Genomic DNA, 72,089 nt, shown 5'->3' with positions numbered 1-72,089 from the left:
CCACTTCTGAGTATTTATCCAAATAAACTGAAAACACTAATATGCACAGATATATTCACCCCTATGCTCACTGCAGCATTATTTACAATACTCAGCATATGGAAACAACCTAGGTGTCCACCGATAAATGAATACATAAAGAAGATGTGATATACACATGTAAAATGGAATATTACTCAGCAATAAAAAATAATTAAATCTTGCTACTTGCCACAGCATGGATGGAACTACAGGGTATTGTGTTAAGTGGAAAATGTCAGACAGAGAAAGACAAATACCAAATGATCTCACTTATATGTGGAATCTAAAAAAGCAAAACAAGCAAATCAAACTAAGTAAAAAGAGACTCATAGAAACACAGAGAAAACTGAAGATTGCCAGAGGAAAGGGCGAAAAAATGAAGGGGAATTAAAAAAATAGTGTTTTTAGCAATTAATTAATGTGAGATTTAAAAAGTCACTGTTACATTTTTTAAAAACTGTTTCATACTCTCTCATTATTAGTACTTCTCATACCAAAAAAAATGGGAGCAGGAAGGGCTCTAGGCTACAGGATAAATTGTTGTCTGAGTTTTGGTATCATGTTACTAATCTGTAATTACCCAAATTATACCAAACTATAGGTAAAAGAAAAAACAAGATTATTAATTAATGGTAATAAACAGCCTTTCTCTGATTTTCACCCAGACATAGGTACTCCATTTATTTCTCACTCCCTAGTGGTTGTGTCAAGTCTACTTCTCAGCCTTATGGACTTCCCAGGCCTCCACAACCTGTAGAAGTGATACCAGAGGCACCTCATCAATGCTGCCAGTGCTCACCTTCTGAGGGCATTGACATTTATAACCAAGGATATTGCTGTCTTCTGTTCCCAAAGCCTCCAGACCCACATTACCCTACTGGTGCTGCCCTGTGCTGCTCTTGAAACAAAATGGCAACACGTGCTCTGCTGTGCCAGTTACTGGAGGCTGGGGAGCATCTATAGCTATGTACTGCCCCTCGTGTCACTGAGCCAAGAGCCAAAACTGATTTCTGTTCCCTGATAATTCCATGTGCCTTTGGCTATAGCCATTACTTTGTCTATGTTCTCAGCTAACTCTCTATTGGGTAGACATAAAAATTGTCCTGCCTTGTCTACCTTCCAATGCTTCACAGAGATCTTTAGAGAAACTACTGTTTTTCCTGATGTATTTTGTTTTCAATTTTAGCATCTCTCAACTTTGTATCTATTTAGACACAAATCCCTGGGGAGTGATCTGAAAGCTGGATGGTAGGCAGTAGACTGTACTCATACTTGCCCCAACCCTCTAACAACTTAGGCTCTGTTATTAGACCAGCATGTGTATTGTTCATGGCATTCTTTCTCACAAGTCTCCTTGGTAGTCCATGGGACAGTGGATGGGGATCCCCTTTAAAGCATGCCCCAAAATATCTGAGTCCTAGTGGAGAACCTATCCGAGGCCTTCACTAGGCTCTCTTCCACAACAGATTTTACTCACAGCACATCAATCTTGCAAACCAATCCAAAAGACCATAGGAAGATGCATTGGACTAGGCAGAAAAATGACCAGAATTCAAATTCCAGTTCTATCATTTATCAACCATGTGAGCCCTGGGCAGGCCATTTAACCTCCATCTACTGGGATAATAATAACTTCCCTGACTGCCTCCAGACTTGTCCATGCAAGAAGTATGTATTGAGCTTCTCTCTAAAACATACAAAACACAATGCCAGGCCTGTTGGTGATACTAAAAACAGTCACAGATTTTGCTAGCTAACAGTATACAAAGCAACAATATTTTTAGAAAATACTAGTTGAGTTCTTATTAATTACCCTGCACTTTACATGTTACCTTATTCCTCACAAAAACCTTATAAGATGAGCATAATTAAGCCCATTTTACAAATGAGGAAAAATTCAGTAAGGATCATAGCTTTATGATCCTTACTAGGATCATAATAGGTGCTCACTTTACATATAGTGAGTACCTATTATGTATGAGTGCAGCAGTCCTAAGGTGGCACTTATACTCACTCCTAGTGCAATAAAGGAAAATGTACAGGGAACCAATAGTGATGAGAAGGAAACTGGGACTCAAATCAATGGAGTGGACCAGAAGGAAGAAAGAAACATCCAATTAGAAAAGAATGAAGAAACAAGAATTCAAAATATGACGGGAGGCTTAGGAACCTCCAGGACATCTTTAAATGTTCCAACATCTGAATTATAGGGTTACTAGAAGAAGATGAAGAGCAAGAAATTGAAAAGTTACTTGAAAACATAATGAAGGAGAACTTTACCAATCTGGTAAAGGACATAGACTTCCAGGAAGTCCATGAAGCTCAGAGAGTACCAAAGAAGTTGAACCCAAGGAAGAACACACCAAGGCACATTATCATTACATTAGCCAAGAATAAAATGAAGGAGAGAATCCTAGAAGTAGCAAGAGATAAGGGGAAGTTGCCTACAAAGGACTTCCCATCAGACTATCAGCTAATTTCTCAAAAGAGACTGTGCAGGCAAGAAGGGGCTGGAAATAAGTATCCCAACTCATGAAACGCAAGGACCTACAACCAAGATTGCTCTATCCAGCAAAGCTTTCATTTAGAATGGAAGGGCAGATAAGGTGCTTCTCAGATAAGATCAAATTCGAGGAGTTCATCATCACCAAGTCCTTATTATATAAAATGTTAAAGGGTTTTATCTAAGAAAAAGGAGATAAAATATGAACAGTAAAATGACAACAAACTCACAGTTATTAACAACTGAACCTAAAACAAAATCAAACTGAGCAAACAACTAGAACAGGAACAGAATCACAGAAATGGAGATCACATGGAGAGTTATCAACAGGGCAGTGGGAGGGGGGAGGGGGAAAAGGTACAGAGAATAAGTAGCATAGATGGTAGGTAAAAAATAGACAGGGGGAGGGTAAGAATAGTATGGGAAAAGTAGAAGCTAATGAACTTATATGTATGACCCATGGACATGAAGTAAAGGGGGGAATGTGTGTAGGGGGTGTGTGCAGGGTGGAGGGGAGTGAATGGGGGGAAATGGGACAACTATAATACCATGATCAATGTATTTAAAAAGCCCTGGCTGGTGTTGCTCAGTGGATTGAGCATGGGCCTGTGAAGCAAAGGGTCGCTGGTTTGATTCCCAGTCAGGGCACATGCCTGGGTTGCAGGCCAGGTCCCCAATAGGGGACATGTGAGAGGCCACCACACATTGATGTTTCTCTCCCACTCTTTCTCCTTCCTTTCCCCTCGTTCTAAAAATAGATAAATAAAATTAATTTAAAAATATATATTTAAAAATATTAAATAAAAATAAAGAAAAGCTTCCGTATAACTAAAGAAAACAACAATAAAATTAAGAGAACCAAATATTTGGAAAAAACGTATTTCCTAATGATACCTTGAACAAGGGTTTGATCTCCAAAATACATAAAGAATTCACACAACTTCACTCCAGGAAGACAAAAAAAAACGATTAAAAAATGGGCAAAAGACTTGAACAAATAGTTCTCCAAGGAGGACATACAGAGGGCCCAGAGACATGAAAAGATGCTCAGCATCACTAGCCATCAGAGAGATGCTAATTAAAACCACAAGGAGATATCACTTCACACCGGTGACAATAGCCATCATAAACAAATCAAGAAACAGTAAAAGGGGACCCTAGTTCACTGTTGATGAGAATGCAAACTGGTGCAGCCATTGTGGAAATAGTGTGAAATTTTCTCAGAAAACTAAAAATGGAACTGCCTTTTGCCTCAGCAATTCCACTGCTGAGATTATATCCTAAGAACCCCGAAACACCAGTCCAAAAGAACCTATGCACTCCAATGTTCATAGCAGCACAATTTACAATAGCAAAGTGCTGGAAGCAACCTAAGTGCCCACCAGTAAATGAATGTATCAAAAAACTGTGGTATATTTACACGATGGAATGCTACACAGCAGAGAGAAAAAGGAACTCCTACCCTTGGAGACAGCCTGGATGGAAATGGAGAGCATTATGCTAAGTGAAATAAGCCAGGTGGTGAGAAACAAATGCCACATGATCTCACCTTCAATTGGAACCTAATCAACAAAACAAACAAGCAAGCAAAATAAAAGAGAGACATTGAAATTAAGAACAATCTGACAGTAACCAGAGGGGAGGTGGGTAAAGATAATGGAGGGGTGGGTTTCAGCAACACATATAAGGGACACATGGACAAAACCAAGGTAGGGTGGAAGCAGGGGAGGGGAAGTGGGCATGGCTGTTGTGGTGGAGGAGTAGTAGTGGGTAAATGCAGACAACTGTATTTGAACTACAATAAAATAATTTTTTAAATGTATTGGCTAAGAAGGGGAATATGAAAAAGCATGTTATGGCAAGACATTAGCAGCATTTTGTGCTTTCTCTTCATTGAATCTCATTGACAAAGTAATAAATATTTATGGAAATTTAGGACAATCTCCAGGCAAGTAATTATACACTGAATTTATCAATTTGAAAGAGGCAAAGTGATGTTTTTAACCCATAAATGTAAACATTGGAAAAAATGTAGGCATGTTGTATTAACAACTTATTTATTTAAGTGAGTTAAATTGTCTCAGAATCAACTGACAAAAATTTTTCAAGGAAAAACGTTTTCCTTTATCATTATTCTTTTTAACTAGCTGCCCTGGGCTATATTCTAATTTTGCAAGATTTCTATCTTCTTACAATAATAGTAGTTCCTAACATTTTTAAAACATTTCAATAAAACAGGCACTGTGTTGAAGGAAAAAATATAACACTAGAGTGTAAATTCCAGGCATATTCATTATCTAAAGCAATAAAAATCACTCCCAAATTTAGCAGCTCACAACACCACATTATCTCAGAGTTTTTGTGGGTTAAGAATCTGGGCATAGATACATTGGGCTCTCTGCTTTAAGGGCTCTCACAGGCTATATAATTAAGGCGTTAATCAGGGCTGGGGCATCATCTCAAGACTCAGTGGAGAGAGTATCCCCTTCCAAGTTCATTAATGTGGTTACTGGCAGGATTCAGGTCCTCACAGGATGCCAGCCCAAGGTCCAGCACTAGTAATTGGCTGGTTGCTGCCTCAGTTCCTTGCCAATTGGGCCTCTCCAAAAAAGCATCTTGCTTCCTCAAAGCCAGCAGGAAAGACAGTCAGCTAGCAAAATGGAAGTCCCAGTCTTATACCTTGTCACGGGAGTGATATTCCACCATTTTTGCTATGATCTATTCTTTTTTCAATTATAGTTGACATACAAAATTATTTTATATTACTTCCAAGTATACAACATAGTGGTTAGACACTTACATAATTTACAAGGTGATCTCCCTGAAAATTCTAGTACCCATCTGACATCATACATAGTTATTACAATATTATTGACTATATTCCCTATGCTGTACTTCACATTTCCATGACTATTTTATAACTATCAATCTATACTTCTTAATGCCTTTGCCTTTTTCACCCAGGGCCCCCCATAGTCTCCCTCCCATCTTGCAATTATCAGTTTGTTCTTTGTATCTATAGTCCGTTTCCATTTTGTTTGTTCATTTATTTTGTTCTTTAGATTCCACACATAAGTGAAATCATATGGGATTTGTCTTTCTCTGTCTGACTTATTTCACTTAGCATAATAGACTGTAGGTTTATCCATGCTGCTGCAAATGGTAAGATTTCATTCCTTTGTATGGCCAAGTAATATTCTATTGTATATATGGACTACCACATTTTTATCCACTCATCTACTGATGGACACTTGGTTTGCTTCCATCTTGGTTATAAATAACACTGCCATAAACATAAGGATGCATATATTCTTTCAAATTAGCAATTTGGATTTCTTCAGATATATCCCCAGAAGTAGAATTACTAGGTCATAAGGTGATTCCATTTTTAATTTTTTGAGGAAACTTCACACTGTTTTTCATAGTGACTACACCAATTTACAACCCCATCTACAGTGCACAAGGGTTCCCTTTTTCTCATATCCAAGCCAGAATTTGTTAACTGTTGTCTTTTTGGTGATGGCCATTCTAAGAGGCACGAGGAGATAGTCCGTTGTAATTTTAATTTTAATTTCTCTAGAAATGAGAAACTAAAATGTTTCTCAACGTAATGAGTTACACTGAGCATATTTTTTATGTCTATTGGCCTCTTTGGAAGAACGTCTACTCATGTGGGTCCTCATGCCCATTTTTTAATTGGAGCGGTTGGGTTTTTTAGTGGTAGGTTGTATGAGTCCTTTATGAATGTTGGGTATTAACCCCTTAACATATGGATCATCAGTGATATCTTCCCTCATTCAGTAGGTTGTCTTTTTCATCTTGTTGAGAGTTTCCTTTGCTGTGCCAAAACATTTTAGTTTGATAAAGTCCCATTTCTTTATTTTTTCTTTTCTTGTGCTTCCCTTGCCCAAGAAGATATATCAGAAAAAAATATTGCTAAGATAAATGTCTGAGATTTTTCTGCCTATGTTTTCTTCCAAGAGTTTTATGGTTTTGAGTCTTACATTCAAGTGTTTAATCCATTTTGGGTTTAATAAGGTGGTCTAAGTTGGGGGGGTATGTATCTGTCCAGTTTTCCCAAAGCCATTTATTGACTAGACTGCCTTTACCCCACTGTATATCGTTGCCTCCTTTGTCATATATTAATTCACCATATTGTTGTGGGTTTATTTCTGGGTTCTCTATTCTGTTCTATTGATCTATATGTCTGTTTTTATGCCAGTAAAGTGCTGTTTTTATTACTCTAGCCTTGTAGTATAGTTTGATATCAAGCAATATGATATCTTCAACTTTGTCCTTGTGCCAGTACCATGCTGTTTTGATTACTATGGCTTTGTAGTATGGTTTGATATCACAGCGCATGATACCTCCAACTTTTTCTTATTTCCCAAGATGGCCTTGACTATTTGGGATCTTTTGTGGTCGCATGTACTGTAAATTTTGGATTATTTGTTCTAGTTTTGTGAAAAATTCCATTGGTGTTTTGATAGGTAGGGATTGCATTGAATCTACAAATTTGGGGGGGTAGTATGGAGATTGTAACAGTGTTAATTCTTCCTATCTATGGGCACAGTACATGCTTCCATTTATTTTTATCTTTTTCAATATCCTATAATTTTCTGAGTACAACTATTTTATTTCCTTGGTTAAATTTATTCATAGGTATTTTGATGCAATTGGAAGTGGAATTTTTTTCTTAATTTATCGGTCCTTTTAGAAAAGAATATATTCTATTCTTTTTTAATATCAAATTTTAAATTTATTTCTTTTAATTGTTGTTCAAGTACAGTTTTCTGTCTTTTACTCCCCTTCCCAGCCAACCCCCTCAGTGCTCCCTACCTCCCTCCCATTTCTACCCCCCTTAGTTTTTGTCCATGTGTCCTTTATACTTCTTCCTGTAAACTCTTCTTCCCCCTTTCCCCTGAAATTCCCTCCCCTCTCCCCTCTGGTCCCTGTCACCCTGTTCTCTATTTCAGTGTCTTTGGTTATACTTTGCTTGCTTGTTTGTTTTGTTGTTTAGCTTCCTGTTAAAGGTGAGATCATATGGTATTTGTCTTTCACCCCCTGGCTTATTTCACTCAGCATAATGTTTTCCATTTCCATCCATGCTGTTGCAAAGGGTAGTAGCTCCTTTCTCTCTGCTGCATAGAATCCCATTGTGTAAATGTACCACAGTTTTTGGATCCATTCATTTACTGGTGGGCACCTAGGTTGCTTCCAGCACTTGGCTATTGTAAATTGTGTTGCTATGAACATTGGGGTGCATAGGTTGTTTTGGATTAGTGTTTTAGGGTTCTTAGGATATAGTCCCAGCAGTGGAACTGCTGGGTCAAAAGGCAGATTCATTTTTAGTTTTCATAGAAAATTCCATACTGTTTTCCATAGTGGTTACACCAGTTTGCAATCCCACCAACAATGAACTACGGTCCCCTTTTCCCCACAACCTCTCCAACACTTGTTATTTGTTGCTTTGTTTATGATGGCCATTCTGATCAGTGTAAAGTGGTATCTCATTGTGGCTTTAATTTGCATCTCTCTGATAGCTGGGGACTCCACTCTAAGAAGACAAGCAACCCAATTAAAAAGTGGGCAAAGGACTTGAACAGACACTTCTCCAAGGAGGACATACAGAGGATCCAGATACACATGAAAAGATGTTCAATATCAATGTCTATATTCTATTCTTTAGAAGCAAGTCACCAGATTCCAGCCTCTGCTCAAAGAGGATTACACAAAATAAATACCAGGAGGTGGGGATAATTGGATGCCATCCTAGAGGTTTGCTTCTGAAAGGCTTTGGAGTATAAAATTAAGATTCAAGGTGAATCATGAAAATAAGTACAGGCTATTAGGGGAACAATTGCTAAGGAAAGATATTCCTATGTGTATTGGAGGTTTTGTTTCCCACAATGATAATAAAAGGATTATTTCCTTTGATGAGTGTTTAGTTTGCTTAAATTCATTTTATAATAAAAAATTTTAATTATGATAATACCCATATTAGAGATGATAAACTATAGCATGGAATACAAGTCTGTTCAACTACATATCTATGCTTTTTCTGCTCCACCAGGTTGCCTTCCATATTTATCAAATTAGTGTGATTTGTTCCAGTTTACTGTTCATGTATTATTTTTGTTCAGTGCTTTACCTTTTATTATACACACATATATCCTCTCTTTATCTTCCATACCCATAATCCTTGTCATAAACTTTATTGCTTCTAGTACTGATATTAGTTGTTATTTAGAAATTTAAAACCAATTCTTTATAACTTACAGTAAAATATCTTTTTAAAGAAATGAGTGATATTTTGTTTGTGTTCCTGTGGTCCTCAGGTGTTAGGTGGTATTGTTTTTTTAAATTTTTTTCAATGTTCTTTTTTTAAGAGTTTATTTATTTATCTTTAAAGGGGAAGGGAAGGAGAGAGGGAGAGAAATATCAATGTATGATTGACTCTCATGAGTCCCCTGCTGGGAACTGGCCTGCAACCCAGGCATGTGCCCTGACTGGGAATTGAACCACGATCTTTTGGTTTGCAGGCCCTCACTCAAGCCACTGAGCTACACCAGCCAGGGAAGGTGGTATTTTATTAATGGTTATCTGAAAGTAATAATACTAGTAAGTATTTATTTTTTGTACTATGCCTGTCATACCATAAAGGTAGATTTTTAGTATGATTCAAAATTTGTACACATTAAGAGCTCAGATCACCTAGAAAGCAAAAGTGGAGAACAAAAAGAGTTTGAAAGAGAATGCAGGAGCCTAAAATCTGTCCCTTGCTCCCACTGACCCTGTTCATAGTGAGGAACCACAGATATGGCCTCTCTGAAAGACAGGAGAGAGGCAAAGAGAGTTCTTAGCAGTATGGAAATACCTCCCTCTCGAACTGCTACCAAATATCCTTCAGGTGGCTGAGCTACCAGAGCTGGGAAGGGGAAGTGGAAAGCAGGTTAGTTCTGAAAGAACTAACTTTCCCATTATAGCCAGGCAAAGGAGAATCCATGCCCATTGCAAGCAAATACTTAAGTGCTCTCACACTGCAACTTCCCTTGGCACTGTTTTTAGTGACATTCTGTGTGTCCCTACCACAGAAAGGACAGATGTGCACACACATCCCGGTCCCCCACTTTTGCCCCTGGTTTCATTCCTCCATCAATATGACTTTCCATATACCAGTACAACTACAAAGAAATACCATAGCTATGGGTTTATATTTGCATACAGAATCTGAATCAGTTGAATTTCTTTGTACACACACACACACCCTACACCTCCTATAGGCATACCTCATTTTTCACAAAAAGCTACTACTGAAAATTTAGTAAATATCAAAATTTTATAAATGAATGTCAATTTAAACTCTAAGTTAAATGACTTTCCTAAATCACTTTCAAATGAACAAATATTTATTAGCATAAACATAATTTCCATTGATAGCAAGCACAAAAGCAAATAAAGTATGGATGAAAGTATTTTGCAAACTGTAAAATATGAACAAATATTATTTATCATCATTAGTCACTAAGCAGGTAGGGGTGATAATGGATACAATTCAAAGGGCTCTACTGTAAATCATTTTTATAACATGATTAATCATTCCTTAGTGTAAATATTTATACAAATGGATTAGAATACATTCGATTATGATGTGAGTCTTTTTACATTGGAGAAAATCTACTTATATTAGACTGTGATTTTTCTTAATTTCTATTATGCCTAAATAGAATTATAAATTTTTTGAAAGCAATAATGGGTATGGCATTAAAATACAGAGCACTAAATAAGAAAAGATTTTGATTCCTCTCTGTCATTAGCTGCCTACTTTTCATTGCTCCAGTTTCCTCATACGTGTTTTTTAAAGTGTCCATAATACCACCCTGCCTATTTAATATTGTTATTGGAAGTCAGAAAATGCATCAGGAAATATTAAAGGGTGAATAAGTGCTGATGGAAAGAGACTTGATTTAGGGTGGCGAACACACAGAACAATGTATAGATGATGTGTTGTGGAACTGTGCACCTGAAACCTGTATAATTTTATTAACAAACATCAACCCAATAAATTCAATAAAAAAGAGAAAATGGAATAATATATGTGAAGATAAAATTTCACATATAAAGCATAAGGCAGCATGATAGGTAGAATACTAAGACAATCTTCAAGATTCAGTCCCCTGGAACACATAGACCTTTTCACAGTCATTCAATGAAGTACAAACCTAGGTGCTTTTCTGTCTCAAATAAGGAGATTATGTGAATGTACCTGACACACAACATTAGCCCTTTTGTCATTGTTGTAGTTCCCCAAGCCTTTGTCTCTTTATTTTATTTTATTTTTTTAAATATTTTATTTCTTTATCTTTAGAGGGGAAGGGAAGGAGAGAGGGAGAGAAACATCAATGTATGGTTGCCTTTCATGATCCCCTGCTGGGAACTGGCCTGCAGGAAACTGGTCTGCAACCCAGGCATGTGCCCTGACTGGGAATCGAACCGCAATTGTCTGCTTCGCAGGTGTCTCTTTATTTTTTATTATATTATAACTAATATATGCCATTTATTATTTTATTATACTAGTTTCAACATAGTAATTAGATATTTATATTATAACAAAGTAATCACCATGATATGTCTAGCAACCATCAGTCACCACACAAAGTTATGATATTATTGACTATTGTTTATGCTGTATCTTACAGCCCATGACTTATTTTATAACAGAAAGTTTCAGTGACCAGAGGGGAAAGGGGAGGGAATTTAAGGGGAAAAAAGGGGAGGGATTTGGAGGAACAAGTATGAAGGACATAAGGACAAGAACTAAGGGGGGTAGAAATGGGAGGGAGGTGGGAAGCACGGGGCAGGGTGGGCTGGGATGGGAGAAATAGACAGAAAACTGTACTTGAAAAATAAGTAAATAAAATTTAAAAAAAAAACAGAAAGTTTCATGTGGGCCCTTTAAATCTAAGATTCCAATACAAGAACTTGATACATAGTTGCTGTCATGAAGATGGTGGGAGCAATATGACAAAGAACATGGGTGTCCTCTGTTTACTGAGAGCAGCCCCCAGATGGCAGCCAGCAAGGAAATTGGTACCTCAGTCCTAAAAAAGCAAGAACCTGAATTCTTCCAACAACTTGAATGGGCTGGGAAGCAGGTTCTTCCTCAGAGCCTCCACATGAGAACTCAGCCAGGATGACACCTTAATTTCAGCCTGGTGAGATTCTAAACAGAGGAGCTGGCTAAAGCACACTGCATCCACACTTCTGACCTAAAGACCTGTGAGCTAATAAATGGGTCTTGTTTTTTGCCACTAAGTTTGTGGTAATCTGTTATACAGCAATAGAAAACTCTTATAAGTGCATAAAGTGCCCTAAAATTATTTTCTGCCACCCATAAATAGTAAGAAAGATACTGAATTTGAAGTTAGAAGATCTGGGATTAAATCTTATACTTACCATTGGCTGTGTAACTGTGCATAGTCTTTAAATTCTGAATATTTTCTTTGTTTGTGACACAGGGACAACAACCCATATTTCCCAGAATTGTTTTTTGGATTCAGTGGAGTAATATAAAAACCTGATAGCATCATGCAAGGCACATAATGGGTGCTATATAAATTATATCAACATTTTATAAACTTATATATTCATTTATCATACTTGCCTTGTTCTATGCATCATGCTATATACTTGAGATACAAAGCTATTTAAGACAAGGTACATGCTCTCAAGGAGTTTAAAGTATAATAACAGACTTCTGGCCAAGATGGAGGCATTGGGGGATACACTGTGCCTCCTCTCACAACCAAAAGAAGGACAACAACAAATTTTTTAAAAAACAGAACTACCAGAACTGTACAGAAGTCTGACAACTAAGGAGTTAAAGAAGAAACATCCTTCCAGACTGGTAGGATGGGAAGAGACAGGCAGCCAGGGTGGAGAGGATACACGACAAGGCAGTAGCTAGTGGATCAGGGAGGCAAAGTGGTAGCAGGCAGACTGCACTCCCCCATTCCATGCGGATAAGCCAGAAGGAACAACCAGGGAATAAGACAGACTGCACAACCCAGAGTCCCAGCATAGGGAAACCAAAGTCTCAAATTCTCTGGCTATAAAAACCTGGGGGTTTCAGTGGCAGGAGAAACTCCCACCTCACAAAAGAGTTTGTTGAACAGACCTAAGGGGTCCTAGAACATACACAAACACACCCATCCAGGAATCAGCACCAGAAGGGCCCAATTTGCTTATGGGAAGTGGGGCAAGTAACTGAAAGCAGGGTGAGAGCCAACCAAACAGCACTGTTTCCTTTCTGACCCCTCCCCCACAGACAGCACCATGACAGAGTGACATGGATTGCCCTGCCCTGGTGAATAGCTAAGGATCCACACCTTACAACATAACAGGTACTACAACACAAAGAAATATGACCCAAATGAAAGAATAGATCAAAACTCCAGAAAAAGAACTAAGCGACAAGAAAATAGGCAACCAATCTGATGCACAGTTCAAAACACTGGTAATCAGGATGCTCACAGAAATGATTGAGTACAGGTGCAAAATAGAGGAAAAAGTGAAGGCTATGTGAAGTGAAATAAAGGAAAACGTACAGAGAACCAACAGTGAAGGAAAGAAAACTGGGACTCAAATCAATAATTTGGAGCAGAAGGAATAAATAAACATTCAACCAGAACAGAATAAAGAAACAAGAATTCAAAAAAATAAGAAGAGGCTTAGGAATCTCTGGGACAACTTTAAATGTCCCAATATCTGAATCATAGGAATGCCAGAAAGAAGAGGAAGAGCAAGAAATTAAAAACTTATTTGAAAAAAAATGAAGAAAAAATTTCCCAATCTGGTGAAGGAAATATACTTTCAGGAAGTCTAGGAAGCTCAGAGAATCCCAAAGAAATTGGACTTAAGGAGGAACACACCAAGGCACATCATAATTAAATTACCCAAGATTAAAGATAAAGAGAGAATGTTACAAGGAGCAAGAGAAAAGGAGACAGATTCCCATAAGACTATCGGCTGATTTCTCAAAGGAAAAATTACAGGCAAGAAGGGGCTGGAAAGAAGTACTCAAACAGATAAAAGGCAAGGTCCTACAACCTAGATTACTCTATCCAGCAAAGCTATCACTTAGAATGGAAGGGCAGATAAAGTGTTTCCCAGATAAGGTCAAGTTAAAGGAGTTCATCATCACCAAGCCCTTATTATATGAAATGTTAATGGGACTTATCTAAGGAAAAGAAGATCAAAACTATGAACAGTAAGCTCTGGCTGGTAGCTTAGTGGATTGAGTACGGGCCTGTGAACCAAAAGATCGTGGTTCGATTCCCCGTCAGGGCACATGCCTGGCTTTTAGGCCAGTTCCCAGCAGGGGATGCACCAGAAGCAACCATACATTGATATTTCTCTCCTTCTCTCCTTCCCTTTCCTTCTAAAGATAAATAAATTAAATTAAAAAAAATAAATTAAAAAGCTAGACTTAAAAAAAAAACTATGAACCGTAAAATGACAACAGACTCACAACTATCAACAACTGAGCCTAAAAAGAAAAACAAAAACAAACTAAGCAAACAATAGAACAGAAACAGAATCACAGAAATGGAGATCACATGAAGGGTTATCAGCAGGGAAGGGAAAGGGAGAGAATGGGGGAAAAGGTACAGGGAATAAGAAGCATACATGGTAGGTACAAAATAGTCAGGGGGAGGTTACAAATACTATAGGAAATGGAGAAGCCAAAGAACTTGTATGTACAACACATGGACATGAACTAAAGTTAGGGGGAATGCTAGAGGGAGTGGGTGCAGGGTGGGGGGACAAAGGGGAGAAAAATAGGGACAACTGTAATAGCATAATTAATAAAATATATTTTAAAAATTTTTTAAATGGAATGATAGTACAGTAGCCCCCTTTATCCATGGGACATAGACCCCATAGATAAGATCCCAGTGGATGCCTGAAACCATAGATAGTGCCAAATCCTATATATACTATGTTTTTACCTCATACGTATATACCTATGATAAAGTTTAATTTACAAATTAAGTATAGTCTGAGATTAACAACAATGACTAATAATAAAATAGGACAATTATAACATATACAGGGAAAAAAATCTTACATTTCCAGCACATGTAAATGATGCGCACTGAGATTCTTATCTACTACATTTGCTTTCAGCTGATGTGCTTCACGAAGGAAAGAATCTGATTGCACAAGCTCACATTACATGCTACACCATGGGGTCAGAAACAAGTGATAAATTTGCTGTTCTTAAAGGGTCAGGTGACCATCCTGGTCTAATAAGGAGAAGCAGGTATGAAGTTTCTTAGTAAAGGTGGATGACTATTTTAAAAGGAATCTGTGGCTTAAGATAAAATAGTTTAATGGGCCCTGGCTCGTGTAGCTCAGTGGATTGAGTATGGGCTGAAAACCAAAGGGTAACCAGTTTGATTCCCAGTCAGGGCACATGCCTGGGTTGCAGGCCAGTTCCCAGCAGGGGACCCATGAGAGGCAACCATACATTGATGTTTCCCTAACTCTTTCTCCTCTCTCTAAAAATAAATAAATAAAAATCTTTACCTGGCTGGTGTAGCTCAGTGGATTGAGCGCGGGCCTGCGAACCACACAATCATGGTTCGATTCCCAGTCAAGGCACATGCCTCGGTTGCAGGCCAGTTCCCTGCAGGCCAGTTCCCAGCAGGGGATGCATGAAAGACAACCATACATTGATGTTTCTCTCCCTCTCTTCTCCCCCCCTTCCCCTCTAAAGATAAATAAATAAAATCAAAAAAGTCTTTAAAAATAGTTTAATGGTTATTTCTCACTCATGCCATAGTCTAGCATGAATTATGGTATGAAGTGGGAAGGAGAGCTCACTCCAGGCAGTAATTCATATATCCAGTCTCTTTCTACTATGCAGACCTGCCATAGTTTAGGGCCTGAGTTTTCCACAGGATCCTCTTCATCCAGCAGGAAGATGAAAAGAGGGTATACAGAAGGTCATGAGAGATGCTTTAATGTGCCAGGATTAGAAGTGGCACTCATCATTTCAAGTCACACTTCATTGGTAAGGACTGTGACACAGCCCACTTAGAGCAAGGAGGCAGAGCAAGGCAGTCTGGTGGTATACTCAGGAAGAAGGGAACAAAAATATTAGCAAGCCCTTGTGGTTTCAATCAGGTAGTAAGGACAAGCTAGGTAGTGGAACTTACTGTCCCTTCTACTTCTCTACAAGGCTTTGCACAATGCTTTTCACTAAGTAGACACTAAGATGATCAAAACTTGTATTAGTAAGTTTCCTGAAGTAGTATCTGTTTTTAGAGCAGAAGTTGCCAGAATAGATGATGAAGGCTATGGAAAAGACAGGAATAGATGAAGTTCCTCACACTAAAAGCTGCCTAACAAAAGGTTTTACACAAAAGCAGAAAAGCTTGAGAAAGTCACTTTGAAAGCTGTAATTATGTATGCTGATTACAGCCATAATAAGCCATAAAGCTCGGAATTTCACACTGTGTGGAAGCCTCCAGATACGGAGCATTCTTGAATCTAATGTTTTTTCTAACCAAAAAGTGAGAAGCCAGCCAGCTACAAGCCAACTGAATAACCCAGAGTCCCCAGGACACATTTATCCTTGCAGACAGAAACATTAAAAAAACACCATAGAGATGCAAAGCCCCAACATTTCAAAGCGCAAAATATCTACAAAACATATCTACAATACAAATGTGGGTGACTTATTCTGTGAATTAAGACCTGCTTTGGCCTCTAGCCTAATTCCACCATTCTCTGAGCCTCCCCTGAAACTCAGCACTGAATTGAAATGTACTCAGCAATGTATTGAGGCAGTTCTTCAGGGGAAAAGCTGCAGAAACAGGCAGCAGAGGTCTCCTGGGATAAATTCAAAACACCTCACAGTTGCCTGGAGGAATAACTGATCCCAAAGATGTGCACTCGTGTTTCTGACTGATGGAGGCAGAATAACTCTAGCAGCCCTTTAAGAAGCTCCCTATGCAGTTAGTTGGCTCAGGATTCAGGAGCTGCATCACAGATTGACTCCTCCCTCTGCCCAATTGTTTTCTTCCTCTACTTTTTATGAGTGTTGATCCAAAGAGCTCTTCTAATAAACATCCTGAACACTAAAAAAAATCCTACTTTAAGACAAATAAAATAAACCATTTCCAGAAAAATATGAAAATACTTAAGACATATATGCATAGGAGTTGCAAACTGAGGAATTCATGCCATTGTTTTTTCCTGTTTGCCATGAATGTTGCCTTAAGTGTTCTCTGAGAAGGGAGAAGAAAAATATTAGCAATACTATTTTGCACCTTTTCATGTACAAATATTCTCTTCCTTTAGGTTTTTAGATTCTAATTTGGAAATCAACTTTAGCGATTCCATTTTCACAATTTCCTGTATTTTTCAGCCTATAAGACACACTCCCCCCAAACTTGGAAGGAAATGGGCATATGTCTTATAGTCCAAATGTAGCTTACCTGGTTCACTGGGAGTGGAGGTGACCTATGTTATTTATGTTATTAAATATTTTACCACGGTTTTTGCTTCAAATTTTTCCCCTGTTTTCCTCCTCTAAAACCTAGGTGTGTCTTATGGTCCAGTGCATCTTACAGTCTGAAAAATTTGGTACGTATACATGTTCAGCTCAGAAAGGTAAGTGAACCAGAAAATTCTATTCCTTGAGCATTTTGTTTGAAAGTAGCTTTGCTACTAGCTCATTAAATCGATAAGTAATGAAATTGAAGCAACTTGACTACACACATCCCTGATTGATCTACAAATCAAAATGTCTTCTGAAGCATGAATTGCTTGCTGTTTTATCTTTGGATGAATATTGTTGCTAGTCATTCACTTAGCCTCTCAAAGGTTTCATTCATTTCCCACAGGAAACTCTGTGAACCCCCAAATACTAAAAGAAAACTAGGAGATTTGTATTCACAGACTTCTAGGGACTGTCCGACGATCACCATGGAGGTTGTCTTCATGTTGAATGGTTTTTTGGCCAAAGCCTACTACTCAACCAGCCCAAGTCCTTCTATGACAAGAGGCTAGTCTCTGCCTGATAAGGATAAGCATCTACTCTCCCATAAATGTGGCTTTGTCCAGTTTTAAGGTCACAGCTAATCTCCTTTCTGCCTGTTTAGAGTATTTGCTCAACAACTTAAATGTTATTTTTAGTAACTTAAGGATAGATCTTCCTTACAGCCTACAGAGCAAGGTCCCCCCAATAATGTTTCTAATAAGCATTCTAAAAAATATCTCTTCTTCCATCTAAACCTTTTATTCATTCAAAATCCATATTGACTGTACCTAAATTGCAGTGGAGTGCATACTGCTACTATTTTGGATGAAAGATCTATTTAAAAAATAAACAGTATAAGTAAGGTAGATGTGAGGCTTCATGAGCTCCAGTTTAAAAACACTCTCAATAAATATGTCATTCTATCCTTATAACCACCTTATCAAACAAGTTTTATTGTCCCCATTTTACAGACTAGGAAACTAGAGCTCAGGTAGGTAAGGTGATTTGCTCCAGGTTACTAAGATTGGGTTGGGTTGTAAATAAGAGTACAGACATTGTCTTCATCATCATATTATAAACAATAATAGCATTTAAGTCCTGACCAGGTAGCTCAGTTTGTTAGAGCATCATCCGGATACACCAAGGTTGCAAGTTCAATCCTGGATCAGGGCACATACAAGAATAAACCAATAAATGCATAAATAAGTGGAACAAAAAATCAATGTCTCTCTCTCTCTCTCTCTCTCTCTCTCTCTCTCTCTCTGTCTCTCTCTCTCCCCCTACCTCATCTCTCTCTCCCTCCCTTCCTTTCACTCTTTCAAAATCAAATGAAAATTTTTTTAGATTTGAATAATACCATTTAATATATATTGGCCAATGATTATGTAACAGGTACTATGTGAACTGTTTTACATGCATCATTACATTTCGTTGATATGAACAGCCTATAGGTTAGGTATTATTTCCATTTAGAGATGAAAAATAGTGTCTCAGAGAAATAAAGTAAATTGCCCAAGACCATGCAGCTAATAAATCTTGGGATATATTTAATTTGTTTAAGAAGATAAACCGCATTTTAGAAATGTGGCAAATTCATTTTTTAAACATAGTTATCAACAAATAATAACTCTTACCTATTCATTATAAAAATTGGGGAAGTACTATAGTTCAAATATTATTGATCATCTGACTTACCATAGGGTAAAAAAAAAAATGTCCTGTTCAGGTGCTTTAGTTGGATGAAGCATCATCTGTACATCAAAAGGTTGTAGGTTTGATCCCTGGTCAGGGCATATGCCATATGCTGATGGTGTAGGTTCAATTCCTGGTTGGGTCACATATGGGAGGAAACCAATCAATATTTCTCTCTCACATCGATGTTTCTTTCTCTCTCTCTAAAATCAATAAACATATCCTTGAGTGAAATTTTTTAAATTTCTTAAATATATTTTATTGATTATACTATTACACTTGTCCCATGTTACCCCTTTATTCCCCTCCACCCTGCACACCCCCTCCCACCTGCATCCCCCCTACTTTAGTTTATATTCACGGATAGTACATATAAGTTCTTTGGCTTCTACATTTCTTATACAATTCTTAACCTCCTACTATTTTCTACCTATCATTTATGCTACTTATTTGCTGCACCTTTTCTCCCATTCTCCCCCTCTCTTCATCCCCACTGATAACCCCCCATGTGATCTCCATTCCTGTGATTCTGTTCCTGTTCTACCTTGTTTACTTAGTTCATTTTGGGGTTTTTAATTATTCTTTTAATTGTTGTTCAAGTACAGTTTTCTGTCTTTTACTCCCATCCCAGCCCGCCCCCAACAGTGGTTCCCATTTTCACTCCCCCTGGTTTTTGTTAATGTGTCCTTTATACTTCTTCCTGTAAACACTTATTCCCCTTTTCCCCTGAAATATCCTCCCCTCTCTCCTCTGGCCACTGTCAGCCTGTTTTCTATTTCAGTGTCTTTGGTTATATTTTGCTTGCTTGTTTGTTTTGTTGTTTATCTTCCTGTTAAAGGTGAGATCATATGGTATTTGTCTTTCACCACCTGGCTTATTTCACTCGGCATAATGCTTTCAAGTTCCATCCATGATGTTGCAAAGGGTAGGAGCTCCTTTTTTCTTTCTTTGCATAAAATTCCATTGTGTAAATGTATCATAGTTTTTTGATCCACTCATTTACTGATGGGCACCTAGGTTGCTTCCAACTCTTGGCTATTGTAAATTGTGCTGCTATTAACATTAGGGTGCATAAGTTCTTTCAGATTGGTGTTTCAGGGTCCTTAGGATATAATCCTAGCAGTGGAATTACTGGGTCAAAAGGCAGATCCATTTTTAGTTTTCTGAGAAAATTACATACTGTTTTCCATAGTGGTTGTACCAGTCTGCAATCCCACCAATGGTACACTAGAGTCCCCTTTTCTATGCAACCTCTCCAACACTTGATGTTTGTTGCTTTATTTATGATGGCCATTCTGACTGGTGTCAAGTGGTACCTCACTGTGGTTTTAATTTGCATCTCTCTGATGGATAGCATTACTGAACATCCATCCACACCTCTGGACCCTCTGTATGTCCTCCGTGCAGAAGTGTTTGTTCAAGTCGTTTGCCCACTTTTTAATTGATTTGCTTGTCTTCTCGGAGTGGAGTCCCGTAAGTTCTTTATATATTTTGGAGAGTAAACCCTTGTCTGAGGTATCATTGGCAAATATATTTTCCCATACAGTTGGTTCACTATTTTAATACTGTTTTCTTAGCCATGCAGAAGCTTATTATTTTTATGAGATCCCCATTGTTTATTCTTTCCTTTATGTCCCTTGCTCTAGAGGACATATCAGTAAAAATGTTGCTGAGGAAATATCTGAGATTTTTCTGCCTATTTTCTCCTCTAGGACTTTAATAGTGTCACAACTTGTATTTAAATCTTTTATCCACCTTGAATTTATTTTTGTGTATAGTGTAAGTTGATGTTCGAATTTCATTTTTTTTGCACATAGCTGTCCAGTTCTCCCAACACCATTTCTTAAAGAGGCTATTTTTACTCCATTTTATGTTGCTGCCCCCTTTGTTGAATATTAATTGACCATAGAGACTGGATTTATTTATGGGCTCTCTGTTCTGTTCCATTGGTACATGTGCCTGTTTTTATGCCAGTACCAGGCTGTTTTGATTACAGTGGCCTTGTAATACAGTTTGATATCAGGTATTGTGATCCCCCTACTTTGTTCTTCTTTCTCAAAAGAGCAGCTGCTATTCGGGCTCGTTTATGGTTCCATATAAATTTTCGAAGTGTTTGTTCTATGTCTGTGAAATATGCCATTGGTACTTTAATAGGCATTGCATTGAATCTGTATATTGCTTTGGGTAGTATGGACATTTTGATGATGTTAATTCTTCCGATCCATGCACACAGTATATGTTTCCATTTGTTTGTGTCTTCCCTGATTTCTTTCTTCAGTGCTGTGTAGTTTTCTGCATACAGGTCTTTTACTTCCTTAGTTAGGTTTATTCCCAGATATTTTATTTTTGTTTTTGCTATATTGAATGGGATTTTTTCCTTGATTTCTGCTTCTGCTGATTCATTGTTAGTGTACAAAAATGCCTTTGATTTCTGGATATTGAGTTTGTAACCCACTGTTTTGCCAAATTCATTAATTAGTTCGATCAGTTTTGGGGTAGAGCCTATAGGATTTTCCATGTACACTATCATGTCATCTGCAAACAATGACAGTTTTGTTTCCTCCTTTCGGATTTGGATGCCTTTTATTTCCTTTTCTTGTCTGATAACTGTGGCTAAAACTTACAATACTATATTGAATAGAAGTGGTGAAAGTGGACATCCTTGTCTTTTTCCTGATCTTAGTGGAAAAGATTTTAGTTTTTTGCCCATTGAGTATGATGTTGGCTGTAGCTCTCTCATATATGGCCTTTATTATGTTGAGGAATGCTCCCTCTATTCCCACTTGGCTGAGTGTTTTTATCATAAATGGGTGTTGTACCTTATCAAAAACTTTTTCCACATCTATATATATGATCATGTGATTTTTGTCTTTGCTTTACTGATTTGCTTTACTCAGGCACATGCATAAGCACACAGACATCCTCACAATGCATATAAGTACCCTGACTGTCTGGAAACTTAGTCCCTAGCATAGTGTCTGTTTCCCAGTAGAGAACTGCTTTCCCAGCAGAGAACTCTGCCTGGCTGATGCAGACACTGGCCCACAGTGTCCATGTCATTATGGATGAAATGAGACATTCACACAGACTACTGAGTCTGGTGGAGGAAAAGAAACAGCATAGCTTTTTCTCTCAAGGGGAACAAAAGCCATGGCCCTTGCTGTGACTGGCCTTTATCGGGTTTCTCAGCACATTACATGATGGTCCTCATTTACTATGCACAGGTTGCTTTAAGTGGTTACCTTTTACAGAAAACAAAGGAGCCAATGCTGGTAATCACATCACAGAATAGGGATATTTGCAAATGAAAAGGGCAAAAGTGGCTGAACTGGTTACACTCATCCTTGGAAGGTTTAGCATGGATTTTAGGAAGTTACTTTGCAGTAAATGTTTGCCACTGGGGGCTGGGCCCATGCCACACAGAATGGCCTCCTATACCTGGCCACCCTTACATGATGAGGCAGCAAGCCCTTTCTTCTTACAAATTTCCAAAATCCTAGCTGGACATCATATGTAAAGTATCTGAGGCTGCCAGACCTCTAGAGGAGTCTACTATGCACATGGGAGGAGATGGGAGACCAGACGCAGTGGTCATGATACAGGGTGCAGCCGGGGGGGGGGAGGCCCCAAAAAAGATTTGGAATGGTGTCCAGAATTCAAAGTGTATAGGAATATTGGAGAGACATATAAGATGTCCTCACACCTCCCCCCAGGGGGAAGAAACGAATGGAGCAGGGCCATTGAGAGCTGTTTTGCATAGCAATAGTTTTGCAGCTAACCTCTGGAATGATTATTTAGCATATCTATAACCTTTAACTGGTTTCATAGATATGTTAGATAGCAGTGGCCAAGTTTGGAGCCAGGGAGAAGGGAGTAGCTGGGACTGAGGATGGAAATGAGGGGCTGTGCTCCTGAGTGAGGGTGCCGCTGTGTGAGAGCTTGGAAAAGACTGGCTCCGGGACATGAGGGGAGAACTGCCCAGGTGAGGAGAGGGCCACGCAGCTTTGCCAGAATGGAGATCCCTGCAGCCAGGTGAAGAAGAAAGCCACATGCTTTTGGTGCAGTGCGAACCCCTGCAGCTTTGGTAGAAGAGGCCCACGCGGCTTTGGGATGCTCTCTTTGGCCGAGTGGCCTGGAAAGTAAGAGAGACTTTGACTGGAACTGGGTACAAAGAACTCTTGCCAGTGGACCATGAGAGGGTGTTACTGAACAACAAGAGGTCCGAGGGAGGGGCAATACAATATTTGGCCCACCTAGGGATGCCCAAAACTGCTATACAACAGGGGCTCCTCCCAAAAACAAAATACTAAAATCTACTGGGCCCTTCTGTCCGCCGCCAATTGGAAAGACATCTCTTAATGCCAGAGATTTGTGAAAAGGAAACAAAATGTTTATTTAATGTTATTCAGGCCTAATGCCACCACTAAAATATCAAAGTCCTTTAGGGTATACACCTACACCCACACAGCGCTCCCTTCTCCCACTGTCCCAACTCCGGGTACCGTAAATCAGGAAAAGAGCACACGTCTGTGTTGCAGGCCGCTGGCACCGTCAGCTGTGTCACCGTGCAGGTAGGATCTCGAGTTAATCCAAAGTACTGTGGTACCCTCTCACGGTCCACCGGCAAGAGTCCTTTGTACCCAGTTCCAGTCAAAGTCTCTCTTGCTTTCCAGGCCACGCGGCCAAATGGGCATCCTAAAGCCGCGTGGGCCTCTTCTACTAAAGCTGCAGAAGTCCGCACTCCACCAAAAGCATGTATATGGCTTTCTTCTTCACCTGGCTGCAGGGATCTCCACTCTGGCAAAGCTGCGTGGTTTTTCTCTTTCACCTGGGAAAGAGGGGTCCGCACCCTGCCAAAACCACGTGGCTCCCTCTTTCACCTCACCAAGAGGGGGCCCTCACTCTGCTGAAACCACATGGCTCTCTTACATGACTACAGAGGTCCTCACTCTGCCCCAAACTGCGTGGCTCTCTCTTCATCTGGCCAAGTGGGGACCCTTCCTGTCTCGGAGCCAGTCCTTTCCAAGCTCTCACACAGCCCTTCTCACTCAGGAGTCCCTCGTTACCCTCCTGAGTCCAAACCCTTCTCACTCAGGAGTGCAGACCTTAGTTACATCCTCCTGAGTCCCAGTCTACTACCTTCTCCCTTCTCCAAACTTGGCCACTCCTATTTAACATATCTATGAAACCAGTTAAAGGTTATAGAAATGTTAAATAATCATTCCAGATGTTAGCTCCCAAACTGTTGCTATGCAAAACAGCTCTCAATGGCCTTGCTCCATTAGTTTCTTCCCCCTGGGGGGAGGTGTGAGGACATCTTATATGTCTCTCTAATATTCTTATACACTTTGAATTCTGGACACCATTCCAAATATTTTTTGGGGGCCCCCCTGGCTGCACCCTGTATCAAGGGTACCACAGTACTTTGGATTAACTAGAGAGAGATTCTGCCTGCAAGGTGACACAGCTGACGGTGCCAGCGGGCTGAAACACAGACGTGTACTCTTTTCCTGATTTACGGTACCCGGAGTTGGGACAGTGGGAGAAGGGAGAGCTGTGTCGTGTAGGTGTACAACCTAAAGGACTTTGATATTTTAGTGGAGGCATCAGGCCTGAATAGCATTAAATAAACATTTTGTTTCCTTTTCACAAATCTCTGGCATTGAGAGATGTCTTTCCAATTGGCGGCGGAGAGAAGAGCCCAGTAGATTTCAGTATTTTGTTTTTGGGAGGGGCCCCTGTTGTATAGCACTTTTGGGCATCCCTAGGTGGGCCAAATATTGTATTGCCCCTCCCTCGGACCTCTTGTTCGGTAACAGTCACAGTGTTGGACTGTCCAGATCCTGCTTCAAAGAAGGACTTAATGTCCAGTCCCAGGAGTGAGGTCAGCTGACAGCCTCCAGATGGCAGTTCCTTTTGGTCAGACTCAGCTGCAAAGGGTTCTTGCCTCACCTGAGATCACGTCCTTCCATGGATGACCTGTGTCTAAAGACTGAGCAAGGCAGAAGTATAAAAAGGCCCAGCCATTGCAGCCCTACACAGGACAGCTCTGCTGAACAGTCCTTGATCTAGACCTTCCCCACCAGGTTGGCCAACTCTGACAGGCCTGCTTCACAATCCACCTTCCTCTGCTCAATACCACTCCCTCTCCTTTACTTCAGTGGTATTAAATTTCTAATAAATAGCTTGTGCCCTAAACTCTTTTTCAGCATCTGCTTCCACAGAATCCACCCTGTGACACCAGACTAGGTCAGTTCAGTGGCAATGCCAAGAGCGCTTGAAGAAGAAAAAGGCACATAACTTCTGGGGCCCTTGGTCAGGGCTGCCACTGGTGGACTAGTGGTCACCAAGAGGCAGATGTTTGATGTGATCTGGCTTCAAGTCTCTGGACTACAAAATACTTAGATTTATCCACATCTCTGGTACTGAGTATAAATCTGATGAAAGGGAGGACATATCCCTGGGGAGAAATATCCATCAAAATGGATGATTGGTTAGGATATACTACTATATGGGAATGATCTACAGACTTTAAATAGAAAGAGATAAAGTATATTTTCTTACATGAGAGAAGACCCAAAACATACTGTTATCTGCATTTAAAAAGCAAGTTTTGGAACAGCTTTTGTAATATGACCCTATTTTTTAAGTTAGCACAGTAAAGTCACATTTTAAATAAATTTAAATTATAAGAATTTGAAAGATCTCAATATAAAAATATTTTAGTTCCAGTTTATATATAACATGTGGGAAAAAATCAGAGCTTCCCAAATTATAATCACATAATTTCAAGAATCACATAATTTCAGTTTTAAGGCCATGTGAATTATGTTTATACTATTGCCACATGGTGGCACTACTTCAGCTGATAAACAAAATCTGGTTTTCCTTTGTTAAGACTGGTCTCAAATAATGCCAAATTCTAATTATGTGGGGCCCTCAGGACATATACCAAGCTTACCTGGGATTATCTCTGGAGAGTAGAAATGGGAAGGGTGGATGTTACCTGTTCATATTATATCTTTCTAACTTTATTACTTTTGTATTCATAAGAAAAAATGTATAAAGGGAAACCATTTCTCATAAAAATAAATGCCTTCTTTGGGTTCTTAAGTAAAACCCTAAGTGTATTTCAAACAGCAGGCAGATAGCAGATGGCACATGTGAAGCAGAGCAGGAGGTGTGTCAAAAAATTAAGTCAAAGCCAGAGGAATGTGAATGCCCCAGCCCCCTAGCCCTAGCAACATCTCTGTCAACCCAAGTTTTGCTCCCTCAACACAGCCATCTCTAGCTTGTGTCAGAGGACATGAGCACAAGCAAGTGACAGCATAATTTCACCCCTGCCCCAGTTCTGAGCCTGGAGTTTCCATCAACCTCAGAGGGAACACATGGAGATGAAAAATGCTGCCAGAAATGGCGATAAGCCCCGGTTGAGCTCTGTGACAACCATGCCTCACTGCCCTCAGGCAAGGTCTCAGAGGTCAGGCTGACCAAAATACCAATAGCAGCTATCATCTGAGAGCTTACCCTGTTCCAGGTATTGTACTAAGGGCTTTATATCCATGAGCTCATTGAACACGCACAACCACCCTGAGGTGGGTACAACTGTTTCCTTATTTTACAAATGTGGAGACTGAGACGGACCAGAGAAGTAAGACACCTGACCAAGGTCATACAATAAGTGACCTATTTGAACCCAGTTCTGTGAGTTGCCAGTACTCATGGTTTGCATTGACACTTGAGCCCTGAAGCAAAGCAGAGCTGTATCCTCAATGGTTTGCCTAAATTTCAATGGATGGATGTTATTATATGGCTTGGACCACCCTTGGACCCAAATCATAACAAATTGCTGACCCAGAAATGAAGCAGATACCTAGAAATACTGCCTTTCAATCTGTTCCTTCATTCAAATCTCCATGCAGATAACAGTCTGCTTTGTTTTCTGATCATGTATTAGATCAAGGATATGTGGATGAGTCTAAGGCCAAAGCTCCAGGGCCTTGTTAATTAGTAGATCCTTGACCATCTTGGCACCTCAGATAGTGAACAATATGACATAAGGGTTTATCTCTAAGTAAAGAGGTAGAGTCAAAAAACCAGAAATGGGAGTCAAAGATTGAACCCTGAAACTGACAGCACTAGGAAACTGGAGTACAGTCAGCCTCAAACCCTGAACCAAAGGCCTCCTTGCTATGTATAAGCACATGGCCTAAGTCTCCTAGTCCTAGGAGATCCAGCACATGTATATGTTAACACCACAGACAGCAAGGGAACAGGCATTTTTGTTGTTCTCCCTGGGTTATCTGATTTACTACACCAAGAGCTCCTTGAGGGCAGAAACAAGTAGCACATATCTAGCACAAGGCCTGGCACAGAGCTAGTATTCAATGACTATTGGCTGAACCAACTTCTTTCCACTCCATCACAATCAGGAACTTGATTTTGTTTTCTGCTTAGGTTTAGTTTTGTCTATTAAGGAAAGATTTCTAATATATTTGCTTACATGCTAGAGAGAAGAGGAGAATTCAAAATAAAGGGGGTAGGACAGGTAAAAGAGGCTAAAGGGGAATGGAAGGAGACTTGACTTGGGGTGCTGAACACACAATACAATAAACAGATGACATATTATAGAATTGTATGCCTGAATCCTATGTAATTTTACTAACCAATGTCACCCCAATAAATTTAATTAAATGTTTTTAAATTAAAACAAAGAAATTGACACTATTATTGCCCATGCTCTCTAAAGGTTTACATCTATATTGGGAGATAAGATGAACCATAAGTACATAACACAGTTACATAAAAATACGAGGAAGTACCAAAGTCCTCTATGCTATGTTGAAATAGCAAAGTTTTGAGACTTCCGCCAAGATAGAGGCGTAGGTGAAAGCACTGCACCTCCTCACACAACTAAGTTTAAAAACAACAAAATTTTAGCAACAAAAACGCAGCCAAACCACAGAAAATTGAACTACACGGAAATCTGACAACAACAAACCCTTCAGCCAAACTGACACCAACAGATCAAAACATGGCTCAAGAACAACTCAGAGCCCCAGAGCCAATAAATCTAAGCGATGAAGAAATAGCCAAACTTTCAGATGCACAGTTCAAAACACTGGTCATCAAGATACTCACAGAACTGGTTGATTTTAGTCACAAATTAGAGGAACATATGAAGGCTAAACTAATTGAAATGAAGGGAAATACACAGGAAACCAATAGTGATGGAAAGGAAACTGGGACTCAAATCAAAGGAGTGGACCAGAAGGAGGGAAAAAATGGCCAAACAGAAAAGAATAAAGAAACAAGAATTCAAAAAATGAGGAGTCTTAGGAACCTCCAGGGCATCTTTAAATGCTCCAACATCTGAATTATTGGGGTACCAGAAGGGGAAGAGGAACAGCAACAAGTGGAAAACTTATTTGAACAAATAACAAAGGAGAACTTCCCCAATCTGGCAAAGGAATAGACTTCCAGGAGATCCAGGAAGCTCAGAGAGTACCAAAGAAGTTTGACCCAAGAAGGAACACACCAAGGAACATCATAATTATATTAGCCAAGATTAAAATGAAGGAGAGAATCCTAGAAGCAGCAAGAAATAAGGGGACAGTCACCTACAAAGGAGTTCCCATCAGACTGTCAGCTGATTTCTCAAAAGAGACCTTACAGGCAAGAAGGGGCTCGAAAGAAGTATTTCAAGTCATGAAATCCAAAGACCTACAACCAAGATTCCTCTATCCAGGAAAACTTTCATTTAGAATGGAAGGGCAGATAAAGTGCTTCTTAGATAAGATCAAATTCAAGGAGTTCATCATCACCAAGCCCTTATTATATGAAATGTTAAAGGGACTTATCTAAGAAAAAGAAGAAGATAAAAAATATGAACAGTGGTCACTTCCGCCAAGATGGAGGTTTAGCTGGATGTGCCATGCCTCCTCACACAACCAAGTTTAGGGACAACTAAACATTAGCATTAGAAAACACAACCAGAACACGGAAAACTGAACTTTTCGGAAGTCCACTAACAACAAATTCTTCAGCCCGACCGGTAAGGGGCGAAACCGGCGTCGGGTGAGGACTTACGAAGGAGGGCTCGGTCGGACCCGGGCGCGGAATCCAGACGCGCGAATCCAGTCGCGCGGGTTCCAAACCCAGGATTGCACCTAGTGAGCCACCGAGCAGCCCACCGGGTGAGCGACTACAGAGGGCACAGTGGGGAGGCGGTGGCAGCGAGTTGACTGTGGTTGCCTGGTTGCGCACGAGTGAGGGAGTGAGCGGTTGGACCGGCCAGGCGGCGGCGCCGGCGGCGGCGCACCATTTCCCCGCTCTGACCACGCCCCCACATACAGCGTCACAACCCAGCGACCTGGGACTCCAAGGCGCCGCTTTTCCCACTTAAAGGGCCAGAACAGACCAAAAATGTCGCAGGCAGAACTCAAAGCCCCAGAGGTAAATCTAAATGACGAAGAAATAGCAAAACTCTCAGACGCACAGTTTAAAACACTGGTCATCACCTTCCTCACAGATCTGGTGGATTATAGCCACAAATTAGAGAAACATATGAAGGCTAAATTAAGGGAAATGAATGGAATTCCACAGGAAACCCATAGAGATGAAAAGGAAACTGGGACCCAAATCAATGCAGTGGACCAGAAGAAAGCAAATAATGGCCAAACAGAAAAGAGTCAAGGAGCAAGAATTCAAAGAAATGAGGAGAGTCTTAGGAACCTCCAGGACATCTTTAAACGCTCCAATATCCGAATTATAGGGGGTACCAGAAGGGGGAAAGTCACAACCACCAGTGGAAAAACTATTTGAACAAATAATAAAAGAAAATTTCCCCAATCTGGCAAAGGAAATAGACTTCCAAGAAATCCAAGAAGCCCAGAGAGTACCAAAAAGTTGGACTCAAGAAGAAACACACCAAGGCATATCATAATTACATTAGCCAAAATTAAAATGAAGGAAAGAATCCTGGAAGCAGCAAGAGCTAAGGGGACAATCACCTACAAAGGAGTCCCCATCAGGCTGTCAGCAGATTTCTCAAAAGAGACCTTACAGGCAAGAAGGGGCTGGAAAGAGGTATTCCAAGTCATGAAATCTAAAGACCTACAACCAAGATTGCTCTACCCAGCAAAACTTTCATTTAGAACGGAAGGACAGATAAGGTGCTTCTCAGATAAGACCAAATTCAAGGAGTTCATCATCACCAAGCCCTTATTATATGAAATGTTAAAGGGACTTATCTAAGAAAAAGAAGTTAAAGAAACATGAACAGTGAAAGGACAACAAACTCACAGTTATTAACAACCACACCTAAAACGAAAGCAAACTAAAAGGACAGCTAGAGCAGGAGTGGAAACATAGAAATGAAGATCTCAAGGAGGGTTAGCAACAGGGGAGTGGGAGGAGGAGATGGGGGGAGAAGGTACAGAAAACAAGTAGCATAGACAGTAGATAGAAAATAGATGGGGGGGGCGAGAATAGTTTGGGAAATATAGAACCTAAAGGACTTGAGACACATGGACATAAACTAAAGGGGGGTAATGGTGGGGTTGGGGGGCAGGGTGGAGGGGAATGAAGGGGGGAATAGAACAACTGTAACAGCATAATCAATTCAAAAAATAAATAAATTTAAAAAAAAGAACTTCAAGGAAAAAAAATATGAACAGTGAAAGGACATCAAACTCACAGTTATTACCAACCTCATCTAAAACAAAAGCAAATTAAAAGGACAGCTAGATCAGGAGTGGAAACATAGAAATGAAGATCTCATGGAGGGTTAGCAACAGGGGAGTGGGAGGAGGAAAAGGGGGGCGAAGGTACAGAAAATATGTAGCATAGACAGTAGGTAGGAAATAGATAGGGGGAGGGCAAGAATAGTAGGGGAAATATAGAATTTAAAGAACTTGAGACACGTGGTCATAAACTAAAGGGGGGGAATGGTGGGGGAGGGGGTGTACAGGGTGGAGGGGAATGAAGGGGGGAAATAGAACAACTATAATGGCATAATTAATAAAATATATTTATTTTTAAAAAATAAATAAATAAAATCTAAAAAAAGAAATAGCAAAGTTTTTTAAGATATAAGAAAAATAAGATCAGTAAGGTATCACAATATATGTTAATCTTATAAAAGGGCTCAGTGGAGTCAATGGTAATTACCAAGACAAGCTAAGTTGTATTCTGTTCTTTTAAAAAAAAGTTTCTCTTTGTTCTTTTGAGTACCTATAAGAAAAAATATAAGTCATGAAATGTCAGTCCTCACAACTAGTTCTGATCATTTTACCCTCCTGAGTGAAAAGTGTTTCAAGGCAGCTTAAAGTACATCTTTATATGGTATCTTGGATCTGCTTAATAACAATCTGTGGGGCAGAGACTGATGGGGTATGAAATAATATTTTCCATGAGTTGGTAACTGTTAATCTGGGAGATGGGCACACGGGGATATTCATTATACAGTTCCATCTACATGGGGATATTCATTATACAGTTACATCTACTTTTGCATATTTCTTAGTTTAGGTTCTCTAAAAGCAGAGCCTAAGACAAAGATGTGGGTGCTGGTGATTTACCTGGGAGTCAATTTCAGAGAGAAAGATCCAGAGAGAAAGATTATGAATTGAAGAGTGAAATAGAGATGAAAACTGCAACATACAGATGTTATTGAGGTCACTGCTGTGGGCAGTGGAGGCTCAAATTTGCAAGTACAACCTGAAATGCACACAGAATGCCTCCCAAAATTGACCACCTAAAGTGTAAGGGAAAAACACATTCATCCATCCTCATTACTTGTAGGTTACCCACAGTATAAGAAAAGTGCCTGGGGCAAAATGTAGAAAGACAACAGGAACGCATTAAAGGTAGGAGACTATTACTTCAAGATGAGTCTGAGTTTGCAGGAAACTGTCCATTAGACCTGTGGCTAAAATCACAAAAGGACCAACGGGATGCTATGAGAGCATTATCTGCTACAATATCTGTTTGGAATTGTCCATGATAACAAGTTAAACAAAAATAAAGTACATATTCTTCTATCTTTATCCTATCCAGGAAATGTAGCAACAGGGAAGAAGGCATTCCTCCAATTGGCTTTGGGTTTGACTATGAGAACATGAAGTTTTCAGAGCTTTGAGGATGTCAAGTCCAGTTCATCAGGACTAAAATATAAAGAGATATAAATGCATTGTGATTACTCTGACAAGTGAGATGACTGCATTTGAGTAGACAGAGAAAGCAGCTGCATAAATGTTTTCCCCCTTTGAACTCACCCAGAGATATATGCATATATCTGCTGTAATTTACAAAGAATGATGTCCTTGACATCTCTTTTGTCTGCATCCTCCATGGCAAGGCCTCTTGAGTCCTGCACACCCTTAATGGCCCCAGCTGTTTCACACTGCTTGGAACTAAGACATCTGCCAGTCTAGTTCACCAGCTCTTGAAACCCAGGACTCCTTCTAAGGAAAGACTGAGTAGATGGCTACCCTTATGTTATGGTTGAACTTAATATACAGTTACTCCCTAAGGGCTTACTCAGCCAAGAGGGCACTGTGTGCCTAAGATACACATTGTCCTTGAAATGCAACAGTATGACTTAAACTACCTTCTTTTCCCAGGCTTCAAAAGTATCTCAGGAATATTCAACCTAATCTTTCACTTGGAATAGAGGGACATATAAAGGAAAGGGATAAAATTAGAGGTCTCAAACAGGACTTGAGTCAAATTTTGGCAATGGAAATAAGAGATTCTAGGAACAGAATTAGTTTGAGCTAGATACTGCTCAGTGCAGTAAAAAGAATACTGGCTTAAGAAAATGAGAGGCCTAAGTTCTAATTCCATCTGTTCTATTTAGAACCAGGATACTGCAAGATATAGTATTGCTGAGCCTCGATTTCATCTTCTTTCAAATGGGACTAGTTATCTCTGCCTTGCCTAACTCACAGGGCCTTGCAAATATTTAATAAAATTATTAATATTAGTTTACTTGTATTCTATAAATTACTCTAAACATAAAGAATAATTAGTATAGTGATAACACTGCAAATATGTACTCCATAACAGGTCTGATTTCTTTGTTTTATTGTTTGTTACAGGTGACAACATTGAGACCCAGGTGTCCAAATTCACCAAGTTGATACCTGGTAGAACCAGAATCAAATGCTCTTTCCAACGTGCTACATAGTTCCAGAAACATACTTGCTTACTAGCAATGGCAATAGTAATAACCTCTTCCTTCTATTAGGAAAGAGCTGAAAATGTTAAGTGTTCCCATAAACTTGGGATAGTTACCAAACATGTGAAATTAATCAAATACAGCCAGGTGCATTCCAAAGGCCAATGAGAGACTCCTGCTTTTAGCATTAATTTTTTGGAGATTCTGGATAACCACCACTTCAGACAAATATTTGTGGTGTTTGGCTCTCTCAGCCTGCAGCAGTCAGCCAGATAAAACAGATAAAGCACAGAACTACAGACATCTTCATTTCTTTTAGAAACAGCAAATAAAGAGCCACTGAAAACTAGATCCCTAGGGCAATGCAAGAAACAGCCAGCACATCTGGCAAGGGAGGCCAGACACACCTCACCGCCTTAGAGACCAGGGTGTGAGTAGCCAAATCTTTTAAAAGGATGCTGATGAGTGGAGCAGCTGGGGACCCATATACACAGCAGGGTCAGGCTGGCTGGACAGCACATGTCCTTTCTCATGTGGAAGCTTATTAGTGTATGTGAAAGGATAAGGATCCAGAGACCATTCACTTGATATTGTCAGCACTGTAGCACCATCAGCACTACCACCAATAGCCCAGATAAATCTTAGATACAGCATATAGGATGGTATCTGAGCAACAGTTATGGTTTTTAGAATAATTACTTCTAGAATATGCAGTATGCCACCACTGAGAAAAAAAAAATTGCTCAGGGTCAAATTACCAGAGGATCCATAAAACCATGCTGCCATGAATCAATCATCAATAAAGAACAAGACTGTTTTTCAGAAATTGATAACAGGTTCAAAACTGGGGATGTGAGGTAGGAGGGATTCCACTTGTTTCTTCTCTTACCATAACAAGCTTCCCTTTTTTCCAATTTCTTAAATCTGTGATTCTAACTTGCTTTTACACCTCAATTGTTTATTCTTCTTCCATCCTTTTTTTCTCCATGCCTCCTCTATTCTCCACCTTGTTTCTTTTCTCAGACTTGGTCTCCTCCAAACACAGTCCTCACCCTGTCCCAGGCCCAGAAAAGCAGACTGATATTCAGATGAGAGGTCTGCAGGCTGCACCTCTCTTACAGCACACTAGGGAGAAGCAGGAGCCACCACTGTTTAGGCCTGGCCCACACAGCTGCCAGGGTATTGGGAATCCTTCAGCTTACCCAGTGCCAGATTGCAGCCTTCTTGCAACCCTCTTTGACAGGAAGTCATAAATAGCACAGAAAGCTATGCCAATGACCTCTTTCTGTTTACCTAGGCCCTATGGGTACTGGTGGCTTGTGTCCACCCTAGGCTTCAACCCACATAATGCTATCCTTGGGGCTAAACTGAGCCCTCTCTGACTGAACTCCGAGGAAGACAGGTATAGAACTAGGCATTGTCACTATCTCTACCTTGTATCCCCCAAAGTGCACTCCTGTCATACTTTCCATAATTACAGAGCCCTATAGTTCCCATGAGATTAAGTCTGCCCCCTTCCTGTTTAGACATGATATTTAGACCATCACCCCCTACACACACACACACACACACACACACACACACACACATACACACACACACACATATAAGAAAGCTGGATTTTTACACCATTTTCCCTTCCTGCTAATCTAGGTTTTATTCCTCAGCTCCCCCTCACTTCCTCCCAGCATGTGCTTGTGGCTCAAATAATACACTGCAGGGGCCAAATTATAACCTCCTTTTCCCCCTCCTCCAATTTCTTTTCTCCCCACTTTTTTCTATCCTCTCCATCTTTTACTTTCATCACTGCTCTCTAAACACTTTTCCCTCCCTCCCATTCCTGCCTTCCTTTTCCTCTTCTGAATCCCTTTTCCCCTCCATAATTACGGCACACTTAATGCTCTACGTGAAAGAGACAGAACAATTACTATGTACAGAATCCTGAAACTGAAGTGTCTGCTTATGACCTTGACCATTTTATACAACCAATTTTCAAAGAAGATGGATTAATGGAGGTTGATTTGAACCTGTTGCCCTCTGTCATAGTCTCTGAAGCTAATCTTCCTACTGCAACAATTTTCCATTTTAACAGAGGCTGTCAGGGAAGAGGATGTTAAGACAGTCAAGTGCTCTTTACTTCCCTCCAGCTACCAAAAAGCAATTTTCGCTAATGCTAGTGAGGATTACATTAAATTGTGTAAAAGGAAGATATGACCTTATTATTTTTTTGTCAGGTGGTGCTCAGCAAGGCTGTGAAGGTGCTGTGCGCTCTCTCACCAGCTCTAGCTACCAATGCTGACCTGAAATGCTAAAAGCTCAGGGACTGCGTGGAAAGGAGGACATTCCCTTCGGATCACCATAATTCATTACCATTGGTTGAACCTAAAACCTTACTGACTCAATCTTTCCCTAACTATTCTTCATGCTTCTTAGAATTCAGGCTAACTTCCCATTTCAGATTTTTGGAAGGGGGAAGTCTGATCCAAATTGACACAAAATTTAAATTGGTAATTCCCAACTGATACTGGTCAACATGGCAATGGGGAGGTAACTGTGAAATTGAAAAGGCTTCCCCAACTGAACTATTTCATATGGCCAAAACATCCAGCCTTCCAATGCTGTAACTTGCCTTCTTAATTTAAAGCAGAGGGTGCCTGCCTTGGTCTAACTCAGTGGATTGACTGAGGGCCTGTGAACAAAAGGGTAGCCAGTTCAAGCCCCAATCAAGGCACATGCCTGGGTTGCAGGTCAGTTCCCCAGTACAGGGCACATAGGAGGCAACATTGATGTTGCCACATAGGAGGCAACACATTGATGTTTCTCTCCCTCTCTTTCTCCTTCCCTCCTCCTCTCTGTAAAAATAAATAAATAAAATCTAAGAAATAAAAAAAATAAAGTAGAGGGTGACTTTAAGTGCCTCTTCCCTACCAATCATTGGCAGGACCAAGTCCTCAAGAGGCCTGTCTAAGGAGCAATGATAGAGCAAAGATCCTCTAATCACATACACAGTCATTTTTAAAATCCCAAAACATTTCACTTGTACTTTGTACTCTTAAGTAAAACAATCAGCCCAGCCAGTGGAAGTGTCAACAGAACTATAATGCACCAATTTGCCACTAGATCTTCTATGTGACCTTGTATTCTTAGACAAGAATGCCTGTAATGACATTCTTCATGTTTTTGGTAAAAGAGATCCTATTGGCACATTTTGTTTTCAATAGAAAAAAATCTCCCTGCATTTTTGAATACTTATTTAAGCCCCAAGAAGACCTTCATGAATTCATATCCCCATTCACTCAAAATCCTCTCTATTTAAAGCTAGCAGTGGGAAAAATTGACCATGGGTTCTAGTTCATGGCTATAGTAGTCTAACTTGCCCAAAGGGTGATGTGCAGTGCACAGCTCAGGCTTTTTTAGCCAGAGAAGGAAAACTACAACTCTCATTGCCAAGGATTGATCTTGATACCTGGGTTAGGATTCTCCTTAAGGTAGCTCCCTAGCTTCTCTGCATATTAGGTTAATATGTTCTTTCATCTTATATTCATCCATTCACTCAAATATTTATAGAATGCCTACTTTGGGTTGGCCAAAAAGTTTGTTTGGTTTTTCCATAAGATGGCTCTAGTAGTGCTTAGTTGTCTATAACTTCATTTAAAACAATTTTGTTAGATTGCATTGTGACAGCTGTCATGTCAGCATACATTTATAAAAACTTATCAAAGTTGGTGAATTTTTGTGTAACCATTTTAATATAGAAGATGGAAGAAAATATGTAACATTTTTGGCATATTATGCTTTATTTCAAGAAAGGTAAAACCAGAACCAAAATGCAAAAAAAAAAAAAGATTTGTGCAGTGTTTGGAGAAGGTTCTGTGACTGATCAAATGTGTCAAAAGTGATTTGCAAAGTTTCACGCTGGAGATTTCTTGCTGGATGATGCTCCACAGTTGGGTAGAGCAGTTGAAGTTGATAGCAATCAAATTACAATGTTAACTGAGAAATCAACATTACACCATGTGGGAGATTGCTGACATACTCAAAATATCCAAGTCAATAAAGTTATTGGTGATAATCAAAAGTGTGTCTTTCATTTTGTAGAAAAAAACTAAACAAACTTTTGGGCCAATCCAATATTAGCCAGTCTATTGGCTAGGTACTAATGACAGTACAACAGTGAGCAGGGTCATCACAATGTCATTCCTCAAAGAGCTTACAAAACAGTGTTCTTCTGGGTCACACAGTCTGATCTTGGCCCAGACCCCTTTCCTAAGATCCTTAATTGAACTAGGTGTTCCTATCCTACTCCTTTGACCAACTAACTGTAAGATGTGAATTCAGTCCACAGGGGTCTCCTGCCTCAACATCATGCCTGAGATGCATTACCAGAAGGATTTTGATAGGGAAAAAAAAAGACCAGACAGCTCACCATTACCCCCTGATCTGGTCCTATCATTTGCCCAGCCATGATCTATCTGTACCCACACATCACACACATCACAAGAATCTGATGGCCAGGTCTGTGATTGTTTCTTCAACCCTGGTGTTCCCTGACACTACCCAGTCACTGAAATTGTGTGGAGCTTTGTACATTCAAATGAGTAGTAATATCATCCCAAAATCAATAACTCAGACCTATAGGTGGAACAAAGATATTAACATCACTCAAAACATATATTTGTCAGGGTCCCAGCAGGAAGTAGATGATACACTAAAAATAAGTATTTTGGTGAGCAAGGGTTACTAAAAGGACTAACTATAAAAAAAAGTGCAGGCAGGGTCCCCAGGGCTGGTAACAGGAGTTGGGAGCACCTTTACCATCTAGGCCTGACTAAAGATGGTCGGGCCTCTAATGTCATCCTTATAAGTCAGCCTCCTCAGACAGAGTGCAGGGTAAAAAAGGGTGGGGAAAGGATCTGAAGGAGCAGATGGAAACTATCTAGCACAGAACTTATTAAAATTTATGGGAATTTCAGGCCTGAGCTGAAACCAAGGAATTATGCATTGATCTGTGAAAACTAGCTTTGTTAAGCAAATGAGCAGGATAACTAAATGGCAAGAAGTTCTTCCATCCTCTAAAAAAATAAACATTTCAGACAGTTTTAAACTATGGAAGAATACACTTGCATAGAACAATGAATGACTTGTTCTTATCTATTTATTAAAATTAGTCTCACTGTGGCAGCATTAGCTCACATTACTAAATGTGACTGAAAGGAATGAAATTCTTTTTTTTACATTTATTGAAAATAGCCTGGATTTCAGATTTATAGCTAATTTAGGTTGGTTTCTTTGTACACACACACACACACACAATAAAATTGAGGAGCTTTAATGCTTGTGGTAACATTATAACACTGTTATCAGTGAACTAAACATTGCTTTTCTGCAGCTTACTAGAAAAGCTTGATGTTGGGGCTTTATTTTTTAAAAAATTATAAAAAATGGACTTTATGCCCAGGGTTCCATTGCACAGCCCAGGCTTCTGACCATCCTCTGACTGTACTGCTGATCCTGAGCAGCCTCCCAGATGTCTGGCTTGGTAACTCAGAAACTGTGTGTAGCCCAGCAACCATTCACAGTAGAGTTTATGGCAGGCCAATGCCAGTTACTGAGGCAAATCCTAAACATTTGACAGACTGGCTCAACCATTCACTAGCTGTGCCACCTTGGGTGGGTTATTTAATTTCTCTGAGTCTCAGTTTCCTCAAATTTCAAATGGGTATAATGATAACATCTACACCATGAGTGATTAAGGATATTAAATAAGACAATGTCTATAAAACACCAAGCACAGTGCCTGGCACATTGCAAGTACACAGTAAAAAAAACATTATTTTTATACTCAGAAACAAGAGCTAATGCAAAGAAAAGGAGGAAAAAAGCAGGGGTGAGGAGTGGGTTACCTTTCAATTAACTAGAATGCTACATTGCCCAGACTCCCATTCCCCAAGGGGTCCCATTAAGCCCACATTTATGGCATTGATTTTTTTCCTGGACAGAGAACATATTACACATTAAGCGTCTCTACTGCCCATTGCTGTTTCACAGGTGGCCACTATAATAAGATCTCCACTCACACTAATGCAGAAGTCTTTATCTCTTTTTCAAAAGTGGTAGGTAAAGCGGGAGAAGGAACCTAGGTCACTATGGGGATTGGGAATGTGTCTAAGAATCCTCAAGGCATAGGGCAGGAGGGGGATCTGAGGTGGAAGAAGAGACAAAAGAGGAAGAGATTCAAATTGCCATAGTGTGTTTGTCTGGCTCTTAATCCAGAGAAGCCACATGTGCAAATGTTAGGCACACTTTCATATCTCATTTATTCCTCCATTTATCCTTGTGGCACAATGTGTAGGGTCATGAACTTTCTACTGCCATCCCCAAAAGGGGAGAGGATAAAAATGGACCAGAATACCCAAACAAATTTGAATACTCCCCTAACTCCTAATATAAGTCTCTTTCCTTCTATCCTTGCCCCTCTATACTTTATCCTCTCCAGAGCAGCCAAAGTGATCCTCTGTAAGTCAGATCATGCCATTTCTCTACTTAAAGCTATCCAATCCCTCTTCATCTCACCCAGAGTTAAAGCCCTAGTCATTACAATGGCTTACAAGGCCCTAAAGCAATTCACTCATCCTTACCTCTCTCCCCTTCACTGCCCTCCAGCCACACTCCATGTTTTTCTGAGAACACACCAAGCACACTCCTGACTTGAGAGCACTTGACTCTGGCTATTCCATCTGCCAAGAATATCCTTCCTCCATATATCTGCATGGCTTACCCCAGTAACTTCTTTCAGGTCTTTTTTTTTTTTTTAGATTTTTATTTATTTATCTTTAGAGGGGAAGGGAAGGAGAGAGGGAGAGAAACATCAATGTATGGTTGCCTTTCATGCGTCCCCTGCTAGGAACTGGCCTGCAGGGAATCGGCCTGCAACCCAGGCATGTGCCCTGACTGGGAATCGAACCTTGATTGTCTGGTTTGCAGGCCCGCACTCAATCCACTGAGCTACACTAGCCAGGGCTAGGTCTTTCTTAATTGTCCTTTTCTCTGTGAAGTTTTCCTTGACGATTGTTACAGACCAAATATTTGTATCCCACCCCCAATTCATATGCTGAAATCTGCCCCCCAATGTGATGGTATGTGGAAATGGGGCATTTGGGAGGTAATTAGGTCATGGGAGTGCAGCCATCATGAATGGGATCAGTGCCCTTATGAAAGATATCCCAGAGAGCTCACTCACTACTTCTGTCATGTGAGGACACAGCAAGAAGGCAACCTATGAACCAGGAAGCAGGTTCTCACTAGCACAAAATCTGCCAGTGTCTTGATCTTAGACTTCCCAATCTCCAGAATGGTGAGAAATAAAAGTTTGTTATTTAACCCACCTGATCTATGGTATTTTTTCTTATAGCAGCCCAAATGGACTAAGACAACCACTCCAATTCAAAGTGCATCACACGTCACCCATGGAATTCCTATTCATCCTTCCTTATTTTATTTTTCTCCATAGTACTTATCATCATTTAACACAATATATATTTAATTACTAATTATTAATCTGTATTTCCCATTAAAACATAAACTCCATGAAGGTAGGGATTTTTGTCTATTGTGTTCAGGGTTACCTTCCTAGGGCCTATAACAGTGCCTGGCACATGATAAGCACTCAATATATGTGGAATGAGAAAATTTACATAGTTTAAAGCAGAGGTTCCCAGCCCTCACTATACATTAGACTCACAGGGGTGGGGTACTTTTAAAATCTAGTGATACCAATTAAATCAGAACCTCTAGGAGTAGGGCCCATGAATCTCTTTTTAAAAGCGAAAAAGAAAAGCTAACCAGGTGATCCTAATGTGTAGGTAGTGTTAATTCCTGATTGAAAAAGTCAAATAACTCTTCATATATTGTGAGTAACAGCAATCTCTGGCACAATCCCTCTGCAGAGGACACCACTTGTATGCCTCTTGGTAAATATTCGCTAAATAAAAAACTTGAATCGGGTTCAAATGATCATCAAGGGAAAAAAACAAAAGGAGCAGTGAGTAGAATATGTTAAAGGTAGGGTTGGGGGGGCATTACTAAGCTATGGCTAAGAGATAACACAGAGGATGTGACTATGAAGACTGTGTCTGCATGGGGACAACTTAAGTCCAAGAGCCAGCTTTCAGGTTTAGAAGTTAAAAAACTATTTTGTCAGCCCCCTGTGGGCTGTTCTTGAGGGATTAACTACCATTCATCAAACTCTCAAGAGACTGATAACATAGCCTACATCGTTATGCAACTACATGATTAAATCATAGTTACCATAACCCTAACAGAGAGGAAGGCCATGCAAAGATTGAACACTGGATGCATAGGTTTTAATTTAGGGGCAGGGAGGTGGGAAGAAGAGAGAAGGCAATCTGAAAAGGGGGCACTTCCCAGGTAGGCACTTCTCAGAATGGTGTGCCATGTGGTAAACATCTGCAGCCACTTATACAGACCCTCTACTTTGCCCAGGTTTTTAACACTATTTTTAAAAAGTGCCAAACATCTGCTCAGGAGAGGAAAGGGGTATTCATCATGTGGAGAAAGAGAAGTTCACATTTCCCACTTAAAAGAGAAAGTAAGTGAAAGTTCATGGTAGGGGACAGGAGACTTAATATAACTACTCATTATCTCATTTAATTCTTCCAATAGCACTGCGAGGGAGGTACTACTGTTATCCCATTCTATAATGAACAAACTAAAACTCTGAGAGGTTTAATAGCTTGCCCAAGACCAATCATACAGTTGGTAAGCAGTCAAAGTGTGACTGGAACTATCTAGAGACTATTCTCAAATAATCTCTAGATAACCCAACTGTTCTCAAACTGTCTTTATGCTTGAGAATCACCTGAGGAACTTATTTCAAATGCCAGGAGAAGAAAATGGAGGGTTGGGCCAAAAATATGAAGGGGAACATGGTCAATAATATTGTAATAACTTTGCACGGTGATAAATGGTTACTAGACTTAGTGCGGTAAACACATCATAACGTATATAAATGTCAAATCACTATGTTGTACACCTGAAACTAATATTATATGCTGACCACACTTTAATAAAGCTAAAAAAAAGAAAAGAAAAAAACTGCTAACTGCTGGGACCCAGCCTGGGAAATTCTGATTTGGAGGGTCTGAGAGGAGGTCAAATAATCTGCATGTTCTAAGGCCCACTTCTCCCTTGCCAGGGTACATATGCAGCAAGTGGTCCTTTGTGAGGACTCATAGCTCTCTTTGTGCAAGGAAGCTGCCTCCTCTCTCTTCCCAGTACATCTAGACTAGACTTTAAGAGAGGGCTAGCCTGGCTGGTGTAGCTCAGTGGATTGAGCTCTGGCCTGCAAACCAAACAACCGCAGTTTGATTCCCAGTCAGGGCACATGCCTGGGTTGCAGGCCAGTTCCCAGCAGGGGATGCACGAGAGGCAGCATACACTGATATTTCTCTCCCTATCTCCTTCCATTCACCTCTAAAAATAAATAAATAAATATTTTTTAAAAGAGGACTAAAATATGATTCTCTTGTGCTCTTTGATCCTCTTCCACTTTCTGGAGTTGCTTGACAAGTTCAAAGGCCCTTTACAGTCCGTTCAGATCTGGGACAAAGTGTACACATGTCTTTTAGTGAAGCATCTATCCCAGCTGACTCATATCCCAAGAGAAGGAGATAAGCTCTTCCCCAATACAAAGGGTGGGGAAACAAGTGGCTCTATTAGAGGTCAAATCACCTTGAACACCTTCAAGAACAGAGCATCTGTTTGAACTTGAATTAAGTTATTTGGTCTCTGATGGTTTTTTGGTCTGAACTTCTTCCTACACCCATCCCTGAACAAGTCCCAAGAGAAAGGGAAACAAACATTGGATCCCAGAGAACCGCCTGTGTGTACTGAGTGCAGGAGCCTTCTCAGCAGCAAGGAGCCAGTGCCTGCTGTCTCTGGTGGGTGGAGCTTCCCTTCTGGCGCCAGAAAGTTGTTATTTTCCTGGCCTCTGTGAAATAACTTGCATTTGGATTTAATTCTGCTCTGGCCTTCCCTCAACACACTGTTGTCCCACTCAGCACCCCAGAAAGTCAACCCCCAACTCCCACTCCAGCCTCCCCCTCTGCCCTTCAGCTTTGCTCCTCCCCTATTCCCCCAGGCCAGGTTTCTGGGGAAAGTTGTAAGATCATTGGTGGCTTGCTGTCTGAGGGTCTAAAGCATTCCATTAAATAAATAACTTAAGTGGGAAAGCTCACCATCCCACTCCCTCAGAAAAAATGAAAACATTCAATTCACTACTGACAGAACAGAAGACTCAAAACTTCATTCTGCCACTTTGTATAAAACTTGCTTGAATCTTTCTGAGTCTGTTTCCTCATGTATATAAAAAAAGGGATAACATCTATTATGCTGGAATATGATAAAGACTGTATTTCAAAAACTGAATATTTTAAAATAACTTTATTGTTGTTCAATTACAGTTGTGTGCCTTTTCTCCCCACCCCTCACCCTCACCCCTGCCACACCCACTTCCCTCCCTTGCTTCCACCCTCCCCCTTAGTTTTGTCCATGTGTCTTTTATAGTAGTTCCTGAAAACCTCTCTCCCCACTGACCCCTTCCTCCTCCCCTCTAGTTATTGTTAGATTGTTCCTAATTTCGATGTCTCTGGTTATATTTTGTTTGCTTTTTTCTTTTGTTGATTATGTTCCAGTTAAAGGTGAGATCATATGGTGTTTGTCCCTCGCCACCTGGTTTATTTCACTCAGCATAGTCCTCTCCAGATCCATCCATGCTGTTGCAAAGGGTATAAACTCCTTCTTTCTCTCTGCTGCGTAGAATTCCATTGTGTAAATGTACCGTAGTTCCTTTGATCCACTCATTTACTGATGGGCACCTAGGTTGCTTCCAGCACTTGGCTATTGTAAATTATGCTGCTATGAACATTGGGGTGCATAGGTTCTTTCAGACTGGTGTTTCAAGGCTCTTGGAGTATAATCCCAGCAGTGGAACTGCCATGTCAAAAGGCAGTTCCATTTTTAGTTTTCTGAGGAAATTTCACAGTTTTCCACAGTGGCAGTACCAGTCTGCATTCCCACCAACAGTGCACTAGGATTCCCTTTTCTCCTCATTATCTCCAACACTTGTTTGTTGACTTGTTTATGATGGCCATTCTGACTCGTGTGAGGTGGTATCTCATTGTGGTTTTAATTTGCATCTCTCTGATGGCTAGTGATGCTGAGAATCTTTTCATATGTTTCTGGGCCCTCTGGATGTCCTCCTTGAAGAAGTGTCTGCTCAAATCGTTTGCCCATTTTTTAATTGGTTTGTCTTCCTGGAGTGGAGTCATTTGAGTTCTTTATATATTTTGGAGATCAGACCCTTGTCCAAGGCATCATTGGCAAACATGCTTTACCAAATAGTTGGTTCTCTTTTCATTTTAATGCTGTTTTCTTTAACCATGCAGAAGCTTTTTAATTTGATGAGATCCCATTTGTTTATTCTTTCCTTTATGTCCCTTGATTTAGGGTACATATCCATGAAGATGTTGCTGCATGGAATGTCTGAGATTTTCCTGCCTATGTTTTCCTCTAGGACTTTTATGGCATCACAATTTATATTTAAGTCTTTCATCCACCTTGAATTTATTTTTCTGTATGGTTTAAGTTGGTGGTCGAGTTTCTTTTCTTTCTTTTTTTTTTTTTTTTTGCATGTAGCTATCCAGATCTCCCAACACCATTTGTTGAAGAGGGTATTTTTGCTCCAATTTATGCTTCTCCCCTGTTTGTTAAATATTAATTGGCCATAGACACTTAGATTTATTTCTGGGCTCTCTATTCTGTTCCATTGGCCTATGTGCCTCTCAAAAACTGAATATTAAACTACCTGGCACATAGGGGCTCAGCAATAATAATAGCAACAATATATAGCTAACATTTATTAAATATTTATTACATGCCAGGTACTTTTCCATTTACCACATTTGGATTAATTTGTTTCAATGACAAGAGCTCTCTGAAATACATACCTTATATTGCACCCATTTTACAGATGAGGAAATGGGTTCAGAGGGGTGGAGAAAACTACCCAAAATCACAAAATGAGTTAGAAGCAGAGATGAAATGCAAACCTTGTCTGTGACTCCAAAGCCTACTGCTGCTGCCATTATTGACAGCCTTTGTTGTTTACTAAGGACCTGTTGTGTGCAATACACTAGCACAGTTACAAGGACCACAAAGAGTACTTACATGCCCTGGCCAGCATGGCTCAGTTGACTAGGCATTGTCCTACATAACAAAAGATTGTTAGTTCAATTCCTGGCGAGGGCACATGCCTGGATTGTGGGTTTGGTCCCCCATAGGGTGCTGCAAGAGGTAACCAATTGATGTTTCTCTCTCACATTGATTCTCTCTCCATCTCTTTTTCCTCCCTTCCCCTCTCTCTAATAAATAAATATTTTTAAATGAGTATTTATACAGGGACACTATCTCTAATAAGTTTACAGTCCAGACCAGATGTAGAGACAAGGCCTATGCATTAAAGAGAATCTAATACAAGGTAGTTCTGTCAAGTGCCCACATGGGATTCAGAAGTAAAGAGAGGGGAGGATATTGGGAGACACTCTTCCATAGGTTTCTCATGCTCCTATGTTTCCTGCTGGACTGTGTCAAGAATAGAAGGCCCTGACTCCTCTTTATTAGAGACAGCTCTCAGGTTTATGTTTGCAGCAAGCAATCTTTAGGGATGAGTTAATTATCTCCCCCTGGGAAAGAGTAGGCATGCTTACTTCTGGCTACATAATGCTGGTCTCCCCAAGCTCAGTGTTCCTCAGCTGTGATGTAAACTGACTACATATAAAGAATGCATCTGGGTCCTCTGTATTACCACCATGAGACTAGAGAATAAGGGGAACTGATGCAAACACGCTAATGTTCATGCTACTTGATATGCTGTAATATAGTCCATTGTCTCTGATCCAAGAGTCTTATGTTTTCTTCCAGGCCCATGAAATAGTAATAGGCTAAGTTATGAGCTTGTAAGTGGGGTAAAATCAAACCTCAGACCTAATGAAAAACACAACCTAATGAGGAACTGTGATGCACCACACAAACTCTTAGGCACCAGACACAGAGCAGTGAACAAAACAAACAAAACTCCTCTCTCATACAGGATACACTCTAAGGGGGCAGACAGATAAGAGTATGAAAAAAAAGATGATAAGAGATTGTGATCAGATGGGGCACAACATGACAGTAGAGTAGAAGGATATACTGCACACCTCCCACAACCAAACTGGAAATAAAGTAAAGAGAGGACTAGACACCCAAAATAAACTGAAGACTACCCAAAAAAGAGACTTTTAACCAAAGACAAGAAAAAAAACACCACAACCAGTAGGGAGGGTGAGGTCATTAAAGGGGACAGCCCTGTTCACAAGGATGGTGGGCCAAGGTCGTGGCAAGGTGGTGGAAGTTTCCCCTTGAAAGGAGAGAAGCTGGGGCCACAATCAAGGCTCCCAAACACAGAGCGCTGGTGCTGGGATTAGCAGACTATGTATCATCTAGTGGCAAAAGACCACAAGGTTTGTCTCTGCTGGGGAAAGACAAGGCCCACTAGAGACAAAGCCACTATTTTTATTTAATTCTTATAGGAGCAAAGCACAGGTTTTGTGTTCACAGCCACTCATCTCCGGCCCCAAGAAAGGGAAGGCAGCACGGACTGAAGTCACATGAGTAGAAGGGAAAGGCACTGTGGAGAGACATGGAGGAGCAGCTGTAGGGTTTTCTATGCTAGGATATACCTGGAGTCCAGAGCAGCCATCTTTCTTGAGAAGAGAAAGCCCCTCCCAGGGGAAAAACAACTACCTTACCCTGTGGGATACCATGTCCCCCACCATCTGGAATGCAGCTCGACCCACCCTGTATATTTTTTGTTGTTGCTGTTTATTCTGTTTATTTTGTCTTGTTTTGTTTGTTTTTTTCTTTCTCCTTTCTTTTCTCCCATCCTGCATCTTAATAGCTGCTGACAGCAACATACACAGACTCAGGGGGTATGATAGACGGGCTGTAGGGTGGTGCAGCCATACCACACACTCTCCCAGGAAACAGACTGGTAATCCCTGCTCATGAGAGAGCCATAGAAACACCCTCCCAGTTTCCAGCAGACCCAAAATCTGGGCTCTGGAGACATCCATTAGCCTACTAGGGGCCCAGTCCTGCTGAGTACAGACAAAAAATCCCAGACAGACTCAGACTCGTGGCTCAGTGGTAGAAGAATACACCCAGCATCTTCCCTGAATTCTGAAAGGCACCTGTCACAGGAGATCCAGGAATTCCATTCCCCCTGGTTCCTCTCAGAAACAGTCAGGTCTGTGACCAGTCTAAGACTGACAGCAGGCCAACAGGCAGAGACAGACAGAGGCAGAACCTCCAGTGACTTGGGTTGTTTGCTGACATACCCCTGGGCCCAGTGCTGATAAAGCTGAGCTTTGCAGAACAGTTTGGCCCATCCCGGGTGCAGCCAAGCCCAGAGGAATCAGCCACAAACTGTGGATAATTTGTAGGCTGCTGAGGGCTAGATGTGGATAGCACCTGACACTGCCTCAGACACATCAGAGCCATATCCAAAGGAAGAACCCAGTAGGCAAGCCCTAAATTCTGCCAAGATGAATTCCACTTTGTTCTTTTTCATTATTTTCTTTATTTTTATATCCTTTTTATTATTTTTCTATTTTTCTTTTGCTTCCACTTTTATTGCTCTATTTTTCTTTCATATCTCTTATTTTGCTCTTACCTTTGATTACTCCATTGTTCCCTTCTTCTTTTCTTAGTTTTGTTATTCTTTATCTTCGTCCCTTTTTCCTGTTTTCCTCTTTCAATTTACTACTTGAAAAAGCTCTCTTTCCTCTTCCCATAATCACCTTTCTGTCCCTTGGTCTTCTCTTCTTCTTTTTCTTCTTTCCCCTTCTTCCTAATATTCCATTTCTTTCCCTTTTTATTATTTTCTGATCTTTTATCATTGATATGCTGCTGTTGTTGTTGGAGAGGGTTGCTTGTTTAGATTTCATTTTTTGTGTTGTTTTCTTTGTTCTGCCAACACGTGTACAACAGCATATAAGATATGGTGGGGGTTGAGCCTCTCAGTCAGCCAGCCAGAGGGGAGACCACACCAAAAAATAAGCCAGAAATATTCAGGACTCAGATGCAACATGAGAGTCCACATAACCAACACAAAGACTCTAGGAAGAGCATCCAGATCAGGAGATAAGAGAGTCCGCACCACTGGGTCGCACAGGACTCCTACAACATAAGACCATCCCACAAGATAAAGAATCAAAGCAGATCTATGTAATACATAGAAACAAACAAAAAAGACAGATAAAATGGGGAGATAAAAAAAAAACAATCTCCAAAAAAAAAAGGAAAAGGAAGAATCCCCAGACAAAGAGTTAAATGAAATTGAAGCAAACAACTTATCAGACATAGAATTCAAAATAATAGGCATAATGAGCATACAATGAAGTAAAGACACTTTCTTCAGTAAATGGTGCTGGGATAACTGGACTCGTACAGGCAAAAAAAAAATGAAATTAGGGGGACTTCTGCCAAGATGGAGGCGTAGGTGGAAGCACTTCACCTTCTCACACAACCAAGTTTAAAAACAACAAAGTTTTAGCAACAAGAATGCAGCCAAAACACAGAAAATTGAACTACATGGAAGTCTGACAACAACGAACCCTTCAGCCAAACTGGTCAGAGGGGCAAAGCCAGCAGCAGAGCAGGGTCAGGCAGGAAAGATCCACCGGACCAACCCGGGCCTGCAACCCAAGTACGCCAGCAGCCGTAGGCAGATCCCAGGTGTGGAGAAGCAGGCGGACCCACTGAGGGCGCAAGGCGGTGGACCCACTGAGGGCTGATCCCGGTCACACATCTGCACAGATAAACTGGTGAAGGAGCGAAGCAGTGAGACAGACCGTGCAGTCCCCAGTGGTGGAAAGTGGCAGAGGGGACCGCCATTGTCCCTCTCTGACCCCGCTCCCACATATTGCGTCACAAACCAGCGACCTGGGTAGCCTCTCTCTGACCCGCCCCCACATACAGTGTCAAAAACCAGCAACCTGGGTAGCCCCACCCTGGTGAATACCTCCTCCTACGTAACAGGCATGAACAGATCAAAACATGGCTCAAGAACAACTCAGAGCCCCAGAGCCAATAAATCTAAGTGATGAAGAAATAAAAATTTCAGATGCACAGTTCAAAACACTGGTCATCAGGATGCTCACAGAACTGGTTGATTATAGTCACAAATTAGAGGAACATATGAAGGCTAAACTAATTGAAATGAATGGAAATGCACAGGAAACCAATAGTGATGGAAAGGAAACTGAGACTCAAATCAAAAGAGTGGACCAGAAAGAGGAAAAAAATGACCAAACAGAAAAGGATGAAGAAACAAGAATTCAAAAAAATGAGGAGAGGCTTAGGAACCTCCAGGACATTTTTAAACATTCCAACACCCAAATTATAGGGGTAACAGAAGGGGGAGAGGAACAGCCACGAGTGGAAAACTTATTTGAACAAATAATAAAAGAGAATTTCCCCAATCTGACACAGGAAATAGACTTCCAGGAGATCCAGGAAGCTCAGAGACTCCCAAAGAAGTTGGACCCAAGAAGGAACACACCAAGGCACATCATAATTACATTACCCAAGATTAAAATGAAGGAGAGAATCCTAGAAGCAGCAAGAGATAAGGGGACAGTCACCTACAAAGGAGTTCCCATCAGACTGTCAGCTGATTTCTCAAAAGAGACCTTACAGGCAAGAAGGGGCTGGAAAGAAGTATTCAAAGTAATGAAATCCAAGACCTACATCCAAGATTGATCTATCCAGCAAAGCTTTCATTTAGAATGGAAGGGCAGATAAAGTGTTTCTCAGATAAGACCAAATTCAAGGAGTTCATCATCACCAAGCCCTTATTATATGAAATGTTAAAGGGACTTACCTAAGAAAAAGAAGATAAAAAAGATAAACAGTGAAAGGACAGCAAACTCACAGTTATTAACAACCACACCTAAAACAAATGCAAACTAAGAGGACAGCTAGATCAGGAGCAGAACCATAGAAATGAAGATCACATGGAGGGTTAGCAACAGGGGAATGGGAGAAGGAGAAGTGGGGAGAAGGTACAGAAAATAAGTAGCATAGACAGTAGGTAGGAAATAGATAGGAGGCAGGGCAAGAATAGTAGGGGAAATATAGAATCTAAAGAACTTGAGACATATGGTCATAAACTAAAGGGGGGAATGGTGGGGGAGAGGTGTTCAGGGTGGAGGGGAATGAAGGGAGGAAATAGAACTGTAATGGCATAATCAATAAAATATACTTAAAAAAATGAAGTTAGAACACCATCTTATACCATACACCATAATAAACTCAAAATGAATGAAAGACTTAAATATAAAATAAAATATACCATATATTTTAATAAATATAATATTAAACATACCATTAAAATCCTAGAGGAAAACATAAGCAATAAAATTTCAGATATCTTGCATAGCAATATTTTGGCAATATATCTCCTGGGGCAAGGGTAATAAAGGAAAAATAAACAAATGGATATATCAAATTAAAAAGCTTCTGCACAGCTAAAATCCATCAGCAAAATAAAAAGGGAACCAACATTATGGGGGAACATAGTTGCCAATGATATATCAGACAAGGATTTAATCTCCAAAATATATAAAGAACTTATACAACTCAACACCAGAAAGACAAATAATCCAATTTAAAAATGGCAGAGGACCTGAACAGATACTTCTCCAAAGAGGACACTGAGATGGATCATAGACATATAAAAAAATGCTCAATGTCACTAGCTATCAGAGAGATGCAAATTAAAACCACAATGAGATATCATGTCACACCTATCAGAATGGCCATCATCAATACATCAAAAAACAAGTGCTGGTGAGGATGTGGAGAAAAGGGAACCCTAGTCCACTGCAGGTGGGAATGCAGACTGGTACAGCCACTGTGGAAAATAGTATGGAATACCCTAAAAAAATCAGAAATGGAACTGCCTTTGGACTCAGTGATTGCACTGCTGGGAATATGCTGGATGAATCCCAAAACACCAATTCAAAGAATTTATACACCCCCAAATTCACAGCAGTGCTATTTACAGTAGCCAAGATTTGGAAACAGCCTAAGTGCCCAACAATAGACGAGTGGATAAAAATACTTACACTTTGGTACAACTACACAATGGAATACTTTGCAGCAGAAAGAAAGAAGGAACTGGAGATTATTAAGCTATGTGAAATAAGCCAGTCAGTGAAAGACAAATACCATATGATCTCGTTTGTAAGAGGAATCTAATGAACAAAATAAACTAACAAGCAAAATAGAACCAGAGGCATAGAATCATGGAACAGACCAACAGCTGTAAGAGGGAAGGGAGGAGGTGGGGACTGATTGAAATAAGCAGAAGGGATTAGTCAAAGAATATACATGAAGGACCCATGAACTTGGACAATGGTGAAGTGACTGTTTATGGAAGTGGGAGGTGGGCTGGGTGGAGGGGGGCAAAGTAGGAAATGTCCAACAACTGTAACAGCATAAAAAATAAAATATTTTTAAAAGAAACAAAGACTGAATCAAAAAAATAAAATGTAAGAACCTATAAAAAGAGACAAAGAGAGTGGTCAGTGTTATAAAAGAAATAAGCAGGGGTAAATGAGCCTCCATGTCCTCATCTGTAAAATGGAGCTAATATAAACACCTACTTCTCAGAGTCATTGTAAATGCTTGCCTCATGAAAAGTCTTCAACAAATATGGACTTTTTCTTATTACCCCACTTTCCCTCTCCCATGTAAATAGGGAAAGAAAGTAGTTTCCTGGTGTGCTTTGTAAAAGCTGAGGGAAGGGAGAGCTGCAGGAGGAGAAAAGAGGCTTCCTGCAGCTCCTGTGAGGATGGAGCTCAGCAGAAGTCTCCATTCCTAAGCGGATGTGAGGTAAGCAGTTCCTTGCCACCAGACTGTTCTGCTGATAAATACCCAGGAACCAGGAATTTGAAATATTACAAACAACAACAACAAAAAAACTTGGAATCACACCAACCCATGACCTTGTTGCACCCTTTACACATGAAAACATCCACTGAAAACCCAGCCTGGGTGAGTGATTGTGGCCCCGGGAGCTCCTTTCCACTGGCCCCTTCCCCCATTTGCTGACCCTGGCACACTTCATGCAGGACTCACAGGACAGAGCTAGGCTAGTAACTGCTGTCCTTATGGGAGGCAGAGAATCCAGCAAGCCTCTGCTCCTTCTCCTCTCACTTCTACCATCTGACTGAATGCAGCTGCTTCTCCCCAACCATCCCCCATCCCAGGGCTGATCCTGACAAGAGTATTTCCAGCCTGTTTCCTCCTCTCCAAACCCTCCCCAGTACCTGAGGCAGCATGAAGCTCATAGACAGACCCCACTCCAGTGAAGATGCAGCAAACATTAGCAAATGATAACTGCCACCATGCAAGGGGCTGGAGTCTTATTTTTTTTCTGAGCCGTCATACCAGAAATGATTTCAAGGGCCCATTTTGTGCCTGAGTGTATCCCTCCCCTTCAATAGCTCATCCAGACATCACTCTGATAGCTCTGTCTTCCTAGCAAACAAATAGCTGGCCTCGAATTAATTGGACTCATTGAAGTGATGGCTAGTGATCAAGTGGCTAATTCACAATAATGATGAAGGATACCTACTGTCTTTGTTGCAGGCTTTCCTTCCATGTATTATATTTAGAAGGCCTTTCTGAGAGTTTTATAAGACACCTCCCTTATAAGAGCATGTACCCCTTGTTCTGTGATGTCTTTGACTAACTTAGTCTGCCTTGGCACAGTTTTCCTCCGAGCTGCAGTTACCCGAGCTTCCCCAGGCCTTGCCAGCCTATGGGTGTATGAAAGGTCATACTACCAGCCACCTCTCAAATTTTACCAAGGCTTGAAGTTGTCCCAGAGGCTTCTTAACACTATCCTCGTTTGTTTCTTAGTCCTGGGAGAGAAGGGTAAATTCTTTTATTTTATTTATTTTTTAAATTAATTTTATTTAGTTATTTTTCAAGTACAGTTTTTTGTCTATTTTTCCCATCCCAGCCTCCCCCACCCCTTGCTCCCCACCTCCCTCCCATTTCCACCCCCCTTAGTTCTCGTTCCTGTGTCCTTCCTATTTGTTCCTCCAAATCCCTCCCCCTTTTTCCCCTTAACTTCCCTTCCTTCTCCCCTCTGGTCACTGTCCCCTTGTTCTCTATTTCAGTGTCTTTGTTTTTTTTTCTGCTTCCGAGAAGGGTAAATTCTGAATGCAGATGTGCGTGTGTCTCTTGGTCCTCCTGACTTTCAAACCATTTCTGAATCTTTTGAGAAAAAGTAAATGGAAGAGAAGGAGGGAATCTCTAAAAAAAACTCAACAAAACCTTAGTAGGACATCAGTGCATAAGCAAGCAAACCTGCTTGGCTGTTCATCTGACAGAGGTTATCACAAAGGAAAGAGACATTCTCCTTCATTTATAACAATATGTGGCCTGGCTTTAGCATTTCAAGGACCCCAGTGGCTCTTCTGTAAGAGGAGATAGCAGTGTCCAGCGCACGCAGCATTACTTAGCATATCAAGAAATAAACAGGAGGGCAGTGGCATCAGCCTCTAGCAGGAAGCAGATATCCCCTATGCACACTAATGTTTTTCACAGGTCTTTTGTTAGAGCCTAAGTTCTGCATGAGAACTTTTTTTAAAGTTTTTTTTTTAAAGAAACCAGTTCTGAGTCATACAGTGGTAGAGCCAGCATTCAAACCCAGACAGTTTAATTTTTTTATTTTATTTTTTAAAAATATTTTATTGGCCCTGGCTGGTGTGGCTCAGTGGATTGAGTGATAGCCTACGAACCAAAGGGTTGCTGGTTTGATTCCTATTCAGAGCACATGTCTACATTACAGTCCAGGTCCCTGTAGGGGGTGTGAGAGAAGCAACCACACATTGATCTTTCTCTCTGTCTATCCCTCACTTCCCCTCTCTCTAGAAATAAATAAATAAAATCTTTTTAAAAAATTTATACATATGAAATTAATTATGCTATTATAGTTGTCCTGATTTTTCCCCCTTTGCCCCTCTCCACCCAACATCCCTTACTCCCTCAGACCACCCCCCACCTTTGTTCATGTCCATTGGTCATGTGTGTAAGTTACTTGGCTAATCCCTTTTCTACACTGTACTTTACATCCCCAGTTCTGTAACTATCTATTGGTATTTCTTAATCCCCTCACCTCTCACCCATCCTCCTATACTCACCATCCTATCTCTCTGTCTTTAACTTTCAGCATTTTAATTATGATTTGTCTTGGCATGGGCCTCTTTGCACCCATCTTGTTGGGATTCTCTGTGCTTCCTCGACTTGCATGTCTATTTCCTTCACCAAATTACAGAAATTATCTTTCATTATTTTTTCAAATAGATTTCCAACTTCTTGCTCTTTCTCATCTCCTACTAGCATCCTTATGAAGCTAGTGTTGAATTGTTTAAAATTGTCCCACAGGTTGCTTATACTATCTTCATCTTATTGGATTCTTTTTTTCTTCTTGTTGTTCTAATTGGTTGTTTTTGGCTTCCCTATGTTCCAAATCATTGATTTGATTCTTGGCTTCATCCATTTTACTGTTGTTTCCCTGTAAATTGTTCTGTATTGCAATTAGTGTATCCTTCATTTCTGACTGGATCTTTTTTTATGTTATTAATTTAAGGTCTTCACTAAGTTCTTTGAGCATCCTTATAATCAATGTTTTGAACTATGCATCTGATACATTGCTTACCTCCATGTCTTTAGCTCTTTTTGTTCTGTTCTTTCATTTGGGCCATTTTTCTTTGTCTCCACATTTTTTGCAACCTCCCTGTGTTTGTTTCTATGCATTAGGTAGAGCTGCTATGACTCCCTATCTTGGTAGTGTGGCCTAATGTAGTAGGTGTCCTGTAGGGTCCAGTGGCACAGCGTCCCCTATCACCCAAGCTGGGTACTTGAGGTGCACCCTTCATGTGGGCTGAAGACACCCTCCTCTTATAGTTGAGCCTTGGTTGCTGTTGGCAGATCAATGGGAGGGATTTACCCAGGCCAGTCAGCTGCAAGGATTAGCTGTGACAACTTACCTCCAACCTCCACCATCTGCTGAGTATCAGCTGTCCATAGGCAGGATGGTGGTGCTCTAACAAGGTCTGTAGCTGTCCACTGGGTGTGCTGGCCCTGGGGTTTCCTGGGTGGTGAACGCCAAGGTCAGGCCCACCTGTGTTTTACCTGGGGTCACCTTGCCTGAGTTACAAAGCAATTGAAGATGGCCACTACTTGAGCTGATCCTGGAGATTTCCATGTGAAGCCACGTTCTGAATCTAGGCTGCTAGTTGCGGGCCTGGTGCTCACTGAGGCCAGCTGCTGCTTGTTTGAGAGGATTTAGGAAGTTGTAAAGCATGAGCCAAAAGCAGTCATTCATATGGAAAAGTAGCTTGGGTGGACCTATAAGTTGATTGGAGCAGAGTCTCTGGAGACCTCCAAGGTTGGTCAAATTGTGTTATCCAGGTAGATGGAACTAGATATGGCACCACTCTGCTGGATCTTTGGAGGGAGGGCTCAGAAAAGGGACAATGGCTTTGATGTCAGACACCTCAACTCTCCCTGAGTGCCCCTCAAGCTGCCTCCTTGGCACTGGAACCCAGAGCAAGTAAGTCTGAGTAGGTGAGTTTGTGTGGGCTCTTTAAGAGGAACTCCTTGGGGCTCCAGAAGTTTCTTCTACTGACTCAATCTCTGCTGTTTTTTGCAGCCAGATTCTGGGGACTTATCTTTCTGGTACTGGAACCCTGGGCTGCGGGTTCTAGTGTGGGGCTGGGGCTCCTCATTCCCAAGATATCCCTCCCAAATTTTTATCCACCACATGTGGATGTGGGACCAGCCCATTCCACACCTGTACCCCTCCTACCAATCTGGATAGATGTAGTTTCTTTAATTCCACAGTTGTCAGACTGCCATTTAACTCCATTTCTGATGTTTCTGAGCAATGGTTGTTCTATATTTTAGTTGTAATTTTGTTGTGGTTGTGCAAAGAGGAGAGCCATGTCTGCCTACACCACCATCTTGACTGGCAATCTCAGGCTTTCCAAAATCTTATTCCAGACAGTTGATTTTAAGGCCTGCTCCCTTAACCACTATTGCTAAGAATAGTAAAAAAGGAAGATAGGGAAAGAGAACAGGAGGAGACTTTCAAGGCTCCAGACAAGACACTTTTTCTGGCTTAGGGCAGGTCAAAAGAGAGAGGAAGAAAAACTAAATTTCTGGAGAAACTGGCCTCCTATCCAAACTCTAATCTGCCCAAGAAAACAGAACTGCCATGAAGCACAGGACTCAGGGGCAGGTTCATGGATCCTTCAACAGGGATCAGCACCTACTTTCCAGGCCTTGCTCTTATTTAAAAAAAAACTTTTTATTTGGATATAATTTCAAACTTACAGAAAAGCAGGAATAATAAAAAAGAATGAAGAATACCCATATAGCCTGTATATTTTACCCAGATTCACCTAATATTAATCAATCATTCTCTCTGTTTCTCTACTTTCTGAACCATTTGAAATGTTACATACATCATAGCTCTTTCCCTCTAAATATACCAGTGTGTATTTCCTAAAAATAAGAATATTTTTATATGACCATAATAATCAACTTCACCTGACTGGTGTAGCCCAGTGGATTGAGCATGGGCCTGCAAACCAGATGATCACGATTTGATTCCCAGTCAGGGCACATGCCTGGGTTGCAGGCCAGTTCCCAACAGGGGACCCACGAGAGACAAACATACATTGATAGTTCTCTCCCTCTCTCCTTTCCTTCCCCTCTAAAAATAAATAAAATCTTAAAATTTTTTAAAAAATAATCAACTTCAGTAAAATTAATATTTACACAATATTTTACATAATCTACCACATGTGTTCATATTTGTTGGTGATCCAGCATTTCTTTGTCTTTAATGGTATTAATTTGGAAAATATATACTACCTTTACTTTAAAAAAAAACTAGGTCTCTCATAAATGGCCTTTATTATATTGAGGAATGCTCCTTCTATTCCCACTTTGCTGAGTGTTTTTATCATAAATGGGTGCTGTACCTTATCAAAAACTTTTTCCGCGTCTATTGATATGATCATGTGGTTTTTGTCTTTGCTTTTGTTTATGTGATGAATTACATTTACTGATTTGCGGAAAACATATTTGCCAATGATACCTCTGACAAAGCTTTAAACTCCAAAATATACAAAGAACTTACACCACTCCACTCTAGGAAGACATCTAATCCAATTAAAAAATGGGAAAAGGACTTGAACAGACAATTCTACAGGGAGGACATACAGAATATCCAGAGACACATGAAGAGATGCTCAATATCGTTAGCTATCAGAGAGATGCAAATTAAAACCACAATGAGATACCACTTTACACCAGTCAGGATGGCTATCATAAACAAAGCAACAAACAACAAATGTTGGAGAGGGTGTGGGGAAAAGGGGTCCTTAGTTCACTGTTGGTGGGATTGCAGACTGGTACAACCATTATGGAAAACAGTATGGAATTTTCTCAGAAAAATAAAAATCGACCTGCTTTTTGACCCAGCAATTCCACTGCTAAGATTATATCCTAAGAATCCTAAAACATCAATTTCAAAGAACCTATGCACCACAATGTTCATAGCAGCACAATTTACAATAGCCAAGAGTTGGAAGCAACCTAGGTGCCCATCAGTAAATGAATGGATCAAAAAATTGTGGTACATTACACAATGGAATTCTATGCAGCAGAGAGAAAGAAGGAGCTCCTACCCTTTGCAACAGCATGGATGGAACTGGAAAGCATTATGCTGAGTGAAATAGGCCAGGCATTGAAGGACAAATACCATATGATCTCACCTTTAACAGGAAGCTAAACAACAAAACAAACAATCAAACAGAATAAAAACAAAGAACACTGAAATAGAGAACAAGTGGGCAGCGACCAGAGGGGAGAGGGAAGGGAATTTAAGGGGAAAAATGCGGAGGGATTTTGAGGAACAAGTATGAAAGACACAGGGATGAGGACTGGGGGTGGGGGAATGGGAGGGAGGTGGGGAGACGGGGCAGGGGGTCTGGGATGGGAGAAATAAACAAAAAAACTGTACTTGAAAAATAACTAAATACAAAAATAATAAAAATAAAATAAAATAAAATAAAATATAAAATAAAATAAAATAATAAAATAAAATAAAATAAAATAAAATAAAATAAAATAAAATAAAATAAAATAAAATAAAATAAAATAAAATAAAATAAAAAATAAAATAATAAAATAATAAAATAAAATAAAATAAAATAAAATAAAATAAAATAAAATAAAATAAAATAGAACATCCCTCATTGGGGGTTTGCCTGATGTTTCCTCATGATTAGTTTCAGGCTGTGCATTCCCAACTGGAACACTGCATAGGTGATGTGTCCCTCTCAGGGTTTCACATCTGGAACCCTGTCTTTCCACCTGTCCATGATATCCACCTGTCTTTCATTGGTAATGTTAGTTTTTATTATCCAGCCAAGCTGTTGTCCACTTTCTTCACTGTTTAATTACTTAACTTTTCTCCCATGTAAGTAATAAGGAATTCTGTGAGGAGATGCTTTATGAATGCAAATATCCTGCTCCTATAAAAATTTTTTTCCTAAATTTAGCATCCATTGATAATAGTTGCCTGATCCAATCTTTACTATGATAGCTGTAAAATCATTTTCCAACTTGAGCACTCCTCCAACTAACAACAGCTCTTCAGCATTCTAATGTAAACAGGAAACCTCCCTTCTTCCCTGTTTATTTATCTACTTATTGTCATTATGAACTCATGGACTCTAATTTTATTCAATGGTTTCAGATTCATTAATGTACCTAAATATTTTGGTCCACAGATTATCCCATATTTGGCCAAGGCTTCACTCTTGAAAGCCTAGGAAAGCCCACCTTAAAGGCCAGAGTTGTCCTGCCCAAAAGAAAAAGGCAACCAGTGTAAAGTGCCTCCATGGGAACTGAACCAGGGCTGGTCTCAGACCCCAACTTTGATTTGACAGCTGTGTGTGGAAAATCACTTTATAAAGCACTGCCCAAATGCCAGCTAAGCCTCTTTCAGTTCTAACTACAGGTGGTTAGTCATATGTCAGAATGTACTAGTCTGACAATGATGACGCATCTTTAACCATAGTCTGCCCGAGTCTGGCTCAGTCTCACCAGACCTCTCTTCTTAAGCCTTACCTGTACCATGCTTTGTCAACTAAGCCTTCACATTATCTGAACTGAGGGAAAGAGAGGGGAAGAAATTGAGACACACTGTCAGGTAACCAAATAGTGTCTTAGAATCACTGTACTATGAGCTTCCCTGAGAGCTGAACAGAGAGGCATAAATTATCCCCACACTACCTCCACAACCACCCCCATAGTTTTACTAGCCCATAAAACCACCCGCATGTCTGTGTCTTTCCAACAGACAAGACCCTTGGAAGCTATTGATGGTGATTTGAGTTCTTCCCAGGAACATCAGTCTCAATTGGGTCAAGTTGCCCTTCTTTGCTGGAAAAAGGCTCGAGCGGGTAACTTAACAATAAACCCTCCCAAACTCTGAAGAATCATGTGGGTAAAGCTCTTTCCTCACAGGAGCCTACAAGACATCTGCAGGGAAACAAAGAGCATCTCCTTTTGCTCACTGGTCCAAAAGCCACTGCTGTTTTATTTTAATTTTTTTTATTTTTCAATTACAGTTGACATACAACAGCCGGGCGTGGTGGCGTGCGCCTGTAGTCCCAGCTACTCGGGAGGCTGAGGCAGGAGGATCGTTTGAGCCCAGGAGTTCTGGGCTGTAGTGCGCTATGCAGATCGGGTGTCCGCACTAAATTCGGCATCAGTATGGTGACCTCCCGGGAGCGGGGGGGGGGGGGGGGCCACCAGGTTGCCTAAGGAGGGGTGAACCGGCCCAGGTCGGAGACATACAACATCGTATTAGTTTCAGGTGTACAACATAGTGATTAGAAATTTACACAACTTAGGATGTAATCACTCCAATAAATCTGTTACCCATCTGATACCATACATGGTTCTTATATTATTATTGACTATATTACCTGTGAAGTACTTTACATCCCCATTACTATTCTGTAACTTTTCTTTTTACAGTTGTCCCATTCTTTTTCCCCCTTTATTCCTCTCTGCCATGCAGTCCCACCCCCCACAGCTTTCCCCCCTTAGTTCCTGTAGGTGAGTTATACATATAAGTTCTTTGGCTTCTCCATTTCCTGTACTCTTCTTTTCTTTTTTGTACCTCCCATTTATGCCTCTTATTCCAGGTACCTTTTCCCCAATTCTTCTTCCTCCCCTCCCCACTAACCTTCCATGTGATCTCCAATTCTGGGATTCTGTTCCTGTTCAGTTGTTTGCTTTGTTTTTGTTTTCATTGTTTTTCAGGTTCAGTTGTTGATAGTTTTGAGTTTTTTGTTATTTTACTGTTCATATTTTTTTATCTTTTTCTTAGATAAGTTGCTTTAACATTTTATATAATAGGGGCTTGGTGATGCTGAACTCCTTGAACTTGACCTTATCTGAGAAGCACTTTATCTGCCCTTCCATTCTAAATGACAGCTCTGCTGAATAGAGTAATCTTGGATGGAGGTTCTTGCCATTCATGACTTGGAATACTTCCTAGCCCCTTCTTGCATGTAAGGTTTCTTTTGAGAAATCAGCTAAGAGTCTTATGGGAACTTCTTTGTAGGTAACTGTCACCTTTTCTCTCACTTCTTTTTTTAAAAAAATATATTTTGATTATGCCATTACAGTTGTTCTATTCCCCCCCTTCATTCCCCTCTACCCTGCACACCCCCTCCCCCACCATTCCCCCCTTTAGTTTATGACCACGTCTCAAGTTCTTTAGATTCTATATTTCCCATACTATTCTTGCCCTCCCCCTATCTATTTTCTACCTACTGTCTATGCTACTTATTTTCTGTACCTTCTCCTCACTTCTCCTTCTCCCACTCCCCTGTTGCTAACCCTCCATGTGATCTTCATTTCTATGTTTCTGCTCCTGATCTAGCTGTCCTCTTAGTTTGCTTTTGTTTTAGATGTGGTTCTTAGTAACTGTGAGTTTGCTGTCCTTTCACTGTTCATATTTTTTATCTTCTTTTTCTTAGGTAAGTCCCTTTAACATTTCATATAATAAGGGCTTGGTGATGATGAACTCCTTGAATTTGATCTTATCTGAGAAGCACTTTATCTGCCCTTTCATTCTAAATGAAAGCTTTGCTGGATAGAGCAATCTTGGATGTAGGTCTTTGGATTTCATTAGTCTGAATACCTCTTTCCAGCCCCTCTTGCCTGTAAGGTCTTTTTTGAGAAATCAGCTGACAGTCTTATGGGAAATCCTTTGTAAGTAACTGTCTCCTTTTCTCTTGCTGCTTTTAAGATCATCTCCTTATCTTTAATCTTGGGTAATATAATTATGATGTGCCTTGGTGTGTTTCTCCTTGGGTCCAACTTCTTTGGGACTCTCTGAGCTTCCTGGATCTCCTGGAATTCTGTTTCCTTTGCCATATTGGGGAAGTTCTCCTTAATCATTTGTTCAAATAAGTTTTCAATTTCTTGCTCTTCCTCTTCTCCTTCTGACACCCCTATGATTTGAATGTTGGAATGCATAAAGTTGTCCCAGGGGTTCCTAAGCCTCTCCTTATTTTTTTGAATCTTTGTTTCTTCATTCTGTTCTGGTTGAATGTTTATTTCTTCTTTCTGGTCCAAACCATATGCCTTTGGAGCATTTAATCCATTTGTATTTAAAGTATTTGTTGATAGATATGTATTTATTGCCATTTTATTATTCATATCTTTGACCCCTTTTTCCTTCATCTTAAAGTAGAACCTCTAACATTTCATATAATACTAATCTGGTAGTGATGAATTCCTGTAGTATTTTCCTGTCTGGGAAGCTCTTTATCTGTCCTTTTATTCTAAATGATAGCTTTTTTCCCATTACAATTTATCCCCCTTATACCTCCCTCCCCAAAAATCACCATACCGTTGCCCATGTCCATGAGTACTTTTTCCTCTTTTCTCAATTCCTCCACCCTCTAACCCCCTCCCACTAGCTGTCATCCAGCTCTCCATCTATGAGTCTGTTAGCATTTTCCTTGTTAGCTCAGTTTGTTCATTAGATTCCACATATGAGAGAAACCATATGGTATTTGTCTTTCTAACTGGCTTATTTCAGTTAGCATAATGTTTTCCAGATCCATCCATACTGTTGCAAAGAGTAAAATTTTGTTCCTTTTGATGGCTAAGTAGCCTTCCATTGTGCAAATGTCCCATAGTGGTTTTACCCACCCATCCACTGATGGATACTTGGGCCACTTCCATATCTTGGCAATTGTAAATAATGCTGCAATGACAATAGGGGTGCTTATGTTCTTTCAAATTAATGTTTTAGGTTTCTTTGGATAGATTCCCAGAAGTGGAATTGCTGGGTCATAATGCAGTTTCATTTTTAATTTTAAGGTATCTCCATACTGATTTCCACAGCAGCTGCACCAATTTACATTCCCACCAACGGTGCAGAACAGTTCTTGCTGGGTAGAGTAATCTTGGTTGTAGGTCCTTGCTTTTCATCAGTTTGAATATTTCTTGCCTAACCCCTCTTGTCTGCAAAGTTTCTGTTGAGAAATCAGCTGACAGCTTTAAGGGAGATCCCTTGTAGGTAACTAACTGCTTTTCTCTTGACACTTTTAAGATATTCTCTTTGTCTTTAAACTTTGCCACTTTAATTATAATATGTCTTGGTATGGGCCTTTTGGGCTTCATTCTGTTTGGGACTCTCTGTGCTTCCTGGACATATATGTCAATTTCCTTTGCCAGGTTGTGAAATTTTGCCATCATTATTTCTTCAAATATGTTTTCAATCCCTTGCTCTCTCTCTCCTCATTCTACTACCCCTATGATATGAATGTGGTACCCTGATGTTGCCCCAGAAGTCCCTTAAATTACCCTCATTTTTTTTACTTATTTATTTTTAAGAGTATATTATTGATTATGCTATTACAGTTGACCCAATATTTCCCCCTTTACCCTTCTCCACCCAGTACCCCACTTCCCTCCAGCAATCATCCACACATAGTTCATGTCCATGGGTTATGCATGTAAGTTCTTTAGCTTCTCCATTTCCTATACTATTTTTTTCAACATTTTAAAATTTTTTGTTCAAGTGCAGTTTTCTCCATTTTTTTCCACCACCACTCCCCCCCCACCCCAGCCATCCCCACTTCCCACCATTGATCCTACCCCCTTTGGCTTTGTCCATGTGTCTTTTATACATGTCCCTGAAAACCCTTCCCCCTTTTACCTCCATTATCCCCTCCCACCTCCGCTCTGGTTCCTGTCAGTTTGTTCTTAATTTCAATGTCTCTGGTTATACTTTTCTTGCTTGTTTGTTTTGTTGATTAGGTTCTACTTATAGATGAAATCATATGGCATTTGTCTTTCCATTGCCTGGCTTATTTCACTTAGCATAATGCTATACTCATTTTTTCATTATTTTTTATTTTTCCTGCTCTGAATGAGTGTTATCTGCTGCCTTATCTTCCAAATCACTGATTTGATCCTCTGCTTCATGTAATTTTCTGTTGATTCCCTCCAATTTAATCTTCATTTCAATTATCATATTCTTCATTCCTGACTGGTTCTTTTTTATAATTTCTATCTCCATTTGTATGTTTCCTATCTCTGTTGAAGTTCTTATTGAGTTCATGAGTATCCTCATAAACATTGTTTTGAACTCTGCATCTGGTAGATTGCTTGTCTTCATTTCGTTTAGTTCTTTTTCTAGAATTTTGTTCTATTCTTTCATTGGGCATCTTTCTTTGTCTCCTAATTTGGGCTGCCTCCCTGTGTCTTTTTTTTATGTATTAGGTAGAACTACTACATCTCCCAGCTTTATGTACTAGGTGTCCTGTTGGGCCCAGCGATATGGTCACCCTGAGCCAGGTGCTCCAGGTGTGTCCCCTGTGTGGGTTGTATGTGCCCTCCTACTGCAATAGAGCCTTGATTGCTGTTGGCACATCAATGGGAGGAATTGACCTTCAAGCTGCTTCATAGTTAGGACTGGCCAAGGCTATATCGGAGGAGCTATTATGCAAGGACTGACCCTGTGGAACAGAATTTGCTTTAACAGGGCTCTAGTGCCTGCCAAGTGTGCCCTTTGGTTGTGTCATTTGTTATAATGGTTGGTTGGTGTTCTGGTGTGTTTTGAAGCTGGTCAGCAGGTGTGCTGGTCCTAGGACCTCTTAGGAGGGAATCTGATGAAGGTCAAGGTCAGCACTGCCTGTGCCTTGCCCGGAGCCACTTGGTATGAGCTAGAAACTTATCTGCAAGTGGTTGGCATTTGTACCAAATTTAGGGGTGTCTGGGAGAGCCATCCTGCAAGATGAAACCAGCTGCCACTAGTGCCAGGCTTTAGGGCTGCTTAGCAGGAGCTATGGGGCATGCTGAGACCAAATGCTCCTTTTTCTTAAAAAATCCTCACCCAAGAATATGTTTATTGATTTTAGAGAGGAACAGAGAAGGGAGGAAGAGGAAGAAAGAGATAGAAAGAGAAACATCAGCGTGAGAAAGAAATATGAATTTCCTCCCATATACTCACCAACCAGGAATCAAACCTGCAACCTCGGTATATGCCCTCAACAACGAACATACCCAAACCCTTTTGGCATATGGGATGATGATTCTACCAACTCAAGCCACCCAGCTAGGGCCCCATGCTCCTTGTTTTTTATTTGTGAACCTTTGAGAGACTTTAGAAAAGTCCACAGCATGTGACCACTTGTATGGAAAAGCCACTGGAAGCAGCTTGGGTAGGCCTGCAAGTTGGATGGAACAGGATCTCAGGGAATTACCATGGTGGGGAGAAGAGTGTTAGTTGGGTTGATAGACACCCAGATATGGTGTCTGGCCTGCCTGTGCAGGCTGGGTGAGGAGAGATCTCAACAAGGGAACAATGGCTTCTGCCAGCACTTCTGTCTGAGAGGTAGCTGCTGCTCCAGCCCTGATCCTGAATCCAGAAAAGTCCTTTGTATGTCCTTGGCACCTTTGGAGCTGCTGGAGCTCAGAGCCAGTGAGTTCATCAGGGATTAAGTACATGCATGGGCCTTTTAAAAGAAATGCCAGGGATTCTAGGTACCCTCTCTCTTGGTCATAATTTCTTCTGGTTATCACAGCCAGAAGTTATGGAACTCTGGTCTGGGGAGCCTGATGTGGGATTTGGAGCCCTCCCTCTTCAGTGGGGACTCCCACAGATGAGATACCCTTCTTAGCTTTTATTTTTTTTAAGATTTTATTTATTTATTTTTAGAGAGGGAGAAAAACATCAATGTGTGGTTGCCTCCCATACACCCCCTACTGGGGACCTAGCCTGCAACCCAGGCATGTGCTCTAGACTAGAAACCAAACAGGTGACCCTTTGGTCTGCAGGCCCACACTCAATCCACTGAGCTATGCCAGCCAGGACAACCCTTCCTAATTTTTAAAGGCCACATGTGGATGTGGGGCGAGCCCATTCTACATCTCCATGCTTTCCACCAGTCTTGAAGTAGCTTCTTCTCTATATCCTTAGTTATTGGAGTTTTGTTCAGCTCAAATTCAGGTAATTCTCAATGAGGGTCGCTCTTTAATGTAGTTGTAATTTTGATGTGGTCGTGGAAGGAGGCAAGCACAGCATTTACCTAATCTGCCATCTTGACCAGAACCTCAAAGTCCCAAAGTCCCTTCTGCCAAACTCCAATGCCACTGCCAGTTCAATTTGTCTTTCACTTGAATCTACATTATTTCTCTGATTTAAATGGCTCAGGGAGACCCTTGTGGTCCTCTCAGATTTTCATGTTTCTTACCATGTAAATAGGCATAGGCCTCTAAGCAAGTCTCTCTTTTGCTTTTTCTCCTATTGAGTATTCCACATGTAGTGGCTTCTTTTCAAATCCTGTAGTTTCTGTTTATCGGGATAAATTGACTTTAGGCATAAGTTTCAAGAGCCTTTGATGACTTAGGCTGACTATTGGTAAAAAAAGGTTTTGTACTATTGGTACAGTGAAGTAGTAAGGTTTTTCAAAACATATACCAAGAAGAAAAGAGTAGAAGCAATGGGGGACAAGCCTGCTAATAGACCAGATATTCCATCTAACCCCATCTTTATATATACCATCAGCAGAGGTTTACTGAAGACCACACTCACACATACAATGTTCAACTCATTAGGATCTCTACTGGATTTTCAGAGCTTCCAGCAGTACTAGAGGAGGCTAACTGACTCTAGCTCCTAAGGGCATCCCAGTAGCAAGAGGCTTCTTGGGCATTTTGCCTTGTTAAGCAGATCAGCAGCATGTGCCACTAGTGATAATGACCTGAGAAGAGGGTTGCCAGGTAACTTATAGGATGCAATATTTGAAATATAAAATAAATTTAAATTACCTATTAATTGAGGGGTAGTAGAAGAAGGTATAGGGGGATAAATACTGATAAAAGTAGACTTGACTTGGGGTGTTGAACACACAAAACAATATACAGATGAAGTACTATAGAACTGTACACCTGAAACCTACATAATTTTATTAACCAATATCACCCCAATGGATTCAATTAAAAAGAAAAAATTCTAAAAATAAAATTACCTGTCATTTACTTGAAATTCAAGTTTAACTGGACTTCCAGATTTTTATTTGCCAAACTTGCAAACTTAGCAAATTTAGCAAATTCCTACCCAGGAACCCCATAAGAACAATGTTATTCTAAATTGTCCTTTGATAATGGGTTAAGAAATCAGAATCTCCAAAGCTTAAATGTAATTTTTTTTCAAATTGTATAATTAGTGCCAAACTTTCCAGTCCTCGCCCAAGCACCCAAAACCTACCATAAGTACACATAGCTAGTTTTCCCATGTTGGGAGCAACTGGCTACTTCATGGCTGTAACTCTCACTTGCTCTGGGTTCCCTATCCACTGTTCCCAAATAAAATTAACTCTTCCCAGGTGAGCTCTACCTGCAAGTTTTTGAGAAATTTGTAGAATATATCTACAAGTGACTAGGCAATGGGTTTTGGTCACTAAGAGATCCCTGAGAATGTTCTGTGATTGCTACACACAGAATCAGCAGAGTTCAAAAGGAGGAAGAAAGGGCCTATTGTCAAGCCTGTCCCCTGTGATTTCTAAGCCCATCTATTCAGTCCCCTACAGCCTTCAAGCTGCCATCCTGGCTCCAGTGGCTCTGCAGACAGAGGCTATTATTTTTGTTCACAAAGACACAAGGAGATATTTGTTAAAATAAAATAAATTTAAGAGAAGAGTTTGTAAATACTCCAAAAAGCAGCATCTTACATGAAGTAAGATATAGTCATTCACATTCCACAAGCAGGGACCCACATATGGTACTTCCCAGAATTCTTTGAGTAGTATTGGACTATTTTTCATTTACTAGCCTCAAGGCATCATTATATAAACTATACTGGGAATGATGCTGGCTGCCATCTCAGCTTGGAAGATGTATAGAAAACCCTCAAATTGAAAATTGTTCCTCCCAACACCACTGTGGCCCTCACACTTCACAGGAAGCAGACTAGTAAAGTGGTGGCCAGACAGGTTTCACTGCCACCTCCTGAAAGGGACTACATGTGAAAGGGACTTTGGCCTTGGGGCTCTGGCTCTGTAGTTGTCAGCTGTCTATAAATTAAGCTTCACAGAAAAATCCTGTCTGGTTATGGCTCCCCAAAGGATCTAAGCCTGGATAGTCTTACCATGTATTCATTTAATCAACAAACATTTAATAAATTTCTACTGTATATTAGCACGGCTGATACAACAATGGAAAAACTGATATAATCCAAAAACTCATAGAGCTGAGGGTCTAATGGGAGATACAAACAAGGAAATGAGCAATTACAATGTATAATGTAGAAGTGCAGGCACTGTAGGAGCATGAAGGAGGGCACATCACCCATTACAAGATGGACTGGAAAGGGACCCTGTGAAATAATAGAAAAATATATATTGATCTCTACCCCCATTTCCTGACACAGAGCTCCTAAAACCTTTGTAATTTCCTAAGTGATAAGAACATCAGAGCATATTTTGTTTGAATATTTGGTCCTTAACCCTGCTTCCAAACATTTCTATATCCCTTGGAATTTCCTGGGTGATAGTAGTGTCTATTGTGTTAATGAGATGACTCTTGGTGGGCTCCTGCATAGTTGCCAGATGGGAGTTGATCACCATAAAGAACAAACCATGATTAGAATTTTGGAACTTCCAGGCTCCTCCCCCTATCCACTAGAAAGAGCAGAGGGGCTAGAGATTGAGTTAATGATTAATCATGACTATACAATGACGCCTCTATAAAAATCTCAAAATTACAGAATTCAGAGAGCTTCCAAGCTAGCAAATGCATCTGTATACAAAAAGGGTGGTGGATCCTAGCTCCAAGAGGACAGAATCTCCTGTGCTCAGGACCCTCTGAGATCTTGCTCTATGTACATCTTTATCAGGCAATTCCATCTATATTCACTTACCATATCATTTAGTATATAATAAACCAATAAACATAAATATTTTCCTGAGTTCTTTGATATATTTCAGCAAATTACCAAACCCAAGGGGAGGATCATGGGAACCTCCAATTTACAGATAGTCAGTAAGATGCACAAGTGACAACCTGTACTTCTGAGTGGTACAAGAGAGGAAGGGACAGTCTTGTGGGACTGAGACCTTAATCAGTGGGGTTTGCAATGAGTCTGGTTAGAGTGACAATTAAATTGTAGCACATCCAGCTGACATCACACAATTGCTTTCTTTGGAAACTCATATATCTGATGTCAGAAGTACTGTGAATGTTGCACAAAGAACATTTTTCCAGGATAAAACACATATTAGACAACAAAACAGGTCTCAATAAATTTAACAAGACTAAAATCAGCCCTGGCTTGTGTGGCTCAGTGTATTGACTGCTTGCCTGTGAACCAAGAGATCTCAGGTTCGATTCCCAGTCAGGGCACATGCCTGGGTTGCGGACCAAGTCCCCGGTCAGGGGTGCATGAGAGGTAACCATACATTGATGTTTTTTTCCTTCTCTTGCTCCCTTCCCTTCTCTCTAAAAATGAATAAATAAAATATTTTTAAAATTTTAACAAGACTAAAATCATATAAACCATCTTTTCCAACCACAATGCTATCAAACTAGAAATCAACTACAAGACAACTGAAAAACATACCAATACATAAGGTCTAAGTAATATGTTACTAAAGAATAAATGGGTTAAGAGTAAGATCAAAGAAGAAAACAAAAGATATATTTTGAGACAAATAAAAATGAAAACACAATGACCCAAAATCGATGGGACACAGCAAAGGCAGTCCTAAGCAGGAATTCATAGCAATACAGGCCTATTCAAGAAACAAGAAAAAACCTCAAACAATCTAACCTTACACCTAAAGGAACTAGAAAAAAGAACAAACAATGCCCAAACTGAGTAGAAGGAAGGAAATAATAAAGATCACAATGGAAATAAATAAAATTTAAACAAACAATACAAAAAGTCAATGAATCCAAGAGCTGATTCTTTGAAAAGATAAACAAGATCGATAAACCTTTAACCAGACTCATCAAGAAAAAAAAAGAGATGACCCAAATAAATAAAATCAGAAATGAAAAGTGAGAAGTGACAACTGATACCACAGAAATACTAAGAATTATAAGAAAATATTACATTTACACAGTGGAATACTATGCAGCAGAAACATAGAAGGAACTCTTACCCTTCATGACAGCATGGATGAAACTGCAGAGCATAATGCTAAGTGAAATAAGCCAGGCAGTGAAACCAAATACCATGTGACCTCACCTGTTAGTGCAACCTAATCAACAAAATAAACAAGGGAACAAAATAGAATAAGAAACATGGAAACAAGGAACAGACTGACACTAACCAGAAGGGATAGCAAAGGGGGGAATGGGGGAAAGAAGGGGAAGGGTCAAGTGAAGGAACGGTTATAAAGGATCCATGGACATGAACAACCTAGGGAGGATTGAAAATGGAAGGTGAGTGTGGGTAGGGCAGGGGAGAGTAATGGGGGAAATTTGAGGATAACTGTAATTGAACAACAAATAAATAAATATGAAGAAAATTAAGTGTAAAAAAATTACAAAAATCTATATGCCAATAAATTGGATAACCTGGAACAAATGCAGAAATTCCTAGAAACATAAATCTTCCAGGACTAAATAGAGAAGAAAGAAAAAATCTAAACAAAGTGATTACTACCAATGAAATCAAATCAGTAATCAAAAAACTACCAACAAACAAAAGTCTTTTTTTTCTTTTAATTAATTTTATTTAGTTATTTTTCAAGTACAGTTTTTTGTCTATTTTTCCCATCCCAGACTCCCCCGCCCCTTGCTCCCCACCTCCCTCCCATTTCCACCCCCCTTAGTTCTCGTCCCTGTGTCCTTCCTATTTGTTCCTCCAAATCCCTCCCCCTTTTTTCCCTTAACTTCCCTTCCTTCTCCCCTCTGGTCACTATCCCCTTGTTCTCTATTTCAGTGTCTTTGTTTTTTTTTTTTCTGCTTGCTTGTTTGTTTTGTTGTTTAGCATCCTGTTAAAGGTGAGATCATATGGTACCAACAAACAAAAGTCTTATATTGGATGGCCTCACAGATGAATTTCACCAAACATTCAAAGAAGAACTAACATTTATCTTTATCAAACTATTCCAAAAAAGTTCAAGAAAAGAGAAGACTCCCAAACTTTGGGAAGCTAGCACTATCCTAATTCCAAAACTGGATTAAGATATTATCAGGATCAGAGAGTACCAAAGAAGTTGGACACAAGAAGGAACACACCAAGGCACATCGTAATTACATTAGCCAAGATTAAAATGAAGGAGAGAATCCTAGAAGCAGCAAGAGCTAAGGGGACAGTCACCTACAAAGGAGTTCCCATCAGACTGTCAGGGGATTTCTCAAAAGAGACCTTACAGGCAAGAAGGGGCTGGAAAGAGGTATTCCAAGTCATGAAATCTAAAGACCTACAACCAAGATTGCTCTATCCAGCAAAACTTTCATTTAAAATGGAAGGACAGATAAGGTGCTTCTCAGATAAGATCAAATTCAAAGAGTTCATCATCACCAAGCCCTTATTATATGAAATGTTAAAGGGACTTATCTAAGAAAAAGAAGTTAAAGAAACATGAACAGTGAAAGGACAACAAACTCACAGTTATTAACAACCACACCTAAAACGAAAGCAAACTAAGAGGACAGCTAGATCAGGAGTGGAAACATAGAAATGAAGATCTCAAGGAGGGTTAGCAACAGGGGGAGTGGGAGGAGGAGAAGGGGGAGGAGGTACAGAAAATAAGTAGCATAGACAGTAGATAGAAAATAGATGGGGGGGCAAAAATAGCATGGGAAATATAGAATCTAAAGGACTTGAGACACATGGTCATAAACTAAAGGGGGGGTAATGGTGGGGATGAGGGGTAGGGTGGAGGGGAATAAAGGGGGAATAGAACAACTGTAACAGCATAATCAATAAAAAATAAAAAATTTAAAAAAAAGATATTATCAGGAAAAATATGCCCTGAGGAACATAGATGCTAAAATCCTCAACAAAATAAGAGCAAACTGAATATAGCAATGCCTTAAAAAGATCATAAACAATGATCAATTGGGATTTAATCCTGGAATGCAAGGTTTTTCAATATGCACAAACCAATAAATGTAATACACCACATAAACAAAATGAAGGATAAAATAATATGATCACAACAGTAGATGCAGAAAAAGCTTTGATAAAATCCAGCACCCAGTTATGATAAAAACTCTCAGCAAAGTGGGAATAGAGAAAACATATCTCAATATAATAAAAGCCATATATGACAAACTCACTGTCTAAATCACACTCGATGAAAAACAACTATGAGCATTTCTCAAAATCAGAAACAAGACAGAGGTGTCCATTTTCACCTTTTTTATTCAACATAATA

The sequence above is a fragment of the Artibeus jamaicensis genome, unplaced genomic scaffold (genome assembly GCF_021234435.1).
Source record: "Artibeus jamaicensis isolate MK-2021 breed Jamaican fruit bat unplaced genomic scaffold, CSHL_Jam_final contig_240, whole genome shotgun sequence".
NCBI lineage: Eukaryota > Metazoa > Chordata > Mammalia > Chiroptera > Phyllostomidae > Artibeus > Artibeus jamaicensis.
This window is presented reverse-complemented; position numbering follows the sequence as displayed.